This window comes from Adiantum capillus-veneris, chromosome 28 (assembly GCF_014529385.1).
Source record: "Adiantum capillus-veneris isolate H3 chromosome 28, ASM1452938v2, whole genome shotgun sequence".
Taxonomy (NCBI): domain Eukaryota; kingdom Viridiplantae; phylum Streptophyta; class Polypodiopsida; order Polypodiales; family Pteridaceae; genus Adiantum; species Adiantum capillus-veneris.
Window position 1 is genome coordinate 20,438,673 of NC_140958.1, and position 72,089 is coordinate 20,510,761.

Here is a 72,089-nt window from a genome sequence, read left to right on the forward strand (position 1 = left end):
AAGAGGCCATTAAGAGGTGTAAAGCTACCTTGTCCCCCTACTTTTTTGAGGGTATAGAGTGTGTCCACCACCCTCTTCCTATTGGCTGGCCTCTAATTAACCTTAATCCCAAAGGGCCCCTAGAGGGTTCATATTTTTCCTAATGAACCATGCTTTGCACAAAAAAACACTTTTTATCAAGAATAGACATCATACGTGTATGATGTTTCACAGCATGATTTTCACATCATCTTGAACACATGAATGCATAGCCTCTTTCTATATGCTAACAACATCAAATGTACAAAGTATCATGAGATTTGGAGTTGAAAAACCAATTGGAAACTAAAAAGACGCAAAGTAGGGCATAAAACCGACTTATGGTCCTAAATTTTCCAAAATAGCTCCAAACTCAATGAAGCTTTGTAGGATTGTTGTTCAACACATGCACAAGCTATCTGGAACCAAAAGTACCATTTTGGCCAAAAAGACATCATACGCGTATGATGTCACTTTGCACATATAGAGCCAAAATTGATCATTTCTCATCATATATCCATTATATATATCAAATACATGCCACATATGAAGTTTGGTACCATTTGGTCAAGGGGATCACTCCATTAGCCCAATTAGCATAAAATCCTCTATCTAAAGCCTAATCTTACCAAAATTCATCATACTCAACTTCAAGTCAAGATTTGAGTACATACAGTCCTTTACTATCATATGAGGAGCCCATAGAATCAATCTCATGCAAAAATGACACAAAAGACATCATACGCGTATGATGTCTCCAGAGCCAATTTTTGTCCAAACTATACCCAAATTTCATAAAATCATTGTCTTAGCCTATATAAAGCCATATCCAAGCATACAATGCAAAATGGTTCAATTTTACCCAAACCAACATCATACGCATATGATGCCTCCCTACTTGATTTTTGCATTTCACAGTTGCAACTACCACACAGAAGTGATCTACATGCCATTTGAGAACAAACCACCAAGTTTCATCCAATTGGGATCACAAAATCCAATTCCCTCTCAATATCTTGCAAAGAGCCTGACCAGGACTAAAATGGCCATAACTTGACCAAATGGGACCCAAATTCAAATCCAGGCATATAGAATGGATGTATGCACTATCAGCTACAAGCACAACCAATATCAAGCCATTTTGACACAAAAGACATCATACATGTATGATGTCTCCAGCATGATTTTGCACCCAAATTGCACATTTTTCCACATGCATTGCATCCTTAGGCCCTGAATAGCTTATGTTTCAATTTTTAAGTCATTTGGATGGTTAAAGCTTAATTTCGGCTTTCAGTACTGAAAACGACGCTAACTTCTGAAATTGGAGTTACAGGATCCATGGATTTAGGGAAGTCGTCAGCAAAGAGAAAGAGACTGACACTCAAGGAAGCAATAGCAGAAGCCGAGCCATTTTCTATTCCCCCAGAGACTCTCAAGCCCACAAAGACTTGGGTAGAAGAAGCAGTGTTAGAAGAACAGGGAATAAAGATATACCAAGGTACTTTCAGAGACCCACGGGGACAAACAATGGATACCATAATGATTCCCTAAGAATTGGTGGACTAAAACAGAATAGAGGAGATAAGCAGATACCTGGAAAGGGAAGATCTCCACAGTTTTTTCACTTCCAGACCATCAGGAGTAGACACTCACAGAGTGTATGAGTTGGCAACCACCATACAGAAAGACGAAAAGGCTACACTCACAGCCTTGGACGGGGAAAAGGTTGAAGTGGTTATCACTCCTCAACTCATTGCAGATGCTCTCAAGCTGCACAACAAAGGATGCTCAGTCAGAGAAAGACGGGAAGCCATAGAAGTGTATGGGCCAAAGAAGCAAAATGCCACCTATGAAGACATAGCAGATCCAAGAGTGGCAAAGCTTTGCCGGCTCTATAGCCAATTTTTACAGATATGCAGCAAAAGGCCACATAGTATACCACACCACCACATGCTATTGCCACAACAATCACTTGGACAATAAAGAGCAACATCCCGAAGGAAGTCAATTATGCTCAGCGCATCCATGAGCAAGTAATTGCTTTGCAGAACGAGAAGCCAAAGTACATTGGAGGAGCCGAAGTGTTGACTAAGATAGCTTATGAAGCTATCGGAGCAAGGGAGCAGTGGCCAAAGGCTCCCTCGCAAAACCAATGGCTAAAAGAGATAGATGAAGATGAAGACCATCCAGAGGTCACAAAGAGAGTGTCAACAAGGGCAAGGTGGAAACTAGAAATTGTTTTTGAGCCAGAAGAAGAAGAAGACGAGCCCCTCAAGAAGAAGACCAAGAAGAAACCCACTCCAAAGCAAACTAAGAGCCAAAAAGCCGCCAGAATGGAGAGGCTGATTGAATATTTTAGAGCCGACCAAGCTTTAAAAAGAGATTTTGAGGAAAAGTGGGTACCAGACCCAACAAAAGTCGGAGCCAGCTCAACAAGACCAAATATTGATCAGTACGATCAATATATCAAGGCTTATGAAGAATCGGAAGCTATCTTGGAGCAGCAACCAGTAGAGCCATACACTGAAGTAGAAGTTCAGCACCTTAAAGCTGAATTAAAAAGAGGTGACAAGGGCAAGGGCAAGGTAGAGGAGCCAAGTCCTAAAGGAAAGGAAAAGATAGTGGAGGAGACGACTACTGAAGTTGAGGTGGATGCGCTAGAAAAGCCCGAAATACAAGACAACGGATCCAGTTCAAGAGAAGAAAGAGCAATATGATGCTCTATTAGACACAGGATATACTCAAGAAGAGGCCCTCGAGGTTGTGTATGGTATTGCCATAGCACAAGAAGAACAAAGAGGAACGGAGAGGAGGACCAAGAATAGATTAGACAGAGAGCAGAGGTTAGTACCTGAGAAGGCAAAGGATGAGTTGAAGTTAAAGAAGACTGTAGTAGAAAGAGCACTTGAGCTTGAAGATGAGGATGAAAGAGATATCCAAAAAGTGCATCAACTATTGCAGCAGATCAAAGCCCAAGCAAAGACAATGAGGGCCAGTGCACAAGAAGCCAAAGAAAGAATTGAAGATGAATTGGAAGCTACAAAGGACGAGCTCATTGAGCTACAAGAAAGGATGGAGCTGCAGGAGAGAACAATCCTAAGGTTTAGATCCACACCAAGAGCTAGCAGAGCAGGAGTAGAGCCAGAGGGAGCAATAGTCCCCTTTCTAGAAGATCAAGTCCGGAGCTTGCAAAGAGAATTGCGGCTAGAGCAATTGCAGAGATTGCACATTGTGGAGGGCTCATTGGCTGCAAAATAATTGCTTACATCAGAGAACCAAGCACTGAGAGCGGAGAATGAGGCCCTCTAAAAGTAGCTCCAAGATCTGTAAGACAAAATGATAAAAGATATAGAGGTTCAGCAAGAAGAAACAGGTGGGGCAGTCGTGGAGCTACCAGAGACTGGGGAAGCCACAACTATTGAAGATCCATTCCCAGCACAAGAAGAGGCCACAACATCAAGACTTACCGAGGAGGAGGAAAACACATTGCACGAGCAGATAGAGCAGGCAACAGAGGAGAGTGCAAAGGCGGCCATGGAGTGGGAAAGAAGACTCATGTTCTCCATCGGACTTCACGTGTTGGATACTAAGGTGGTGCAAGAACAGTGGATGCAACCTACATTGCCCCTTCCTCTACTAAAGTTTGAAGTGTTGAAAACAAAGAAAAGGCTAGAAGAGGAGCAGTTTGTCGCACTATACGAAGGCGACATCACAAAAGAGGAGGAATCAAAGAAGATAGTAGACTCCTAGCCGAGATGGAGGAAAGGGTGGTTGACAAAGTACCCAGCCTACCTAATCTATTTGGTGGAGGCACCCAAGGAAGTTAGAGAAGATGCAACATTCTGTCCAGTGCCACGAGTCAGGAGTTGGCAAGAGCATGGTAGAATCACAGCAAAGAAGCCAAATTGGCTTAATTACCCCAGAATTCCAGGACCGAAGGTGGGAGAGAGAATAAGTAAGGCCTACATGGTGAAAACCCTAACGGGCACCATTAAGCTCTTTATTGGCTCTCCTGACCTTTCGTGTCAAATGCTCAAAAATATTTGCAGAACATTATTGGCTTGCATTGAAGTGTTCGCGCCGGATAAAGCTACCAACTCACACTACTACATTTGCCCCCCTATAGCGACGGCTACAGCGACGAATTTTCGTAACATTAGCGAGGAAAAAAGGCATCGTTGTAGCCGTCGCTACTGTACGTCGCATAAACGAGGCATTTAACGAGGGCTATAGCGACGAGTTACCATCGCATAAGCAACATAAATAAGAGGTTTACTTTTCGTCGCATAAGCGGCGCGTGGCAAAATGCGTGGAATAAGTGGCGTGTGGCATAAGCAGCGAGATGCTTAAGCGACGAATTGTTTTTTTTTTTTTTAAGACCGTATCAGCGACGCTTTGAACACGCAACGACTATATGACGTGTAGGGTATCATAAGTGATCTCTCTCCGCTCCCTCTCTCTCTCTCTCACACACAATACATACAACAATCTAGCTCTAATGCTCTCTCTCTCTCTAGCTCTAATGCTCTCTCTCTCTCTCTCTCTCTCTCTCTCTCTCTCTCTCTCTCTCTCTCTCTAGCTCTTCTACACACACATACAAACTCTAGCTCTCGAGTAGAACACACACACCCACAAACTCTAACTCTCTCTCTCGCACGTTTTTCTTGCATTTGTGATTACTCTTGTTGCTCATATATTTGTTGGCATTTCGCATAGTAGTGAGGACGTTGATCGGACCAGTGCGTACGTAAGCGATATAAATTTACAATTTTGGCTTCAAGATGAATTATGGTAAACAGCTCTCTCTCTCTCTCTCTCTCTCTCTTTGCTAATTTTTTAAGTTAGAACTTTAAATTAAATAAAAAATAGACGATCATGTTTGTTTATTAAAAATATATATTAAAATAAAATAGCAAGCCCTCAAGCCAATATTAAATCTCAAACCCATGATTTCTGTCATGGAGCAGACGTTTCTATAAGTCCTAAATCGGCTCCCTTTGTTCAGTTAAGAAAAACGTTCTTGATGTATAATAGGAATAATTCTTGCGAACTTCTAAAATGATCCATTGGCCAGCCGCTTTAGATCTCGTGAGCCATATAGCTTGCCAAGATGCCTCGTTGGCACGTGGACAAGCTATGTGGGCTCACGAGATCTCAAACGGCTCGCAAATGGGCCATTTTCAAAGTTCAAACAAGCTATATAACTTGTTCACAAGCCTCATTGGAACATGGACTCCATGCGCTAAAGCTCGTCGATCGACCATTTCTGAAGTCCATGACCAAAAAAACGCTCGCGGACTACTTTGGACGGACTACTTTGGAAACAGCCCATTGGCGAACCATTTAAGATTCTACGAACCCACATAGCTTGTGCCAAAGAGGCATGTGGGCAAGTTATAGGACTCGCCGAGAGCTCAAACAGCTGACCGATGTATTGTTTCTGAACATTTTTTTGCTCGAGGACTTTGAGAACGATCCATATATCAACGAGTTGTTTGAGCTCTTAGCGAGCCGTATAGCTTGCCCATATGCCTCATTGGTACATGGACATTCCATGTGGGCTCACAAGAGCTCCAACGGCTCGCCGATGGACCGTTTCTAGAGTCCACAAAAAACAAAAAAAAACTTGTCCCTATTTCATACAACTCGGGACATGTGGGTTCAACATGAAAATAAAGAAATCTTGGTACATGTCGGTACTTGGTACTTGGTACATGTTGATACTTGGTACTTGGTACATGTCGGTACTTGGTACTTGGTCCTTGCTTTAATTTGGCTATAGGTTCCATAATGAAACTTCGTACTTGCAATTGGTACATGGTCCATAGTATTAATTGGTCAATGTAACTTTGTGGTACTGTAATAAATTAACATGAAAACAATAAAACCTCTTTAGTGCTAGATTTGGTATAAGGTACTTGGTACTTGGTACTTGATTTGGTACTTAGTACTTGCAGCTTGAAACTTGGTACTTGATTTGGTACAAGATATGTAGGATCTGACACTTAGCGTAAAATCTGCTACCTTTACAAAAAAATGAAAATCAAAAGCTTGTTAATACTAGAGCCTGAAATAGAAACCAAGAAAACTTGTAAGTGTTAGATTTGGCAGTTGATTTAGAGTTTGGTATCAGGTTCCATAATGAAACTTGACAGTTGTCATTGGTGCATGGTACATGGTACATGGTACGTAACTTGAAACTTGGAGCGTATGATGCTTGTAGTTGATGCATGGTACATGGTATGTAACTTGAAACTTGGAGCGTATGATGCTTAGTACTTTGAAACGTCATAGTTCAAATCTTCATCTTAACAAAAACATTGGAAGCCTTTTTAACAATGTGTAAACCGACCGGGCGAAAAGCCATAGGTGCTGACCCAAACCAAGACAACAACAACTGAACAGAAAGACTAGCGTCCCTAGCGATATTTCTTTTATATTCTTAAAGACTTGACAAGAGTGCTATAAGATCAAAATGCCTTAATTTTGAGAAGTAGAGCAACTAACAGAAAACTTAGGACTAGGTTTCACATGCCACATCATCATTTGGTAGCACAATGACCATGATTTCAATCCATCTTTTAAAAAAATATATATGAAGACAAATAAATAACATTGAGATGGTTACTTAGGTTAATTATCTTATCGACAAATAATTAATTGTTTGACAATAGACAAATTCAGTGATGCAACAAACACATGTCAATATATATCATCAGTAAGTTTATGTACATGTGTCCAAAATGTGTGGTGATCAATCCTCACATATACAAAACAAATCTCATCATCACATACGATGTAGCAATGCACACTGAAAAATACATATATAATGATCTCAAATATGCAAGAAATCTCTACGCAGGATCACTATGTGATCCATCACTACTGGAAGATTCACTATCATCGATCTCATGATCGCTCGTGCCACCACCACTGGTCCGAACCGTGGGACTACAACTGTCCCCATCTTCGCGATCGTCACCATCATGGCCAGTGTTTGGGCCGCTGCTCCTCTCAGCCTCTCAACGTCGCCCCTCGGCCTCTTGTCAAGCCACCTCTGTCATATCAGCCTCCCCATGCTGCTCCTGTATTAGTTAGTGAAATAAAAAAAGAATATATTACAGTTACCATGAAAAAAACTACAAAGCAAAACAAAGATACGTACAAGTGGATCTGGAGTGTCAGTAAGTGTCTGACACAAAGCACGATAGCCGCAGTATGTGGCATACTCTATCTCCTGTGCCATCGGTGCACGACCATAGTCTTTCGTCTACATTAAGACACAACCAAAGACTTATTAATTTTTGCATTCAATAATACTCCCTTTAAAAGTTAAAATGTGAATGGTCTGTGCTCACAAATGTGGCCACAAATCCATCCCGTCCCATCCGCCCTAGTCTAGATGTGTGACGTAAAGCTACTCTCTTTCTTGCTGCCTCCTAAGCAAATTTGAATAAACAAATAGAGAAAGTTAGAATCAATCTAGGAAAGTTCATATTAATTCTAATATATATTACCAAAGGCACACACCTTTTGTTGGGGAAAATTAATGCGTAGGCACATCTCCTTGCGGAAGAATTGCCATGTCTCCATGCAAATGGTTGCCTTTCTCTTGTTTGACGACACCATACAATAGCGCCTGTTTATTTTTAAAATTACAATAAGCGTCAGAATATACCATATAACTATTAGACTTCAATATTTTGTTACTTTTATTGAATTTTTTATTTTGGTCATTTGATAAATGTCTCATGTTTTCATGGTAATTGAAATCTAGATTCGGATCAATCAGAGGGTACACCACCACCTCCTACTAGTGGTAGCCGGGGTGCACAGAGTTCCGATACTGCACATGAACTCGTTTACGATGATTTCTACTATGATGAGCCTATTATATGTTGGTGTGCTCATTGTTGTGGCATGTATCGCAGGCCACGACGGGAGTGCTTTTCACATCAGATGACTTATGGTACTTTTGAGCAAGCACCACCACCTGAGGAGCGACATCGAACTATGGTATATTTCTGATCTCCCTTTGTTTGATATTGGAGTTTTAAAAATCAAAGAGTAAAATATATAATGTAACTAGATTATATATGTAGGTATCTTCACTTGATGGCGAGGATGACTTTACTACCAGTGGTGCACATGTCTCTCGCACACGGCACGGATAGGTCATTTGTCAGTTTGCAGCTCGAGGTTTCTCGACATCCTCTACCTCCTCCATTGGAGGCTGAGATGGGTGGAGATCATCCACTGCCTACTCATTTATAGGATCTAGTACAGAGCTACGATCGTAGATGATACGGAGGCTGGCAGGGAGGACCACTTCCTTCAGATGGAGTGGTTTTTGGCTTTTGGGGCAATCGCTACATGATTGCTCCGTCCACCATCAGTGGAGCGGGACGAGGCGTCTTTATTGCACAGGATTTGCATGTGCCCCCTTATTCAGAGGTCACCCTTATGTCTTTTTGTGGACCTATATATAGATGGGGTCCATGGCATCAGCTCACTTGCTACATCCAGAGCATGACTACTTATGGATTATGTCTCAATGCAGCCTCTCTTTCTGCTAGAGGGATTACACATGCAGAAGGCCAAAGACTCTATGTTGATGGAAGATCTTACTCTCGAGGAAACATAGCAGGTTTAATCAATAGTAGTCGAGGGAGAAGTGCAAGAACCAATTGCACATTTGTGGAGTGTGAGAATAGTCACGAACCAAGACACATGTATTACGTTTGTGAATATCTTGAGCAAACTGATTTTGAAGCTCCACGCGTATGGACAAATGAGTCTTCTTCTACCATGTCAGACGAGGTATTGTCTGGTAAGGGAGTCCCTTTTCGACTTAAGATCCAAGATAATTTGGATATTTTTACTTTCATTGTCTATAATAGAGAATGCATGCAACAATTTGTTGAGGAGTATGAGGAGAAACTTGCGAACCAACGAGTTGGCAGACGTAAAAACAGGAATCCAGATGTCAAACCAACGTAAATAACATCGAAGATGTACCTACTTTTATGGATTGGTGCAACGGGCGGATAGGGATAACAGAGAGAGTTTATGATCGGATGTGAAAGAAAGGTAACTTTTGCGTTTTGAAAACTTTAAACTAAACAAGCAATATTCCTTTTTTTCTTATATCATTTATATATTGATCTAGGCTCGAATGTATACAAACATGTGGGCTTATGGTCAACATCTTCGAATAAAAGCTATTGACGACTTACGTCTAACTCAAGATTCTTTCGTTGTTGCCTCTTTCAAGCAATTATCACGTGCAAGTTCAAGAGACACAAATCTTGTTGATAGTGAACTAGGTTATGTGGGAACAATAGTCGTCATTTATGAAATATTGTATAGGATCTTCAAACAGGTGAATGAAATCCCTCTTCATACAACAATGACATGTAGATTTCTTGAAGTTATACATAATTCTAAAGTTTTGATTCGTGCATTTTGACAGGTGATTCTGAAGGTGGATTGGTTTCGTGCCGAGTACAAAGGCAATAGTGCCACAATGAGAAGAGAACCGTCCAAATTTTGGTCCATCGACTCCTCAAAGTTAATGCCTGCAAACAAGAGAGCCTTACATTCTGCCAACTCATGTTGAGCAAGCATTCTTTTACAAGAACCCAGATTCTCATCCATGGTGGCAAGTTGTGCAAGTCCAACTTAGAGGTCGTCAGTTGTTTGATAGCGTTGACCCTGAGGAAGCAAATCAAGATGAATTGGTAACATCCTCGAATCTAGACACATCCATGTTAGAGACGTGTAGAATTTCCCTTGCTGATCATGATGACATTGTAGATTATGAGAACGACAACCATCCGTACTCTGACACTACAAACACCGAAGAGGAAGAAATAGTGGATGTCGAGCACACGGAGGAAATGAACGTCAACACAGATTTAACGGCAGAGGAGTTTGAAGAAGTAAAAGATAATGAAGATGAGATTTTATTGACGGTTAATCTCAGAGATGACGATGAGGACTATTAGCCGTGCGTATCAACTCACAAATCAACCTATATTGGGTAAGATTTAATCTCGCAGTAATTCATTTTGTTAAGTAATCATTTTTATTCTTTTGAAATCTTACTAATAAGGGTGGGTGGTGGGGAGTCTCGTGGTGACAGCCTCATATGGCTATTGTCAGGGTTCGATTCCCTTCAGAATCGTTTTTCTTTTTGTAGCTATGTACAAGGTAATCAAAACACGCCGCTGCTCAAGATACGAGGACGCTGCCACCGACAGTGAAGCCCATCTGAAAAGCCTAGCATTTTGCATGACAGATCAGCCTTGACGTTTTTTCACTGCAGATCAGTCATGACAGCAGCAGAAGATAGATCAGCCCTAGCATTAGCAGATTCCACAGCAAGATAGCAAATCAGCCCTAGTGTTTTTGCATCAGCATAACCATCCAGCATTTTGTAGATCTACCGCGACGAAACCCAGATCTAGACCAACGTTTTCAGTTTTCAGCAATCAGACTGCGTCGTAGAATCATCGAATCTCGCAGACCTCACCTTCTCGCAGCAGTTCCTCACCGCATGGTTAGATCCACGAGCGTTTGCAGTTTCAATCCAAAAAACGTAGATTTCAGCATCTGCGTTTTCAACGCATCGTCGTTGCATCGTCGGCATCGACATAGAGTCAAAATTCAGTGGATAAAGATTCGCAGATTTCAGCCATAGCGTTTTTCAGATTCCGGCCCGTCTCGTTGTCGTCCTGATCTTCGTCGACGTTGTCGGCAAGTCCATAGCATATGATTGTTTGCGCTTTACTCAAGATGACTGCTCCAAACTGTGCTCAAGGTTCCTTTTAGTCCTTATGGAAGGGAGAGCCTTCCGTTCTTAATCGAAAGTGCTATGATCACAAACAAAGTGAATGGACATTGTGCGTGCAAGTGTAGAGACTGAGAGATAGAGAGAGAAGAGAGATACAACACCAAAGACGTTGTAAAACCCTCCTCCGAAGGCCCCACTCTCGTCGGCGAGAGTGGTCTACTATTGATCGCACAAAGTGGTACAATGCGGATGCAATGGACTGATGCAACTTGGGACTATGCCGGCGACGACAACGGTGATGACGACGATGACTTTAGGGCTGAAATCTGTGGTCTTCTATCTGCTGAATCTCGGGACTGTTTCGGTGGCTGAAAATGACTGTTTTGGCTGCGTTTTTTAGGGCTGAAAATGGAGATCTTTTGCAACCAACTAGGGCTGATTTGGGGCTGTTAAAAACGCTGATCTGTTGTGTTTTTATACTGCTGAATTTGCATTTTTCTACTGCTTGTATAGCTTCCCTTCTCGAGTGTGGCTTGTATAGCTTCCCTCCGCAAGGGTGATCACCCAACGTAGAGACCTCTCGTCGGCCAAGGGCCCTCGAGGTCGCGTCTCACGAAGTCGACTCAAGAGGACGAGTGATTGTGGAGGGTCTCGGAACCCGCCTATGCATGGAGACCCGTAACACTCTCCCCGCCTACGAGAGAGCACGATGTGCTCATCGAGTATATTCGATTTGAGCAAAATTGTAGCCTTGTCCCTACTGTCTGCTTTAACCGAGCAGGCTGCCCACTCCCCTGTAGACATGGATGTCACATACATAGCATGTAAACTATGCCATAAAGCATGAGTTGTAGTCTCCCTTGAGACCTGCCAATAAACAGACTCAACCAGATGCAAACGAATCGTAGACATTGCTAACTCATGAAGATCCTGCCAATCATCATCACGCATAGACTTGGGCTTCGCCGATAAACCACGGAAGGGTTTATCCTGCCCCAAATCCGCCAATGCAACAAGCATATGCTCCTTCCAAGCAACAAAATCTGCACCATCAAACTGTGTCAGACCATAACGCTGGAAGTCAAATGAAAAATCAGCCATAATGCTCGCAAAAGAGCAACCAACAATGAGTAGCAAATGTCAACCAAATCAGCCCTAAACTAGCTCGAATCGCATCAACAAAATTTTGCAAATATAGCTCAAAACCTGATGCAAAATTGCACCAATAACCGTGCAAAACCTTGCACAAAATCACAAGTCAATATGACTCAATCGCGCATAAATATCTGACAAAATTTTGGCAGAGTCTCCTTTGTAATTGGAGCGAAAGTCTCAACAGTAAACCTCAAAGAGACAATAATATATGCCACAATGGCCAATCCGGGAATAAACTCGACCGGAATCACCTCACAAAGTCATACATATGAGCATACCCGCTCTTGCCGGAGTACCACTCAACGGCACCTCAAATGACATACATGTGAGTGATGATTGCTGCCAAAATACCTTCCAATCGATGACCAAATGTCTGCCAGATAGCTATAGCAACATTTTGCAAAACCTTGCAAGATCTGTCGCTATGCGCAATGCGAAATACGGCACACAAGGGCATACACAAGTGACTACAAACTCCAACCAAATGATGGCTGAAAATCACCTATCAAAGTGGGAGTAAACTCAATCACTAAACTGTCAAAGAGAAACCTGCGGATATGTAGAAGCTATGGCGAGAACCTGAATAAAATCCAATAGAGTTTCTTCTATAAATTGAGCCAAATCTCAAATAATCTCAGCCATAAACAAATACACAAATCCATATATGGCATACATAAACTGCCAAGACCATGGCAACATAGCTCACTCTCGCATGAGTGGCTCTCTGGACAAATGCATATCCAAAAACCTGTGTACACCTATGAATTTGCTGGTTGCTGCAGAAAATAATCCGTGTGTGTGAGATATACCAAAAACAGTGTTTTTGGGACCCAAAAGGGCACAAACAAACCTGTTGCTGTACCTGCTATAATTCAAAGCAGAATTTCAGCAAATAGACATTTCCATCTCTCCCGGAGCGTGCCAAAAACCTGACCTAGACTCCTGGATCATGTAGATCTGATTCTATATGACGGAGCTACGCAAAAAACTGTGTTTTAGAGCCCGAAAATGGCAAAAAACGAGTTGCATATAGTCTTGAACCTGCTCCTGCTCCTGCTCCACTCTGCGTGATGCAATGTCCTCTCAATGCAAGCTCCAATGCAAGAGCTCTGCCACAATAGCATCCAAGCACTCGAATGTCAAGCTCTCCTCTGCCGAGCACTTCTCTATCGAGCTCCACTGAGCTCAAAGCTCCTCTCACCAAGGAAGCCACAACCGCCTCCTCGACCAAGCTTAACCACACCAAGCTCCTAAGCTCCAAAGAAAATCCGCCTCAAGATTCTCCCCATTGGAATTCCTCCCTTGCATCGCCCTTGACTGTAACCTCCATGAAGTGCCAACCATACCAGTAGCATAACCGTCATCAGTGTGCCCCCACTACTTACTTGGGGACCCCACGCCTGTAGGCCTGCTAGTAATCTCATCCAAAATGGCTTGGCATACAGCCCGCTGCCCGGTGTCGAATAACCCCATTCGGGCCAGTACCGGTTAAGGTATAATAGCATGTGCCTAATCACTCGCACAGCATAGCTCCCCGAATGAAAGGTGGGTTGGTGCTAATCAGAGCCCCCCCCTCTTGCAATGCGTAGTCGTGTTGCATTCGCACTCAGTGGCTCGCCCGTCTCTTCGAGGCTCGCCCGTCTCTTTGAGAGGAAACACATCGGCCATACATAACCTGCCTCAGCATTGCTGTTCTTCTCGTACCTGCATATCTCACCCTGCACCTTAGTTGTTTGTTGGCCCTCCGACTCAGCCCGATAACTCCTAGTTGTGGTACATCTCCGATTATGCGATCTAGTCCGTGGCTTCCTGGTATGATGTCAAGTCCACCTCCGCGCGTTCGGATCATTCTATAAACAAATGCATCCCCGCATGGGTAACCTTCTCCCGGGTCCCATATGCATATCTTCACCTCCAGTAGGTCACTATCCACAACCCCAAGCAACCCTGCTTGCCACACATGACTCGGGCAGTCGCATTTTTTAACACCCATCATCGAACCACGCGGCGAACTATAACCACGCGGCGATTAATCCCACTGGGTTTACCTCAGCTAGCTTATGGCTCGCGTACACTAGTCTATAAGGCCCCTTCAGGGACATTCCCAATCGGGTCTCCATGACCTCCTTCGTGACCCAATGACCTTGCACCACTGTCAATTCATAACCCTAGTCACACCTTGCTGACCACCTTTTCCGGGTAATCCCACAATCATCCTTCCCATGTGTGCTCCAAGCCAGTAGGCTTGTTGCTGACCTTCCTGTTTTCCCGACCGCCATCTGGTCCAAGCTATTCGCAGCCATACTGTGAACACCATTTGCTGAGGGGTTCGGCCTCATGCACACACCCCAACTTAGCAGTATACTGTAGGTTATACGTATATCAGCAGACTCTGCCTGGCTCACATCCTTTGTCTTCACTTCACAATCAAGCATCACGACCACAGTGCCACATTCCAGGTTCGCCACATCTCCTCTCAATTCTTCGCATACGAATGGCTTATTGCCATGGATTTCCACAATCCCCTTCTCGGGCAATTCGAAGGTAGCAACCTGTAGGTCGCTGCGTGTCGCATGCTCCAGATCTCCCCTCTCGTGTGGGGGATAGGAGTCCCCAGGGTTCACCTGGTGCTCCTCCTGAATTTCTTCACTGGTACAATACCCACCATTTAAGTATGGCTCGCAAGCCAACAACTCCCCATCCAACAGGGTATGACTAGCACTACTTCCGGTTTCATGCAATAGTTTTTCCTCATAATGGGCATCAACATAGCTAGGAAACATTGCATCCAATTTCTTTGTCAACTCTTCCTCACTCATGCATTCTTATCCTTCATCCACACATGGGACATCCATACATTCTTCTCCTTCGTTCATACACGGGGCATCCGTCTCCTTCTCTTCTTTTGCTTGTTTTTCCTCTTCGCTCAGCTTGGCATGCATCATCGACACCTTTTCAAAAAACCAGGTCATCACTTGCTCTTGCCGACGGAACTCGGCATCCATAAGCATTTTCTTTCTCTCGAGCTCTTTTCTCGTTCTTCTACTTTCCAGCCGTATTGCCTCTACATCCTTGTAGTAACTCTCAGTCGTCCTCGAGAGTGTCTAAGTCGAGGTCTACATAGCCTTTTGCACCGCATCCCAATCATATCATGGTTTTCCTTCTCTCCATCCAGCAAAGCGTTCCCTCACGCGTCGTATCGCTCTTTCAAAGCATAAGAGGGCAACCTCCACGTTGAACCATGCCTTCAGTGAGGCCATATCCAAAAGCTTGAAAAAACAGATTGGCCCTTAAAACAGTAGAATCAGTCACGCCACTTCTCCTACGCAATTGCAGCTATGAAGTCACTTAGTGTAGATGCATATCCATCGATAGTATAAGCTTAGCAACCATCGGCAGAAGAAGCTCAGCAACCTAGAGTTTTTGGAGACCCATCACCTAGCGTTTTTGATAGGTTTTAGCATGGCGTTTTTTAGCAATGAAAGACCAGAAAATTGAGCCCCTAAAGAGTAGCACATTCAGCCCCAACAAACCTCAGTTTTCAGCCCTAAACCTGCAGATTTTCAGCGTCAAAGACCTATAGAACAATCCCAGAATCAGCGTTTTTGGACATAGTCGTAGATTTCAGCCCATAGCGTTTTTGGACAGCAGATACAAGATTGAATATTTCAGCCCTTAGGACGGTGTCATCATCCCCTTCGTCATTGCCGACATAGCCTAGACTTGCATCAATTCCATGCATTCAGCTTGATCCAGTTGGTGCTCTCCTACGCGATTGCAGCTATGAAGTTACACCTGCCTCCAATGGGTTACTAGCATGGGAACTTTTGATGGACCAGAAAAACCAAGTCGATCTTGTTCTGACGGAGGTCGTGATGCCCTGTTTATCAGGCATAGGTCTATTGGGGTGAATTATGAACCATGGGGCCCTCAAGCACATTCTGGTTATCATGATGTCCTCTCATGACTCCATGAATTTCATTTTCAAATGCTTGTCAAAGGGAGCTGTGGACTTTCTTGTGAAACAAGTGAGGAAAAATGAACTGAAGAAGCACTTGCAGCATCTTTGGAGGAGGTGCCATAGTTCAAGGACCTGAGCATTGGGAAGATAAAGATTTTGATCTAAGAGGAGTGGATGTTGCAACGAATGCACCTTTTTTAGACCTTGTGCCATCAACACACGAAAATTCTGGGACAGATGGAAGCATTGAGGATGCTCATTTGGCTGGACACCATGTACATTTGATTTGTCTCATATGGTCCCAAGTGGTGAGCATGATAGAAGAGAGGAAAAATTATGCACCCCAACACTGCATGGTGCACCCTTGCGAGAGTTGCCTACAGACTGCCTCTACTATACGCTACACCTACTCAGAGAGCAGCTCCGACCGATTTCCACCTTGACAGATCGAGAGACGAGAGAGAGAGAGAGAGAGAGAGAGAGAGAGAGAGAGAGAGAGAGAGAGACATAGATGTTAAAAATATTTATTTCTTTCTACTTACCGTGCTGTTTCGCGTCGATGACCCATGAGTTTGCACATTTGCTTGACCATCCACTTGGGACTCCATCCTGTCCCATACTCCGTCTCTAGTGTGTTGAGAACATATTTCTTGTCATCCTCATGCTGATCACTACAATGCAAAATAAAGCTGATTAGTAATTCAACTAACAAACTAAAATTTATACTTTTTATGTTAATTAATACTTACTCCCATGGTATATGAACCTGCTTTAGATAAGACGAGCAAAGGTCTCCCATCCGACGTTTGAGGGCGATGCCGGCTCCGAGCTTGAGGATAGCCCCATCAAGCAAGATGTTGCATGTGACACCCAAGCTGCCAATGCACGTGCGCATTGGTGGAGGTGGAGGCACTGATGGGGGAGCTGGCGGCTGAGGCGGTGTCTCACGAGTCGATCGACCTTGTGGCGTGCTACTTTGCCGGTGATGCCTACATGCAATATAAACATATGGCAGATTATATGAGAGTTCTTAAAAACTACTTGATATTTAATCCATAATCACCATAATAGATATACCTCCAAGACTGACGGCCACTAGCTTGTGAATCAGGTGTCAACTGAGTACTAGGAGGTACATTAGGAGTAAGCCGCTGACTCTCATGATGTGATGTACCTGGAATAGGAGTCCTAAGCAAACAAAGAAATCAAGGGAATACATATATTAAGATTTCTATATTAAAAAAAAGAATGACATTACTACTTTATCAATCGAGAAGATTACCGATGTGCTATGGTCTCATCTGCATGAGAGGAAGTCTCCACTCCTGCGTGTTGCTGGGAGGATGTACCCTCTCCAGGGCGTACGGGCAAACTGAATTGCCCAAGAAACTCGATGGAGCTGTCTAAACTGGCATCATCAATCTCCATATAATCTGACATAGCCTCCGTCAAAGCCTCTCCAGATAGTCCAGTGGTACGTAGCAAAGTCTTGATGAACGTCAACTTCACTCTATGACCCTGGTCACTCATCGTATCTGTATATTTAAAACAAACCATATGTCAAACTAACACAAACATCGTATCTGCATGTAACATCAATGCAAGTAAAAATATTAATAGATCAAGAATCTACAGATGAGGTCGAAGCAGCCATGAATGGAGTGGACTACAACAAAATAGATCAAACAAAAATTCTACAGATGCTTCAAAAGGTTATGAATCAAATGCAAGATTAGGTAGCAAAACTAAAAGATAAACACGCTCAGTAACAAATTCAATGCAAGAGTAAGCTACATGAGAGATTTGATGGTTTATGGTTGAATGCAACACGAGCTTATAACCATATGGCTGACGTGGACAAAATGAAGCAGACCTGGATGTATTCCTGGAAAGGACTCAACCTGAGCTATATGCTATTGTTGGCAGCGCTTTCGCTTTCGCTTTCTCTGCCTACTCTCACATGGTATCGGACGCTGAGGTTCTTCTCCCAAGCCGACGATCCCCTGCTGATTGCTTCCGTCACGAAAAACTCCCTCAAAACTGAGATCGCTCCCCCTTGGCGGCAAACAGCAGCATTTTCACCTCTCAGGTTGCGTTTTCTTTGCTATGGAGTCAGATCAGCCATCGCTACTCCCTTCTCTCTCAGCCCTGAAGGGATCACCCTAGCCATCGCTACTCCCTTCTCTCTCACCCCTAAAGGGATTACCCCAGATCAGCCGTTGATAAAGCAATCTCAACAGCGTTTTCAGCATTATACACAGTACCAAATCAACCCCTTAAAGCATTGCAGAGAACCCCCATTTTCAGCCATAAAAATGCAGCAAAACAGTCATTTTCAGCCACCCAAAACAGCCCAAAGATTTGCAGAATTTCAGCAGTTAGAAGACCACAGATTTCAGCCCTAAAGTCGTCATTGTCATCACCATCGTCGTCATCGGCAAGTCCTAGGTTGCATCAGTCCATTGCATACGCATTATACCACTTTGTGCAATCAAAAAGTAGACCACTCTTGCCGACGAGAGTGGGGCCTTCGGAGGAGGGTTTTACAACGTCTTTGGTGTTGTATCTCTCTTCTCTCTATCTCTCAGTCTCATTCACTTGCACGCACAATGTCCATTCACTTTGTTTGTGATCATAGCATTTTCTCATTAAGAACGGAAGACTCTACCTTCCATAAAAACAAAAGGAATCTTGAGCACAGTTCGGAGCACTCATCTTGAGAAAAGCGCAAACAATCATTCCGCTGCACCTAACAAGAGCTTTATGTCTGAGATGTCTCTTGAAATGCAGTGACTGCAAGATATGCCCAACGTGGGCAGGGCCAAGGAGCTCTGGTCGTTTTTCACTGGACGAAGCGAGGATATCTCTCTAGACGCAGTCACATATGAGCAACAGCAATCAGAGGCCATCGAGCAGATCGACTCGAGCTTTTAGGACAAGTGGCTAGGCCATCTCCCTCAATGTTTCACCTACAACTGCCAACTTATGATAGCCTACGCTCCTGCTCTCTTCCAGATGCAATCACATATGCTCTAGAATGTTTTCACCTGATGCAGAGAGAGGGCATCTCTCGAAATGCAATGTTATCTCAAGGAGTGCATTGATTGCAGTAGTGTCAGGTCAGGAAGGGAGGGATTGTTTTCAAAAGATGCGAGAGAGGGCATCTCTCTTCAATAACAGATCTTGAGTTTAACTCGTCGGATAGATCTTTGAGGTCTCTTGGGATAGTTTCCTACGACATTAAAATCCTCTTCTTCTTTTTCTTATTCTCTAAATGCAATCAAGTACACTTGCACCTTGAAGGCATATGGTATTGCACAAGATGCTGATATGGAGAAAAGAATTCATTTTGATATTGTTAGTCAGTGGTTGTGCTTGGCACTACCTTGGTCAACATGTATGCCTAATGTGGTGCAGTCCATAGATCACAAAAAGTATACTTAAAGTAAGAGGTCAAGACAAGGGTTCAAGAGACTTCGCTTACAGGCTCGTTCTACTCGTTTCGCCCACAAAGATTTGGGAAGGCTTGTTGGGGTGGGTTGATGGACGGCACATGGGCTTGCAGTGGAGGCAGCATGGATTGTGGGCTGAGGTCAAGACAAGGGTTCAAGAGCCTTCGCCTATACAGGCTCGTTCTACTCGTTTCGCCCACCACTAAGAGCAGGGAAGGCTCGCTGGGGTGGGTTGACGGATGGCACGTGGGCTTACAGTGGAGGCAGGGTGGATTGTGGGCTGAGGCCGATGCGGAGGACCGCCCTGGGTGGGGGCACCTGGCTGCAGAATCCTCTTCGACTGCCCTGGCTCTTCATTTTTTGATAGCAGGAGTTGGCTTGCGCTCCTTTCTCCTTCGGAGATCAACATGTAAGCCTCGGTTCCTGGCATTCTGTTGGGTTTGGGAGGGGGTGTGGCTCCAGTGGGGCAGGGGAGCCCCATTCGAGTGGCACTCTCAGATCCATGTTGTGGTTTGAAGATGGGATTGGCTCCTTAGCATCCAAGAGGTTCTTCTAGCGGCTCAGATCGAGAGGGTTTGTGCGTGGCAGCCGTGCATTTCAAATCAGTGCATTTCAAAAAACGACATCCTTGACAGGAAGCTCATCAAGCACTTTTTCCGCTTTATGAAGTGCACCACATTTGGCATACATGTCGACCAAGGCAGTGCCAAGCACAACGTTTTCTTTCAACAACCACTCACTAACAATATCATCATAACTTCTTTTGCCCATATCAGCATCTTGTGTACTACCACATGCCCTCAAGGTGCCACTGTACATGATTGCATTTGGAGAGATACGGTCTCTCTACATCTGCTTAAAAAAGCTCTCTCTCCCTCTCTTCCTGACCTAACCTTATAGCAATCAATGAACTGCTTGAAATAACATTACATCTAGAGAGAGAGCCTCACTTCGCATTAGCTGAAAATAGACTAGAGCGTATGTGATTGCGTCTAGAGAGACACCCTCACTTCATCCACTAAAAAACGACCAGAGCTCCTTGGCCCTGCCCAAGTTGGGCATATCCCCCAATCAGTGCATCTCAAGAGACAACATTTCAGAGAGAAATCTCCTCAAGCACTTTGTGTGCTTCATGAAGTGCACTACATATGGAATACATGTCGACCAGGAAGTGGCAAGCACGACGTCCCATTCCATTGAAAACAACCTAGAGCTCCTGAGCCCTGTCCAAGTTAGGCATATCCCACAATCAGGCGACATCCACGACAGGAAGCTCTTAAAGTACTTTTTGTGATCGAGGAAGTGCACCACATTAGGCATACATATCGATCAAGGTAGTTCCAAGCACAACCATTGACTAACAATATCAAGTGAATTCTTTTGTCCATATCAGCATATTGTGCAATACCATATGCCTTCAAGGTCGACTCTGTAGATGAGCTCGCCGATGAGTTTCGACTCTTTGTCAGCCAAATGAGAGGCTGTAGGCTCTCATTGACTCCCCCAACATGAACCAACGCCTAATTCTCATGGACTGCCACCATGTCCTTCATGATGGTCGGACTCTCACCCAACAACACTCTCTCTCTCTCTCTCTCTCTCTCTCTCTCTCTCTCTCTCTCTCTCTCTCTCTCTCTCTCTCTCTCTCTCTCACACACACACACACACACACACACACATACACACACAGGCACAAGCACTCTGCTATCACATGAGAGGCTGCCAAATGAGAGGCTGCAACGCAGTTGGCCAGGGTAGCCATGGCGCTAGAAAATGAGGAGGTGATGAAAGGCACGAAACACTCGTGCAGCTCATGCAAAGAAAACACATCATCTAGCTCTTCTATCTTCACCCCTTCTCCTTCAAAGCTCACTACCAGACTTGATGGTGGTGAAGATGATGATGGCTCTTGCATGCGCTTGCGTTGTTGACATTGTTGCTCGATGCCTGCAACTCCATCTTCGACTGGTGCTTCTTGTTTCACTCTCTTCTTCTCTTTGTCTACACCTCTTTCTCTAGCATTGGAGCCACGACATTGACGGAAAATTTCAACAATGCACGCACCCCACGCATCTTCAATGCCGCTCAATCATATGCCAAAGTTGCCTCCTCAACCGTGTCAAAGGTCCATAGCCAAACACGGGCCCCTTGCCTTGCAGAGTCTCGGATCTCGGCTGCATATTTGCCCCACGGCCGACGCCGTACTCCTCGGTAATGCTTCTTGTTGTAGCTCTTGGCAAGCTCTGCGGGTGTTAATGATGAGCTTGAAGGGGCAGAGCACAATGTAGATGCAGCACCATTTTTTATGCCTTTCTTTGGAGGAGTTGTACTTTGCGGTGTTGATGATCTGGGTGCAAGGTAGACTCTCTGTCGATGCATCTTCGCATTTTGGGGTGCGTGGAACCCAGCCTGTTTTGTTCACAACTTCTTTAAGAATGCCATACACCATCATGTCATCTGAGTCATATGCCTGGATTGATTATATTTGTTTTGATGGATGAGGTACCTTGAATAATGCAAAGCCAAGGCTAGTCTAATGTAAAAAATGCACAAATTCTTTGCTAACTTAACCTAATTTATCACAAGAAGGTTTTGACATTTTCTTATGTAGGAAAATGGGCTCTTTCTCGTTGTTTGCATGTACTATTTAACATCACGAGCTTCCACTCGGGAGGCACCACATACCTAGCTAGTGCGCTTGGGGACCACCGGCCTGCCCACTAGGCCGGCGATCCCCTGCCCCCAACCGCACCTAACTAGGTATGAGGCGCCCTTGCTAATAGAAGCCCATGATGTTATGGTAGGTCACAATGTGAGAATTCTTAGGAATTTGTCCAAAAGCTCTTGTATATGGAAATAAGTTTTTTTTGTGTTTGTCAGAATGAGAAGAAAGCAATGCTTTCTTCAACGATATCTGAATGCTTGGACTTTGGAGAGGAGCTTTTCACTATAGGAAGCTCAGAACATAAAGATTTGGTGAGTAGGGATGGTAACATGAAGTTCTCTACATTTGTATTTTTTGCCTCTATTGATCAGAGGAGCGAAAGAGCAGCCGGTGAGAGTGCTTGCACGGCCCTTGTTGTAGTGATCGTTGATTGGCTACACAAGAACCTAAACTGTATGCCCATCAAGCCGAATATGACACCCTCATCCGAGAAGGATCTGTAGAGTGGAGGAAGCTATTTGATGTTGAGGCCTACAGAAGCAAGTTTGTGGATGGCCACTTTGACCTTGAGACTGTCATAAACGCAAGAATACGACCACTAGCAGTGGATCATGAGCGTTCCTTCATTGGCTTTTTCCAACCTGAGGGGCTAGATGACGCCTACTACAATTTCTTGCAATGCGCAAAGTCTTTTGAAGAGATTTGGGAAGCAATAGATGAGCAGAGTGTAGGCTTGCAGCCCAATGGGGGATTTCAGCTCTACATTGTGAGCTGGAATGATCATTTTTTCCTATTGAAGGTATGCAAAGAATCTTACTACATTATTGACACACTAGGGGAGAGGCTTTATGAGGGATGTAATCAGGCATACGTTCTTCGCTTTGATAGCAAGATGAGCCTCTACTATGTGCCAAAAACGGAGGCTTCAAAGGAGCCTGTTAAAGATAAGAAGGAGGTCTTCCCTACCAAAACAGAGGAAAACCAGTCATCGCAAGCTCAAGATGTGGGTGTATCCTTCCACCACAGCAACACCTGTAGCTTAGTTGTTGCCAAGTTGCACGCATGTGTATACACATACACTGCTTGAAGCTAGATTTTGTCCCTTTATGTATTGCGCTCTACTTCTTCTGTCTGTATCAATGCGCACTCTTACTTATATGCTGGTGAAGCTGTGTGATGATAGAGGTTTGCTTTTGAGTTGTCATTGCATATGCGCGCGCGCACACACACACACACACTCTTGTACATGCACGCAGTATTAAGGTCTCCTTCACACACAACCTGCATGCCTACACACATGCACACTCACATTGAGGCGGTCCGGGGCGAGCAACAAGAAGAGCGGCCTCTAAACACCCTTCGAGGCTCCCGTGCTTCTCAATTGGGGCTGGGGCAAGCACAATCAGAGACAACAACAACCCACAGCCAGAAACCAAACAAGAAAAGGGGCACCACCTAGTTGTAGATGCAAACTAGGACGCACGTGATATCTCCTTGTACTCAAACGCACAAAGAGAGGGGAATGCAAGATAGCCACACACACCAAACACAAACATTCACCACGCCAGAGAGAGGTAAAGAGCACAAATCAACTTGAGCAACTCAGTCTTAGCTTTAAAGACTAGATGCACACAAAGCTTGATGAGAAATAGAGGGACAACACAAAACTTGACCTTGTTGCCAATACACAAATTGTCTTAGGGTCACGGGAGCCCTCTCACCGAGCACCCTCTTACAATTGACCTTGTATGCAAACAATTCAACAAGCCCTCAAACCACCAAGCATGAAATGGCACAACAAACTTCAAGGACAATATACCTTCAACCACCTGATTAGCCAACTTATCAAGTCAATTTGGAGAGAAGAGTCGTAGTTGCAGCATACAATTGCACCCAAAACTATGAATCTTATTTATGGACAAGAGTAGGCTACAAGTGTGATTGCAGAGTATAGTATCACTCCACTCCTCTAGATGGCATAACTAACTTCAAGCTTCTCCATGCACCTATGTGTAGTGATGGAATAGAGCACTCACAATGCACACACTCTACACAACTAGGCTTGAAGAGTGGTGTGTTATGTGTTGAGAATGGTGTGGTGTAGTGTGATCATGTGATAATTTACAAGGGAGAGAAGGGCTCTATTTATAGGTTTTAGAAGCTCCGATTAGGATTAGGCCTAATCAAGTTTATTTGAAGGAATAAAAGATTATGCATATTTTTATTTTTTTTTATGAGGGTGGGTCTCTCCTGTCCTTTGAGTCACATGGATGTGGGCTCAAGGGAAGAGAATTATTGAGGATGAAAGGAGAGAGGATTGAGTGAATAATTGGGGAGTGCCTACTCTAATAGAGGGTGCATTTTACAATAAGGTTAGTGGTTAGTAGTTAGTAATTATCACTAAAAAATATTTACAAAATCATTCACCAAATGGTGAGATATATGATGAGAAAAGTTAGAGAAGGGATGAGCTTGTAAAGAGAGGTTGAAGATTTGGAGAAGTTGACATTCACCTCTTTACAGCACCGGAAGAAAAAGCAGTCAGCATGGCGAAGCAGTGCGTGTCGATGAAGCTATGTTATTTCAAACCTTGGAAAATTCATGATAAAAGCCTTCATTTGCAGAGGTTATCCTTGGATTTTTGCTGATTTTTTGAAGTTCTTTACAAAGCTGAAGAGTGTATGGTAATATGGACATATATGTAGAGAGAAAGGGGGACACAAAGGGTGTAGAAATGGAGGATGAAGGCTATGGAGGTGTGAGAGATGTGGCAATGGTGAAGAGGGTGAATTAGGACATGGGAGTTGCAGGTTTGGGAGTGGGAAGGAGAGGGAGGAGTGTGTGTGAAAGAGAAAAATGATAAAGTGGAAGAGGGAGTGTGGCTGCATAGCATGGGCAAACTAGGGTCCACCAATAAAATCATAGCTCACAGCTCGTAGCTCAAAAAAATATGAAAAAATTTGAGGTGAAAGTTCAGCTCACGAGCTACAACTTTTGTTTGTATCACCTTTTCGAATTCGGGGAGCATGTGATCTTTAAAAATTCAGCAAAACCGACTGTTTTTTCCACTACACAAGGTCCTTGTGAGGTCCTTCTTTGGATGATTCTTTTGAATACCTCCAAGAGTGAGCTCCCCATGGTGCATGCATGCATGCCACATACCCTTGATCTTATTTGGTAGGTCTATAATTGAAGATATTATTGAGATCATGATATAAGTGAATAGTACAACTAAGAAAATCAAATATTGAGGGGTCTAAAAAAATATGTACATGTCAAATATAAATAATATAGGTGGAAAAAATATAAAGGGGTCAAAATAAATCTCTCTCATTATAAGTCTACCATAAAAAGATGAATATTTTTTGTGGTCTAATTTATGAGAGTAATAGAGAATAGATGTAGGAAGGAAAAATGACAATAGTGAAAAAATATACACATAAATAAACTAGTTTTTTTGGATTTTTGTTGGGATGGAGTTACACCAAAAATAAGAGAATCTTGCATGAAATTATTTTTATATGGAATAAAGAGTATGCAAAATGGTAAGAAAAAATATGGTAATGGTGAGTCAATGTACATAGCATAAATAACACACCATAGGTAGAAATATTTAAATAAATACCAAAATAATTATGAAAAATTCTTTTATTTAGGCCCTATATACAATGAAATATTTACACACAAATGGGCCATAATATACTTATAATTTTTATTTTTTAAATTTTTTTGGCTCAACTAGCCGAGTGACTAGATAATTAAGGGTTTTTAAGAAAATATAGGGAAAGTCCCCTAACTCACACACGCCTATGTACAGTGAAATGGTAGGTATAACCAAAATGTTTGAGTGATTTGATAGGGTGAGGTAGCTTACTATGGCAATTATGGAAAGCCGAAAAACGGCTATCAACACATTGAACTGTTTTTTTGAAACATAGCTCTGAACCTATTTTGCAGGCACTAACAAAGTGCAATATTCAAACCCAAGCTTGGAGACTCCATTTTTTGTGCCTCAGTTTTCACATGTTAAGCCCATGAATTGAAGCGAAGGTTGAGAGGCATGTCCATTCTTCGGGTTCTTTTCCTCTCTTCTTGTATCCACGTCGCAGGAGCTTGTTGTGCCTCTCTCTCTCTCTCTCTCTCTCTCTCAGCATGCCCACATGCATAAGCGCACACACACACACACACACACACACACACGTAGCACGGATGCACGTTGTCAATGTGATAACTTCCTCTCGCTCTCCGGGAGCCTCTCAGGACACACACATACACTCAGCGCTACAAACTCCTCTCCCTCTCACTATCCTTAACAGAAATTCCTATCTCTCCTACCTGTTTGGTCACACCTTTGAATTACATAAACCTACGATATTGCATTTTTCACTAAAGAGGCAAGTGATGAAGAAGAGGGGGGGGGGGGGGGGGAGTACTTGCTCTCATTTTGCGTATTTTGCTGTAGCGCAGCCGTGGAGCTCGCTGTTGTGTATAATTTCCCGCGAGTCACATTTCAAAGGCTTTGCAACAATATTATAGAAGTTCCTCGTCGCATGAGAGAAGGGGCAGTGTACAGGCATCGCTAAGCCACAGGACTATTTGACACCACTTTGTCAGGTGGGATCTACGGTCCAGCATCTTTGAACAATGTGGACCATCCATTTATTCTCAAGAATAAAAGGATTCCGGCCGGTTGAGCCCCTACGACTCGAACCCACCACCTACACAACTGGAGGCCACAACTCTCCCATTAAGCTATCGCGTGCCACTTGAAATGGAGGTGTGAACATAGAATCATATAGCAAAAATGACAGGGTGGAGATCACATGGTGTTCACTTGGAGATCACTTTGGGATGGACGGGGTCACACTGCAATCACTTTGGGATAGTCGGGGTCACACTGTAATCACTTGGTAATGGGTGGGGTCACAAGGTGATCACATGTCGATTGGGATTCACATGGGGATCACTTGGCGGTCACTTGATGTTCACATCAAATTTACTTGGGGTTCACTTTAATTGTGATCACATGGTGATCACTTGGAGATTAAACCGCCATCGGACGGTGCAAAACTGATCCCGCCGCCCCCAATTAATAGGGACCGTAGATCCCACCTGACAGAAGTGGTGTCAATTAGTCACGAGGGTCGCTAAGAGCCTGGTTTTGGTGCGTCGTTTAAGCAGGGCCCAATTTGAAGCGTCGATTATGCCACAACTACAAATTCAAGTCATCGATTATGCAACGACAGTGGTTGTTTATGCGATGGCCGATTTTTTTTAATAAAAAATATCCTTGCTTATACGACTGAAATCATGTCTATGCGACGCGTTCGTCATTGTTTAAACGACGCCCATCAATTATTAGTCCCTCGCAAACCCCCCCTATGGCTAGTAGTGTTAACATTGTTGTCAACGGCCGACACAGTGACAGATATGATGTATGATCTAGCCTTGCAGCCATCTCCAAAAGTATTACACCTCTTTTATCTGAGAATCATGTTTATGCTGAGCTTCCACATGCAGGCCTTTGAGGAGGCATTCTACAGTGGTTTCTTTACTCATGAAAGTAAGATATTCGGCCCTACACTAACCATTGGAAACCTGAGATACGAGTCACATCTTCAGATGCTGAAATCGACGGGACTCCACTTAAGACAAAGCAACGATGTCATGTCAGGGACGACATGAACGCGGAGGGGGGGAGTGTTGAGCGGAGGACCACACATATACATTTTTGCTCACACTCATGTTTTTGTAAACACTTATTGTAATAAATGTCTTTCCGACATTTCATTTTTTTCATGGAGCCGATTCATTGTAACTAGCGGGACTTTATTGAGTTTCCAGCTTGTATTCCCCAAGTAGTTTCACCTGCTTATGTAATTAGATTAGAGATGTTTTTACACCTCCAAGGCTGAGGTATAAGAGCCAATTTTTGTAAACCTAAGGACACAATTTTGAATCATTAATCAAGGTGAGTTTTTGAGCGTTGTGACTGTGTCTGAGAGAGAGTGAGAGAGAGAGAGAGTCTATCGTCTTGCTATGCGAGTTACGGAGCCGCCATTGGAGAAGCGACACCACCATTGTGTTAGCAACGGCGAGAGATACGCACCAATACCAAGCGTGCGTGCATTCGGATTCTACGCGAGGTGAGCTCCCACGAGCTTCTATGTGAGTTTTCTCCCTACCTGTGTGTCAAAATTGAGCGTGAAATATATCTATAGAACCGCAACAAGTAGAGCTACACATTAGTACCATCAGAGTCGAGATTTGTTCACCTGTATTTTTTGGCCTGTCTTCATATGCGTTTACCGCACGGAGTGGTTAGAGGTTGAGATTGTATTGTAGATTCATATGGTATTGTCCTTACCTAGTGTAGAGACCCCCCTTTGAGTTTGAGGCTGATTCGATGACTCTAGATCAAGTTTTGGATAGAATTTGTTCGTAGTATGGATTTCAGTCACTTGTGTATTTGAGAACTTAGATTTGATTTCCTTGGTAGTGATTGTCATTAGAAGGTCGAGTAGATGATTTGACACCCACCTATTTGTTTCCATGCGCTTGCAGGTCAAGCTCCGTCCTCGTCTGACATTATTGTTTGTCGGTTGAGTTCTCACTATCATAGCCACCGCTAGCGGCGTAACCGCCACAACATCAAGCAACAAGGGTAGCATTAGGACAAGTGTCCTTCAAACCCCTTTGAGAGAGAGAGGGCTTGAATAATGCTTTAAAAATGAATTAAACAAACTTAAATCTTATTGGACCCGGGGCATTCACTCTAGATACAAAATGAGAGGCCACCTGCAAGCGGAAAACTTTTATAAAAACCCTATATACAACTCTTATTAGGGAATACGGTCCCCTTTTTACGCTTATATGATAATCAATGAAGAAAACTAGCATACCCCTATCTTACATATAAAATTTAGGTCTCACATGATCTTACTAATAAAACTAGTCAAAGAGTGTGTAGCATAATTATTGGCACCAAAGGAACACTTATGTTGATAACTAGATGCACCATGAATGTATCTTAGTTTGAGTTTCAAACCATGTGCTTGATTAGCCTGCACTCTAGCTACTTGTTCAATTATGACCTATCTAAATTACTCAAAAAGCATGGTTATAAAACTATGTTAGGTTATTTGTGTAAATTTGCATCTAGAGAATAGCTTTCATCCCTCAACAAACAAACTATAATCACAAAACAAGCAATTCATACAAAGAAATTTTAGTTCTTGCATGTATCTTTGTGGCTGTTGACTCACAAGGTAAAGGGTAGACTCTTTTGGGAAGCCATGATTTTGAAACATAAAAACTTTCTCTTATTTTTTCCTTTTCTCACTTCTCCACCCCCCCCCCCCCCCCAAACATATGATACCCCCCTCTCTTATTTTAAGCTTGGGAGATAAATTATTGGGGGTGTACCCCTAACTTATACGCTTATGTAACTTGTTAAAAAATCCCTCCCTTGCACTTATGTGGTGTGGTAATTTTTCCATGGTGAATCCCCCGAGTATTGGACCCCTTTAGAGGCCAACCGATAGGTTTTAGGCACTACATGAGGACAACATGTGTAGATGCTTGACATGTGTCCTTGATGCCTCTTAGGTTTTAGGCTTGCCTTGAGTGAGTGAGTGAGTGTGTGTGTGTGTGTGTGTGTGTGTGTGTGTGTGTGTGTGTGTGTGTGTGTGTGTGTGTGTGTGTGTGTGTGTTCTCTCTCATTCTCCTAGATTTATGGATCGACCCCTTCTTGTAGGGATCACATGACAAGCACCTCAAGCACCTTAGTCAGCAAGCACGACAAGCACCTCAAGCTTGGGCCGGGTTCCCACCTCAAGCTCAGCCCTAGCTTGCCTAAGGTCCTAGGTCTAAGGACTTTTAACACTAATCTTCAGAGGTCTTTAATGAAGTTAACCCTAAGGTTTTTCAAGCTCCATTGGTTAGAATTTCTCTTTGATATACCATCTCTTATTTGGATCTATTGAATTTGGTCTCGTGTTGAGATAGATCCATAAGCACAACTCTATATTCTAACTCTTGTTCTCATTTATTTTAAAGAGTGTGTGTGAATGGATGCATGCTTTCACTATGCAGTGTGCATGTTGGAAGAAAAGAAGGAGAGAGTACACAGTGTGTGGGTGGGGCAAGACTCTACCATGAGTTGTCCCTTATTCTTTGTATATATACAAAGAATAAAATGTCAATGGCAGGTGAAAGAATAAAATGTTAAGTGGTGGGTGGGCACATAGCCTGGGCAACCGGGCAAGGCACATGTGCCACTACCCCAACAATCTCCCACTTAAAGGTAAATGTGCCAAAAAATGGGTCCTACTAGCTAAACCAATAGCATGTATAAGAAAATAGGTGAGAGACTCTCTCAACCTACGCCCACTAGCTCGCTCAATCGATCTACATGCAATCTATTGGCTCTTGTGGTAGGCAAGTGTGCATACCCATGCTAGAGCCTGCATGTAAATCTTGCAAACTACTCTGTATGGTCTACAAAACTCCACTACGCATCATGCTAGTGTTTGTCATTACACAACTCACAATCTCTACTGCAAATGCTCTCACCACAGCTGCTAGGTCAGGCCTCGACACCAACAGGTCGAACATGAGACATTCAAACATTGACAAAATCTGCACAAACCTGACTGTACTTGCCTCCCCTAGGCTATTTTCAATCAATGCATCATCACATGACTACCCATCACGTATGGATGTGTCAAAGCCGACACTGGGAAACCTACATTCTTCTCACCCATAGGCAAAACTGTGCGTCCTGGCACCAACTCATTAGCCTCTAACATGAGCAAATCAAAGAACTCCCATGTCTTTCATCTCTGTTTGTGTCTATAGGGAGCATATCCTCTCTACCTTTGCTCCACAAACCTTGACAATAGCTATTGTGTCTCACTGGAGCATTGTCGCTCTATCTCTGTCTCTAAAGAGTCTAATGGCATGTCTTGCACAACTAAATGCTATGTCTCTTGAGCATGGTGGAGCTCCCCCGCGAAAGAGACATGTCTCATCTCGCGCCCAAAGCATGCGAGCAAAAAAATCAAGATTATGCCATCTCATACCTCAGAAACATGCATAGAATATATTGGGCTATTGCTGGCTCCTCTGACAATCACTAATGGACCACAATGCATCTGGAAAGACTGCTCTCTAAGCAATATTTCACAACAAAAAAATGCTAATTGTTTCACTGAGATCAAGCTCTATCTTAGCTGAGGAATATAGAGCACATGTCGTAGCGTGTATGACGCACCACTGGGCAATGACAAACAAATGTCTCCTGCACCCTCTATGTCATAGCCGAACCATCAGCCAAGTGCACGCACTCAAGTCTTCCACTAGAAAAGATGCTAAACCAGTCACGATGCGGTGTGGCATGGAAAGAAACACTGCTATCTAGTAACCACTATGGAGAAAGTGTGCTATCCATAGACATATCTGAAAGAGATACACTCGAGGCAAGCATGACATCATCATCACTAGCATAGAATGTCATTGGAACTCCCTCTCTAACATGTGTGAAAGTCGTGTCTGCATCACACATACATCTTCCCTACTATCTCACTATGCACTTGTATCGTACATGTTGGATGTTGGGGACTTGCCAAACACTGTGCAAGCCACAAATTTTTGCAAGCACACAACTAAACTATTCTAGTAAGCTCAAAGAGGGGCAATGGTGTGTCACTCACTGCTTGATGCTTGCCGGTGTGAAGGATTTTGTGCCACGAAGAAGAGGGAGCCGTTGTTGCCATGCTAAATCGCCAATGTTGCCACAATGCTCTCTCTCTCTCTCTCTCTCTCTCTAGCATACATACACACACGTGCACACACACATTCGTGAGCACACGATGGAGAAGAAGGTAGAGGTAGAGCAAGAGCACTTCTTTAGCATGCACCTCAAGAATGAGGATTTTAGGTCAAAATAGACCTTTTATATGAATTTGATCCATTCATACATGGGCGTCCACAATGGTCGATTATTGCAAAAATAATGTAAAAATGAGATAAGTGGTGCGCCTCTCATCGACGATCACCTACACACTTATAGGACCGACAAGCCTGATCCATGACTCAAATAAAGTGGTATGGTGTCCATCAAAGGTGATAGGGTGTTTGTGAGTGGTTAGCATGCCCCCCTTCTTGATGTAGATTCCATCCTCGAAAGCTAGTGAACGAAAGCCCATTCGTCGAAGTGGAAGAGCACCTGAGATTGAATGTCTTTAGATTTATTCAAGCACTACAAAATCAGCCAAAAATGGCACAATAATTGCATTCTCATAGAACATATTTAATTAAAAAGCATATGCAATGAATAGAAACACAGATTAATTGGTAGCAGAGTACTAAACAATTTTTTAGCAGTAAACATTAAACTGTAATATAATCAAACGCATAAGCACTTGTAAAGGTAAAAAATAAACAAGCCTAGGGTTGCTAGTTTACGGTCGAGAGGCTCACCCATCTCTAGAGTCACCTCAGCTTTTGTTTTCTTTGTCTTTGGGTTCTCATCAACTTCCCTTTGAGCTTGTGCTCTTGTAACTACTTGAACTGGTACGGCGTTTTCATTTTCCAAGCTACTGGGTAGCTAAACAATTTCTAAGACATTCATTGTGATCTTTCTGACTTGGTTTAGATGTTTTGGACAAGCGGGGATCAAGTGAATGACACCACAGTCAAGACAATAGGAATTTACTTGTGTGATATCCATTTGAGGACATTGTTTGACCAAGTGGTTGTCACGGATTTTGTGATGATCTATCTCTGGTTAAGGAACTTCTTCTTGCATTTCCTCTAGGCTATAAATAGGCTCTAACCTAACTACTCCTCTATTCACAATGAACCGCAATGTCCTTTTGTCCATCTCATACCTTCTTTCTTCAGGTTGAAACACAGGAGGTGGAGGTTGTACTGGCCTCATTATTCCATGTGTTTCTCTCATCGTCTATTGCTTCGAAGGGCAGTACCCACTTTGGTTGTTATAACAAATCACAGCTAGTACTAGTGCTTGTTTATTAGATATTTCCATCATTGGCGTGCATCTCATGTCTACATGCATTTTAGCACCTGGCAGCAAAGGTTGTTGTCCTACGATAGACTGTGGCCTTGAACTCATACTGGACCTGGTGCAATTCCCATAGCCTTTCTAGGTGGAAGAGGTGCTACTAGAACAGGTTGTACATACCTTTCCCTAGCATATTCCATGCTATAGTAACACTCTTCTCTTGTATGGTTTGCTCATTTTCTCTCAATTTTTCACCACTTAAGCTCCCTCAGACCAACATTTACAAGAGGATATAACCTCTTGACCATTTTTTTTTATAAAGTTTTCTTGATTGATAGGCGACGCTTGTTTTGCAATGGATTCAGTCATCTGTGAATCAGTGTACAGAGAGGATGTGTCATCCTCTTGACTCTTACAATCATTTTCTTTATATTTCTCATAGTTATCCACGAGATCAAGAGCTTCTTTGATCAATTTGTTTAGCATCGAGCTCCTTATCATATGGAGATCCTTTTGAAGACCTGCATGTCTCATTCCCTAGATAAAGATCAACATCAATTGTGCCTGCGTAGGAAGTTGCACTCTGAGACACAACTTGACATATGTTTTGAGTTGTAATGCCGCATTGCATACTGATTCATCTTCTTTTTGTTTGAATCTATGAATTTGTGAGACCGTATTGTGAGCCATGCCTTTCTGTGAGAATTCTTTGATAAATTCCTCAAACAGTCGTCTAGAGTCTCAAAATATCGTCTTTCCACTGAGTCAAACCATGTAGCCACATCATCTTCTAGAGTTTTTCCAACCCCCACAAACTGTGTCGTAAAATCTAAAACTTCCTCTGCTCTAATTACTCTTTTGAAAGCCGCTACACGATCTCTTGGATCTTTTTTTCCAGTGTATTTCCTATTTGCCCATTTTTGGATCTAGGATGGTCTAACTCACCGATTGTCTACAAGTCCAACCATAGACTCTCCCAATCCTTCTCTCGCTTCAGGTCTTCTACTATATCTAGGTTCTTCTTCAAAAAGATTAGTCGTTCTGCTGGAAATTGGTCCTTGAGAAGGCATGTCTTCCATCTCTATGATCACTTCATCTCTCGTTATCACTCTAGAAGGGAATCCATGTGCCTCCATTTTTGGAATTCTTGTAGTAATTCTCATGTTTGGTGGAGGTATATATGGTCCTTCATTGACCAAACATCCACTTATTTCTAATGCAGTCCATACTCGTCCATACTTGTCAACAACTATAGACTGCCATTGATAGTCAACACCGTATGTATAGATATAAGAGCTTGTAGTCTATTATCTCTTTTGGGTATGGATTTGAGAACCTATAAAGTTTGACCTCACTGTAGTCAATATATCTATACAATCCTTCAATCTCATGGTCTTTTATCCAAACTCTCTCAGCATGATTGGTCTTTATCAACTGCAACTCTGGAAGATCCATTATGGACAAATTCTCCTCTATCGCTGGGATTTTGAAGCTTGTATTTGGGCAAAGAGAACATGATATTTGGGCTTAACATCTCTAGCTTAACGTAAGAAGGCCTATTCCAAAGTGTTCAAGTGCTTTGGCTAGGAAAAAAATGAAACTATGTCCAAAACCGCGATCATTTTCTCACAATTCTCTCAAATTGTCGATTTTAGACACCCCTAACTTTTGAATGAATTTTGAGGCCTTAAACGATGTGTTTTTTGACATTGTCTTGTAGAGCTACTCTAGAGCTTAGTTTTGATTAAAAAAAAGTTTTTGGATTTAATTCCTGTAGCTCAAGTTATGGCCAAAACAGTAAATCTGTGCTTGGGGACTTCATACGCGTATGATGTCTAGTGGCTCATAATTGCTTCAAACTTTAATTATAGACTCTCCTTGATGTACTCTAACCACTCCAAGTCTTAGTTTGTGATTTGGACACTTTTAGACAGATATATCAGTCCTTTTTCTATTTGGTTGTCTGTAACTTCTTGGGAAGGTTTACTAAGCCAGAAGTATCCAAATTAAATGAAACTCGGTCTCTAGGCTTATTTTATGTTGGCAAACACTTTTATGAGCTCATATGCAAGCTTTGACATCAAATTTGGCACTTGTTTTGTGGAAAAATTAAGTGACTTTTGTTCCAAGCACTCTTTATTACTCAAACAACTCTCAGCAAGTTTCAGAATTCAATTTGAACACTTTTTGTGCAAGTTATGGTCAATATAAGATGAATTTGCCTAGTTTTTGTCTTTTGGCTTTTACAAGCTCAAATGAGCTCCAAATGGAATGAAATTTTTTTCTATGGTCCTGTTTTATACTCTAGGACACTAGAGTATACTCCGATGTCTAATTTTACCCAAATCTGGCCCCTGAGACATCATACGCGTATGATGCCTTTTTGTTGAGATTTCACTTATGCTTCTACCCAATGTACTCCTTGATGAATACAACAAGAATATGTGATCACAAAAAATTTTGGATGCCAAAATTGCTCAAAATCACTACTTTTTTACCTTTGCCTTCTTGTATTTGTAAAAATGTCTTTAAATGCAAAGTAGGTGACCAAATGAGTTGAAAGTCTACAAACAAGCTTAACTCCTCACTCCCAAACCTCCTATGTGGTCAAAAGTGCAATTGGACTGTCAAATCTAGCCTTGAGACATCATACGCGTATGATGTCTATGTGCTCAAAATTGGCCCAAACTTGGTATGTAAGCTTGTGTTGTGGCTCTTAATACGCTAGTAAGCTCATATTTCAATTTTGGTCCCTAAACGTGTCCTTTAGACATCATACACTGTGAGAAAAATGGATAGAGCTAGACATACCTCTCTATAGACCATACCACACAGTTAACACCTACTCGCAAGCATAAACAACCCACCATAGCTCAAATCATAACTCAAAGAAATCACCATCTAGGGTGCCTTTCATAAGTGCATGCTTTTTTATCAAAATAGAACTCCCTACTGTGCATTTATGTGTCCTGTCTCTGCCTTAAGCCCTTGGCTTTGACTTGAGCACTGAGGCTCTCTCTTTTTTCTCCCGCAATCTTCCTTTGATCTTTACACTGCTGCCTTTAATCGCCAGCTTCACCACCTCACTCACATATTGCTTTTTATTTGAGCACTTGGAGCATCAAATTTGGAAACAAAGGCAGCCTAGAGTTGGTTATTTGGGCACAAGGAGCCTTCAAAAATGAAATGTCCAGGATCAATTTTTGAGCATGAGCGCGTGGGCAGGTAGTGTGGATGCTCCGTGAGGAATCTCCAAGAGCCCACGAGCCATGAAGCCAAGAGGCCCAGAGCCTCTCTTTCAAATGATTCAACACAAAGTGAGCCCTCTTCTTCATTTTATAACCTACTCTTTCCTTTCAATCCCCCCTATGTGAGATAACCCACTTCCACATGGCCTCCCCTCCAACTTCCTTCTAACCTCCAAACAAAAGAACTAATTCTTAGCTCAAAGTTCCCAGAGAAGAGTGACTTCCCAGGCATGTTGCTTGCTGCTCCTACTAACAAATGATGCACTGTAAAGTATGGCTTGAAGCATGCAACCTCGTCTATCTCTAGCACTTCTCAGCCTTAATTTCTCCAATTAATGCCCATCATGCCGGTCCAATTTCCACTCTTCACATGCATTTGCAAAAGCAAAAATTGCCAACTTCAAACCCTCATATCTTATGATGCATAAACCCGATTGACAAGTTATAAAGCACGGCTAGAAGAACTCATTAAAAACCATCTTCTAGAGATTCATTTGATTAAAAAAACCACAAAACAAACAAGACAAAACCAAATCTTTGTGCAACTGCTTTTACAAACCACTTCCCAAGTGCAACGGGCTATGCATACATATGTATAGGAGGCACTTTGATAAGCATTCTGGTTCTAATGATTAGCTTCTTGCCCATTACAAAAACACTTGATATAGCTTTCCAACCCCCTTGTTCTACTTGCTAGAGCATTCATGCTAAGAAGTAACAAAAGTAAATGCTCATAACCTTCCACCTAGATCCCACACAAAACAATTTGCCTTCCATGCATCAAATAAGTAACCAAGCCTACACCTGGCTCCCAAGAAAAATCCAAAAACTTGCCATGCATCAACTTCACACCAGAAAACGCATCATAGACCTTGTCACCCTCGTTCACATGAATCCTAAGACTTCCCTCTTCCTAATATCCTGCACAAAAAACCAGTAAACCTGGACCAACATAATCCACACCGCATTCCAAGGCCTGGGAAACACCTGTAACAATATCATGAGAAGAAGCTGTGGCCTTCAAGAGGCATTGAAAAGAATACATCCCTACAAAGAGGCATAAAAATCTCTTAAAACACATTCACATCATCTGCACAAGCATCACCATTCTTTGGAGCATTTATAACTGTCTGAAGAGGCATTTACTCATCAAGAGAATGATCAGAAAGCTCACAAGTAACATCTTCCAGCATACCAGTACCAAAGGAAGAAGAAAGGGATACATCATCACCTGCTTCTAATAAGAGGCTGTCAAAAAAACAATATCATCACTCACATCACACAAACTCTCCACCTACACCACTTCTTCACACATACTCTCATCATTACAAAAACTCATAACCTCTTCAATTGTATCATACTCACTCTTCTCTACTAGTGGTTGCACTATTATTCCCCACATTCCTTCAAAAAAATTTGCAAAACAGGCTTGGGATATTATGGATGGTCTTTATGCAAGTCGGAATGAGGAAAAAACTACATTGTTGCGTAAAGAGATGGAGTCCAAGATTATACATGAGGAAGATGATATGGAAACTTTCCTTGCTAGTGTCAAGGGTATCAATGAGAAACTTATTTCTACAGGTGAAGTTATTTCATACAGTTTCCTTGTGCAAAATGTTCTTGATGTCTTGCCAGATTCTTACCAGACTTTTGCTAGTACTTGGAGACTTATGACCCAAGGAAATCCTAAAGTTGTCAAGTTTGATACATTGTGCACATTGTTGTTGTAAGATTCACTTTCTAAAAAAGACAGGACTAGACAATGTGTAGTTGAACATGCTTTTATTGGTGCTCAAAGAAAATGTGGTAACAACAATGTATCCACTTCTCATGGTTCTTCTGCGAGTGGAAAATAACCTCTTCCTAATGCTTCTGCTGGCAGCAATTCATCTGGGAATTTTGGGTGCTAAGAGAAAAAACAAGATTCATTGCCATTACTATAAAGCTAATGATCACTTGATCAAGCACTGTCCTAAGTTGAAGGCCAAAGAGTCTAAGAAGAAAGAGGGTGCTTCCATTGCAAATGTTGGCTCATCTAAAAATGCAGCTATTGTTGAGTCTTTTGTGAAAGGCGATTGTGATGTTGATGTTGATGTAGAATGGGATTTTAGTGCAGAGTGTACCTCTAATCCTGCTGTCCATGATGCATGCATGCCAATTGCTAGAGATTCACATGTGTGGTATTTTGGCAATGGTGCTACAAAGCACATTACCTCACATCGTGATTTGTTCACATCTCTTGAGTCTATCTGGGAATTCAGTTACTTGTGCCAACAATTCCTCTTATCTGGTTTAGGGAGTAAGAAATATTGTGCTTACTACTGCAAATGGAAGTTATTTCACACTTGTTGATGCACTTTATGTACTTGCGATCAAGAAGACTCTTTTGTTTGTATCTACACTTGCTAGACTTGGTCTTGTCGTCAAATTTGTGGATGACAGATGTACATAACATGATCTCTATTTTGGTGATGAATTTGTTGCATCTCCAATTGTATGTCATGGGTTGTATAAGCTCACTTTGTATGACAAGTGTGGGTAGAATTTTGCAAATGCAGTTCTGGATTCTCAAGCTATTTTAGATGCAAAACTTTGGCATGCACGTTTTGGAAATCTGAATTTTACCAGTTTATTGCGTTTGCAAAAATATGATATTGTTGCTTCTTTGTCGCCTCTTGAAGTACTTGTCAAACATGTTTGTGAAGGCTATATTTTGGGTAAGATGCAGGGTTCTAAGTTTCCAAGGGATGGTTTACTTAGGAGCATGCAGATTGCAGCTTGTACATAGTGAGGTTTGTGGGTCCATGCAAAATCCATCCTTGGGAAATTACCTTTACTTCGTGACTTTCATTGATGATTAGTCTATGCATGCATGGGTATATCCTCTTAAAGCAAAGTTCAAAGTGTTTATGTGCTTTAAACAATTTCTGGCTGTGGCTGAAAAATGTCTCAAAATGTACTATGGGGGCCCTCTGTTCATATCGAGGGGGGAGTATATGTCCCATGAATTTAATGCATTTTTGGCTAGTCGTGGGATAAAACACCAATGCACAATGCCTTATATGCCTCAGAAAAATGGTGTTGGTGGTGAGACAAAAAATAGGTCACTTATGGAAATGGCACGATGTATGGTCAAAAGTCAAGCTTTACCGCATTCGTTTTGGCTTGAGGCCATCATGTGTGCCACTTATGTACTAACTAGGTGTCCTACAAAACCTTTGCAGTCTATGACTTTGTATGAAGCACGGCATGATAGAAAGCCTTCTATTGAGTACAAGCGTGTTTTTGGTTGTTTTGCATATGCTCTGGTGCCACAAAACAACATAGAAAATCTGATGATAAGGTTGTTAAATTTGTTTTTGTTGGTTATAGTCCTGAAAGCAAAGGTTACAGGTTGTATCATCCGCAAACAAAGCATATCTTGGTCTCACGGGATGTCGTGTTTGTGGAATATTTTGTTCACTCCTTGTTTTCATGTACTAGAGACAATAATGTAAGCTCAGAGGACATTTATGACACTTTGTTGCCTCTTTTCAGTGGTGGAAGAAGTTTGAATGTGAATTCCAATGAGGCAAATGTACAACCAACGGGGGTTTCTGAAAATATTATAGATCATTACTAATGCAAATGTGCATGATGTACTTGATGATGAAAGGGCTGAGAATCAGAATACTAGAGGTATGCCTAAATGGATGGTGCATACTTTGCATGACAATAAATTGGATGCACCTTTGTCTACTTGTACTCGTTCGGGATCTCTCCATGCATCTTATGCATCAGATTGTTATTCTTTGGCTGTGTCTAGCTAGCATGATGTTGAGGAACCTCTATCTTTTGATGGAGCAAAAAATTCAAAAAAAAGGATGGCTACCATGCAATCAGAATATGATGCACTTATAGAAAATGAAACATGGACTTTATGTGATTTTGTTCTTGGCAAAAAGTCCATTAGTACAAAGTGGGTCTACAAGTTGAAATGCAAGCTGGATGGTGAGATTGATCGCCATAAGGCTCGACTTGTTGCAAAAGGTTATGCACAACAAAAGGCATAGATTATGACTACTGTGCATTTTCTATGTGCATTGGCACTCATTTTGGTTGGAATGTACATGAATCAAACATTGTTACTACTTTCTTGAATGGAGACATATTTGAGAAAGTTTATGTAACGCAGCCTCATGGATTTGTCAAGAAAGGACAAGAGGATAAAGTGTGCAGATGTAGAAAAGCTTTGTATGGGTTGAAGAAATCTCCTCGTGCTTGGTATGACAAAGTTGACACTCATTTGGTGAAACGAGGCTTTTGTAACATTCCAATAGAAAGCACATTGTATGTAAAGCATGAGGGTGATGTACATCTCATTGTGGTTCTTTATGTGGATGATTTGCTGATCACTGGACCAAATGAGAGACATATTGCTGAATTTAAGTCTAATTTGAATGCTACTTTCAAGATGAAATATTTGGGATTGTTGCATCATTACTTAGGTACACAATTTAAGAAGTGTGATGGTGGTATTGCCTTGTGTCACAAAAGTTACATAGAGACATTGTTATGTAAGTTTGTACCTGAGGATTGCAAGCCTATTTCCGCTCCCATAGAAATAGGTTTGGAATTGAGTCCTCATGATTCTGGTGATCCTATAGATGTCACTCTTTACCAAAGTGATGTTGGATGCCTCATTTATGTATGCAACACGAGGCTGGATATTCATTTTGCAATCTCACAAGCCAACAAATTTATGCATAACCCAAGGTCTAAGAATTGGCAAATTGTCAAGAGAATTTTTTGCTACTTGAGTGGCACTTTATATCTTGGCTTGTTTTATCCCAAGGGGGGATCGTTGCCGCCAGACATACATGCTTTTTGGGACTCGGATTGGGATGGTTGTTTTGACGCCACATGAGTGTATACAAGTGGTTTTTTTTCATACTTGGCAGATCATGTATATCATGGTTGAGCAAGAAGCAACCTACTGTGGCCACTTCCAGTTGTGAGTTTAGGTACAGGGAAATCATCATGGCTATGGTTGAGTGTGTATGGCTTAGACGCCTTATGGATGATTAGGGTGTTGGACAAGACACTGCCGGCATTATCTACATTGACAGCGAGATCCCATTGGCAATTGCGAGGAACTCAATTTTTCATGCTCGCAGAAAGCACATTGAGGTGCATTACCACTATGTCAAGGAGAGGCTCTCATTGTTAGTGGGTCGCCACGACAAACGTTTGCAACATAGCTTTTTGGTACTAATATAATGTCAATACTTAGGGAAGTGACTCGAATGGGGCACGGAGACTCTTTGAGATCATCAATCTCAAGAAGTGAACCTTAACAAGCAAAGACAATAACTCTACAAGCAAACCAATACTCAATGATTAGGGAAATTTTCCTATGTCCTTTCTCACCGCTCTAGGTCATTACGCCATTTCGGCACTCGAACAGACTCAAAATGCAACGAAACTTTAGGAGGAGGTCTAGGACACCTAGGGGCACTATCCTAACAAGTATGGTCGCAATCCAACAAGGTACCAAAATCATGATCCATCATGAAAAAGGTCCTGGAAACTGCAATAGAACTATCCAAAAATATTGCCCTATGATCTAAGAACACTCTTCTATAATCAAAATGACTATAAACAATGATTTAACACTAGAATGGTAACCTAACAGGACATAAAAGTGTCCTTTCAGGGTTTTGGGAGAAATTTCCAAAACCATAGTAGATCCACTCATTTTGAAAAATCCTTTCATGAGCTTATAGTTCAATAACTACTACATATGGAAAAAGTAATAAACTTGTAATTTTTCTCATCCCTTGGTCACTACAAGCCTCCAAAGTTGATGGACCAGTGCATTTTGCCCAAAACAGCAATTTCTTACGGTTGATTGCATATAAATAAGACTGGGGATTTTTGTAGGACATGAGATAAAATGCCCCGTTAACTTCAATGGGTTGGTGACCAAAACATATGGTTGCTTTTACCTCACTAATTTTTTTTTGGTCAAAAAAATAGGTACAAAAAAGTTGCATTTTTGCCATTCTGCGGACCTATCATCAAAGTTTCTATAGTCACACTCAATACATATACTATATACATGTTTTTTTAGTTTCCTTTGGGCCTTTGGATTCAAAAGGAGCCATGGAGCATGTCAAAAGGATAATGGATCTCTTACAATTGGAACCTTGGGGGCAATGATAAAGTGCTAAATATAGCAAACATGAAAAAACTGGGTTTAGCATTATGACCTCTAGAAACCCATAAAAACTACTGAATATCTAGCCAAGTTTGTAGTCTATGATTAGATATGGTTACTATCTACAAATTACACACAATTGGCCTAAGAAACTAGCAATATTGAGAAAGTTATACTTGCTACTCTAAAATGTATCGTATTCTTCAGCAATCAAAAAACTCAACCATCATCATATACTATGCTATATATCATATTAGGTCCCCCAAAACTCAAGGAAGATTAGCTTTATGTTATACATTACACTTACACAATCAAAATTGAATTTGGATATCAAGAAAGCCACCAAAAAAATCATAAAAGTGCTAATTTTGGCCAAAAAACAGGATTATGCAATTCTTATAAATTGGTCATAACTTTCAATTTTAACCCTTAGCTCTCCCTACAAGCATCAAAACATGTTCAGAACTATGAAGGCCTAACCTCTAGCCATCTAAACCTCACAAACATGAAGTTTAGAGTGGTATAGTTGCCAAAAATTGAAAAAAGGCCAAAAATAGGACCCGTTTTTTCACACAGTTTACGTTCAAAAATGTTATGCAAGAGTAAGGTTAATGGTGAGATCGATACCAAAAAAAAAATGCTAAGTTTTTTTCAGCTCATAAGGCAACTTTGTGGATATATAGCACCTAGAAATTCATTTTCATACTCTTCAAATAATTCAAGAAAAATGGTCACTTAACATGACACAAAAGTGTCCAAGGACATAAAAGTGTCTTGTTACCATTCTAGTGTTAAGCACTCATATCTGCAATTTTAGCTCACAGACACGTAGTTGCGAACCAAAACAAAACTGACAATGCTTACACTTGAATAAAAGGGCAAAGAGAGAGGAACACAATGCAAGTTTTGGATTTGAACACTGATTACCCATTCATTAACTACAATGATTACAAGTTCGAGCAGCTCATAGCTTGAGCGTACATTTTCAAAACTCCCTTCTTCTTCTAAAGATAAGCCTCCTTTCACATTAAGATTATTGACCTGTATACCTAGGGATTTCTAAATAGCCAGTGGCCGGCTCACAGAGACCTTTACAAATATCATTACAACATTACAACTCAGGGGATTGATTCACTACTCTGTAATTAGGATTTGCACAGAGTATTGCTATACTAGCTCCAAAAACTAATAGAGTACAAATTGTGTGTCTGGCTACATGTCCAACCAACTGGGCACCCGTTTGGTTTGTCCTCAAACATTCCCCCCTTCCTAAATCGTGTCGTCCCTTGACACGACCTTGTGCAGTCTTGTCATAGGGTTGTCTTTAGCTTTGTCTTCAAGGTTGGACTTCAGCTTTGTCTTGAAGGTTGGTCTTTAGCTTGGGAAGTGCGTTGTCGTTGATGACACTCCCCCCTTCCTTGAGCGATTCATATTTGCCATGTTGTTGATACATGATTTGATCTTTGATTTTCGAGGCAACTTTTCTTCTTGTTGTGCAGTCCTCTCTTTGTTGCCAGTCGTGGCCACCATGAAGAAGGATTTTAATGTTTGTGAGTTTATAGAACAAAATTTCCTCTTTGTGGGATGGACTTTATGTTGGGTTTGCTTTCTATGTCCAGTGCAATTTGAGTTGTCTACAACAAGTCACCAATATTGAAGCACTGTGTGAGCTACTTTTGATTGGTGTTGATGACTCTCTTGTGGAATTTGTCGTTGCTTGTCGTTGTAGGCCATTATTTGTCTTTCCATTGTTTGATGGAGCATTGTTGTTGACCTTGGAGGAGATAAAAGATTCTCTTAATAAGCATATGGAGACCTGTAGTTCCGCATTTAGAATGCCTCCCCCCCTCCTATTTGGAGTCCTCCTATGGAAGCTTTGCACTCTATTACTCCAAATGAAGCATGGCATGATATAAAGCCTTCTATTGAGCACATGCGTGTTTTTGGTTGTTTGGCATATGCTTTGGTGCCATAAACAAAATGCCAAAAATTGGATGATAAGGCTGTCAAATGTATTTTTGTTGGTTATAGTGCTAAAATCAAAGGTTATAGGTTGTATCATCCACAAACAAAGTGTATTCTAGTTTCACGAGATCGATGTTGTGTTTGTGGAAGATTTTGTTCAACCCTTGCTATCATGTACTAGAGACATTAATGTAAGCTCACGGGACATTTATGACACTTTGTTTCCTCTTTTCAATGGTGGAAGTACAAAAATGCAAATTCCAATGAGGCAAATGTAAGCTCACGGGACATTTATGAAACTTTGTTCCCTCTTTTCAGTAGTGGAAGTACAAATGTAAATTCCACTAGGCAAATGTACAGCCTATGGGGTCCAAGTCATTGTCGATTGATTTGGGTAGACATTTCCTTATTGTTGATGTAGAAAAAAGTATATACAAGAAGGTGATGATGATGGTTTCTAGGTTTGGGTCTTAAAACTTGGACGATCGAAGGGAAAAAACTGCCTTTGGTATACGCTCTTATTGGAGTTGAACATTTGGTCTTGAAGTACCTGCCATGCAAGGTGAGTGCTTGGGAGAAACAAAGGAAGAGTGCGTAATGCAAGTGCCAAATCTGGGACACTGTATATGCTTATGAGAAGTTTTCAAACAAATTTTCCACTCATACCTCACTGTGTTGAGTGCGTGAGTCTCTTTTGAACTTCCTCCTTCCCTTACCACTATACTACAATCACTTCAACTCTTATGCTCACATATACCAGCATGACGGCGACACAACGTAATTATGCTCAACTCTTCTAGATTGAGCAGTACCTAGAATAACTAAGACGCTTAGACCACAAAGAATATTACATGAAGGTTTGGGACTAATGCCTCGCTCCTTTGTGGCTTAGCTGCCCGACTCTGACTTTTATGCCATTTATTTTTAATGGCAACTTGGACTTACCTGTTCAAGGCCAAAAACCCAATTCCATAGGTTTCGGAAATTTAGGCCTCTTCCATTGTGTTGGTCTTTGGATGACACCATTTTGTGGAGTAGGTTGGCATATTTTGGCTCCTCTTGACTTAATTATCGTATGTTCAAACTGCTTTAATGTGGAACAAGTCCTTCAGCTGTTGTAGGGTCTGATGTAGCCTTTGCTTTATCTTGCATGAGAAGCAATTGAATCTGTGTGTGGGTTCTTTGTGATTGAGTTTCCACAAGCAATGTTGGAACCCATCTTGTTTGTGGTCCTTATGTGACCGTCTTTGGAATTTTCTCTTCTGCTTTGGCTTGATTGACACTAGGCTTTGGTATCCATATTTGATGATTTCCTTTGTAAAAGCCTTGCTTTTGTAGCTGAAGATGAGGTATCCATCTAGAGTTCTTAGCACTATCACTGGTGACTAGTTGTTGGCTCTTCCTGTTGATTGTGTGCCTTTGGGTGGAGCCTTGTGCTTCTTGATTGATCTTTGTTGTTCCAAGTTGAGCTACAATTTTTGGTAACCATATTTGTGTGTTACCTTTATAAAATCATTGTGCATTGAGAGCTTGACTAGAATCATCCACTGCTTCACCTGTATTTCTTGGGTAATTTGACTAGCAATTGACGTTGGTACGCAAACTTGTCGCATTGTTTGCTTCTTTGATCTTTTATTTTGATGCCTTTTGTCGTTGTTCTTTCTCCTGCTTGAGTTGTTTGCCTTGTGTTGATAGTGAGTCTTGCTCTTTGTAGAACTTGCTGGTTGAGGTGGGTAGGTCCAGGCTATTATTTTAGGCTTTTTGGCCCAAACATAAGCGTTTCCTTGGACATAGCCTTGAGTAGTGATTGACTCATTTGATGCTACCCACCTTGTCACCTTTTGTTGCTGAAGTTCAACTTGTGTCTCATGTATCCAAGCTCGATCTTTGACCTGGATGTGCTCTTTGGATACTAGCACTTGATTGATTCTCTTTGGCTTCTTTTGGATGCTTTTTTGTGATGGAAACTTTGGTTGGTAGACTTTTTGCTTTGGTTTCCATTTCATTGTCGATGGTTTGCCTCTTGATGTAGAGGCTTTGCGGGAAGTTTGATGGAGGCTCATCGAAGGTAAAATTGTCTTCCAAGGTTGATCTTCTTAAGAGTTTACCTTAGCTTTACATTTTTCCATGATGGTGGGCAATTTCTTCTTCGCATGGATTTGAGAAGATTCATGGAGTCTTCCTGTTGTCGTTTTTGAAGCTTTTGATTGTTGTTGAAAGAAGATGTTCCTCCAGCTTTTTGTTAGGACTAGACTCTCTTTGATGTGATGGGAGTTGATTATGTGGAAAGTATCCTTATATTGCCCGGTACTCAACTTGAGTACAACTTCTGCCACTCCAAAGCTAGGAATCGGCATTTTTGAACTTGTGTACACAATCTTCTCTAGCTCGTTGATCGGTGGCTTTCCCATAATGATCCACGTTCCATAAGTCATTAGATTCTTTGTAGCTTCACTACAAGAGGTTTTGTACACTTGTGACATTTTTAGCGACGGAAATACATTGGGTTTTTATACTCCCCGGTGTCGCTAAGACCGTCGCTATGAGCGTCACTATAACCGTTTCTATATGCATTGCTATATAGCGACGCATATAGTGATGGTTATAGCCTACCTATAGCGACGCTCATAGTGACGTTGCAGAGACTTATATAGTGACGCTTATAGCGACGCCCGAGAGTACAAAAATTTGGTTGGTAGGGCATTGAATGCCCTGCCACCCATCAACCATATTGAATGTTTCAATAATGAAGTAAACCTAAATGAATCCAAGATAAGCCCAAATTCACCTTTGAAAGAAAGTGCAAGGTATAGACCCAAAGTAGTCACCCACAAGACAATATAACCATTAACTCCACCATCCATAGTATTGTTTGCAGAATAAAGATACAAAACTGACAAAGTAAATTGCTGAAAGTAAATCAATGACCATTGTACACATCATAGGCAAAATCACTTGATTGTTAAGCCTTGCAAATGTAATAGTTACAACACCATTGTCATTATTGAGAAAATATACATGGTTTTCCAATAGTTACAAAAAGACGTATACGCGTCATCTCATTATACATGCTATGATAAAAGGAAACTAATGCTATCTAGCTACGGCTAGATTGATGTTGTCTAATCAGACGTCTCATCACGTCCAAGCGATGTATGTGTCGGATTCTGTAGAAAAAAACAATAAGACTTTCTGTAAGTATAAACATATAATTTATAAAACAATACAACAAATGAAAAGAGTAAATCCTAATACTAACCATGCCACCGTGAGAACTTAGAATGTCCATTAGGGCGTTTAAGCCCTTTTTGCCTGCGTACTCACGCTCGTACGGTGTGGGGTCACGTCCTATCATCAACCACTGTTCAAAACATACAAAGAATTCATTATGTTAGAATTTAAAAGTACAAATAGACGTAACTACCAAACCTAAAGTGCAATGCAAAAACATTTACAAAATTGGCCTCAAATGATGCCCACCTGTCGCTCCCCAAGTGGTGCGATCTCCCTGCCTCTACTCGCGCTTTTGCTACCTCCTTTTGTTGCTTCCACTTGTCAGGATTCTTGCACGCTGCTTTTTTCACATTCTTTCAATCTTCTTTGGCCAGTCAATCTGGTCTATTTTACTCATGATTTATTACTTTTTGCACTTCAAAACGCTTGTGCTTGCAGTATTCGCGTATTTGAACCTTGATAAGGTCTTCATTGAAGCGCTCATCCCGACTTGACATGGGAAACTCGTCATGCAGCATGCTGATGACTCTGTCTTTTAATTCACTTGGCACTTCACTCCAGGTGTTTAGTATGTAGTGTTTAAACACCTGAGAGCAAAGACTACGTATGCGTGAGATCACCTTCTTGCTTTCATCATCCAAGATGATACCGTTGCTAATGTCAACGGAGTACAGCAAGCCCTCTCGCCTGTGACGCGTAAACCTGGGTGTCTTGGTAGGGGTCAATAGTGGGGTGTCAATGGGGGTATGGATGTCAGATGTCTCCATTGGAGTCTGGGCCCCGAAGCGAGGAGTGTCGACTGGGGTGACTCCCGGAGTATTAGGTAGTGGTGTGTAGCCAGGAATGGCCGATAGCCACGTAAAACCTGGAATAGATGGAGATTTCGTGGCTGGTGTGGGGGTGGGCAAACAAGGGGAAGGTAAAGAGCCTCGTCAAACACGAGGCGGTGTCGAGGCATTAGCGGTGGCATCCCCACAATAACCACCATCTCCACCACTAGAGCATCGGGAGTGTGAAGATCGTCTCATCGACATCGAAGCTTCAGAGCATGCTGAATGCTCTGAAATAGAGGGAGACACTGAAGGAGTAGAATGACGTGATGGTGCTCCAGATCAATGACGATCCTCACACCACCTCCTTTGTTGGGGTGACAAAGAAGAAAGAAACTCATCATCATCCATACCTGCATTAAACAGACAAACATTTAATCTTAGTATTGAACGGAGAAGAAAACATGGACAAGTAGAGAGAGAGAGAGAGAGAGAGAGAGAGAGAGAGAGAGAGAGAGAGAGAGCGAGAGAGAGAGAGGACTCATAAAGGGGGAGGGATTCTTGTGTAAAGAGATTCCTGTGAAGTTCTTGTGAATTTGTCTCCCGTGTGCATTCTATGTATCTTGTAAAAGCACTACGCTCCAAGTGCAATGGAGACTGAGACTGCAATCACGAAGGAGATGATCCGTCTTTGCTCATAGATGATGCTCGCCCCTCCACTAGATCTAGTTGATCTGGTGAAAGAGACGCTAAGAAGCAGTAGTGCTTCTTAGCGTCTCTTTTGTCTGATCAACTAGATCTAGTGGAGGGACAAGCAATATCTATGAGCAGAGACAAATTACCTCCTTTGTGATTGCAGCCTCAGTCTCCATCACACTCGAAGCGCAGTGCTTGTCGGCATATCAAACTTTCACGACACACCAAGGAGTGTCCCTTTACCTGGAGCATACGTACTTGGAGTGGACGCAATGACAATTAAACACAATTTAATTTTCTCAAGTATAGAATATAGACAAAAATGGACAAAAAGCCATGTGAATACAATATATATTATAAAACGGAGCAAAATTGTTCAAATACAATGTTTATGGCTTTAAGAGGTCTCTGTCTCATCCTCACATAGCTCAGCATAATTCCCTACATCTACATAGAGCTCTCCGTTTAGGCAAATGTCCTCCGTTTCATTTTGTAGATCCTTTGTATGCACCCCATAGAGAATAGCAGCTTGATACTACTCTGGCACCACCTCAGCGGCTTCTTACTAAGCATCTTCTCCAATCTCCTCCATTGATGCCGCTATGATTGACATATGGTAGCCCTCTTACATCCGTGCACTACGAGGGGCTACCTCTATGACGTACCACCAGTTTGATGCAGACTTTGTAAGATGAAATATCACCTGCCAGAGCCACATAACTTACATGAGAGCTTCCAACCACATAGCTTCAAAAATTGGATGTTAACTATTTACATACTTACTTGTTCACAATTCTCGGGTAGTACGAAAGTGTCTCTTAGGTCGGTCCATTTTTTAGTTGAATCCACCTCAAGGAAACCAGACTCTCCTCTACAGACAGTAGTATCGTGACCCTCCATGTTTATCTTGAACCATTGCACATTGAACAAGTTGACAAAACATCCTCTATAATCGATCCTCAAAATCTCTTGTAGCGTGCCAAAGTAAGTGAGTTCCGCCACCACAGGATTTGCATCAGAGGACCGTCGTCGACTAGACTGTTCAAATTTTTCCATGATTCCACAATTTGCCATGATTCCACAATCTTGAGTAAAACATTTTTTGTCGATCCGTTCCACCCCAAAATGTCAACCTTTACACCATCCTGCTATGTATGACTTATACTACAACCAACAAAGATTATGAGTGGCCGTTCAAACATCTAGAAAGTCACCAATTGTACATTACAAACTTACATTGGTCGCGCAACCCCAAGAGTATTGCCACTCTTCCTCAGTCACTTCTTCACCGCGCTGTTGTGTACTTTTCAATTGGTTATGCAACCATCCCGGGGGATTCACTATGGATTTCCGTATGGTATCATGTGAGTGTACAAGAGGGGGGTTTTTAGAGGCCAGACATAAGCGTATACAATAGGGGTAGCCCCCCATTATTTCATGCTCGTACCGTATGCATAAGGGAGGGGGGGGGACCTACCCCGCGGGAGGGGGGATGGGATATTAAGTGTTTATGCCATAAGACACATTCTCTAACAAGCCAATCAAAGAATCTTTCACATGAGGGTGTTGTTATTGGTATTTCAAAGAGTTAATCTACTCCACTAGCAAACTAAGATAGCTATACCAATGAGAAGATATGGTAGCTTCTAGATTTTTTGGGGTCGATGCTACCATAAACTTGACTAATATTCTTCTATGTAGCCACTAGGCATCAATATCTTGGACATCCAGACCCTCATTAGCCTCTTCAACATCATCATAATCAATACCACCATCCGCATAGCCTTTGTCTCCACATCTGCACCCTCATTTTATTTCTTGTTGTCTTCTTGCACATCATCCAAGTCACTATTCTCTTCTTCTTCTTCGTATGCAAACTCAATAGCAACACCAATGACATGATCAAGAAATTCTCCTGCACCACGATACCAACTTTATAACCATCATTGTAATCTATAATAAGTGTCCCAATCTTTGCCTGTGCATGCATTGTTTAGTAGCTTTTCAAACTCTTTCTTCTCATCTAGATCCTTGATATTGTCAGTCTTAAGGACAACTAGAACTTTATCAGCTACCCTATGTAAATTATCTTGGGGTTGATCGCCATATTGTTGTTGTATGAGGTTCAGAAGGGCTTCCCTCTCGTGTATTCCTTGAGTGGGGGGGCCTTAGTCATGGGATATGCTTATGTATCACCAAGTTGACTTATGTATTAAATACTTTAAAGATTCCCTCTTACGTATCCTCTAACTAAGGTCCTCACACTCATCCCTTGTGCGCTATATGTTGAGACTAGGAATGGCAGCAACATTGCATACACATTGCCAAACGGAGCTGCAGGCCTTGTTGGCAACCAGCTTGATGCCATTTCGAGTATGCTTTTGGATGGGGGGTTTGCTTGCTTAAATATGGCGGAGGCATGCCCATCCCATTTCAACCAATGAGAGCTTTGTGTTTGACTTGTTACTTGGTGAGTCAAAGGTCCTTTTTCTGATATCTGAACGCAGCAGCCACCACGTGGCATTAGATTTGAATTAAAAAGAAAAACATCACTGCCAAACTTTGCCTCGTCGTGAAAAGCTACCAGGTGAATAAAATAAAAAGCGCACTCTACGTTGCGTTGCAATCGCAGATCAAGTTGAAGGGTACGTCGCATGCTTGCCAACGTGATGAGCACTGCCAACGAGACAAGCCTACAGATTAGTAGCTCTTAGGGGGAGAAAGCATGGCCAACATGATGGAGAAGATCGGCGACAAACTGCATATGGGCGGCCACAAGAAGGAGGAGCCCCACACTGTAGGAGCCGCCCATGTGCCTCATTATGCAGCCCCCCTGGCTATGGCACCGCATGGCAAAGGTATCCTTCTAGTGGTACTGAAACAGAAGATATCAGATTTCAATCAATGATCAGTTGGCCTAATCTACAGTCGAATCACCAACACTCATTGCCTTCCCAAGTCGTTCAGCACATGCATATGTCCTAGTGTATTCTATAGATGTTATATAGCAAGGCCCACCAATCAAAACTAGTTATGAAATGGTGATGCATGTTTTGGATAGGTGCCCACTTAGAAAGGGATGTGTGTAAACACCCTAAATTGAGAGTCCCCTGTCTAGTTCTAAAATCTGAGATTTCCAAATTCCACTCAGTTTAGGATCTGGTTTTGAGCTCAGAGCGGGAAGAGAGTAGGCCTACTGTGGGGGTGAGCGTGGCTGTCACTCTCGCGAGCTTCAGTGTGCAATCTACCATGGAAGAAGTTCGGAGAGCTGCAGGTAGGGCCATACTGCAGGCGTCTCCATCTGCAGGGCAAGAGAAACCGATACAGCAACACGTATAGGCCGAGGTCCCATTCAAGAGAGGGCGCCACCCACAGAACAAGCGAGGGCCGAGGGGAGACGCTCTCTGGCCAAAGCTGAGAGGCAGTTGTGTCCCAAAGCTTGAGGGCTAGCCAGAAGCAGAGCAAGAAGGCCGAAGCTGAGAAAAGAACAGAGTGAGCGTCAAATGCTCAGACCAGAAGAGGGGAGAGTACTGCAAGGCGGCAAGCTTCAAGGGGGTTTGTGAAGACTCGTAATCAGTGAACTCCATAAGCAGAAGGGGGTGCGCTACAATGCACTCTATAGACCACATGGCTCAAGTAATCTCTCTCTCTCTCTCTCTCTCTCTCTCTCTCTCTCTAAGCACCATGGACATGGGTTTCTTGATTCTTTTGATTGTAGGGTTTATTGCATGATTGCTGAGAGCTTTTTTTTGTCTTACATAGGGTATTGTTGCTCAAACTACTTGCAATGTTTGCGTTTTTTGTGGTTAGAAGCTTGCAATTGGTATTTCACAAGTCAAACTCTGTCACAAGTAATCTTACCTTTCATTGTAGGGGTTTTTGATGTTCCATGCTTGTTTCATATTATGTACATCTTGTGGCATAAGTTTTTTGCTCTATCTAGATTTTCAGGAAACCCTTTGTGAGAGCAACAGTGCAGATTGTGTCCCTTCACCAAGGTCCCCGCCAGGACCCAACGGTAGTCCCCCTTCCCCCCCATAAAAGAAAAGCAGCACTGGAGAAATTGTAGGAGGGGCTGTAGTTGGAATTTTGGTGGTGGCCATTGCTATTTGTATTGCTGTCTACTGATGTTGTTTCAAGAAGAAACCCCCTGTACAGAAGGATCCCAAAGTCGATGTTCCTCCAGAAGGAGGAGTGGAAATACATCAAATATATGAAAACTCAGGTACATAATTCAGCTCTCAACTGAGACTCTCTCCACTGCATGTTTCTTTGTGTTGTTTCTCAAAAGGGCAGATGCAATGCACAACTCACTAAAGGCACTCTCTGAATAACAAAGGGATGCTGCGAGTAAATCTTAAAGCATGTTTCTTTTGTTTCTCAAAAAGGCAGATGCAATGCACAACTCACTACAGGTACTGTCTGAATAAGAAAGGGATGCTGCCAATCCTTAAGAGTCATTTGGGTCATGTTTGTCTTTCTTGGCTTAGCAAGAAACAACCAAGAATAGAAGGAAAGCCTTACCAAAATAGATATTCACAGCGTCTGTCTTCCGGAGCTTTGACCACCGTCTATCTTAGTTTTCTATTATGACATCTCAAAGGGTATCATGTCTTTGAAAGTCCCTGCTTTGTATCAAGCAATCAAAACTACATTTTTAGCATTAAGGTTAAGGTTGCTAGAGTTTCTACATGTAGATTCCACAACCATTTCTAGTGTACCTCACGAGGGCGTAAAGGACAATTGCCACTTCAGAAAAGAAACACTGGTCTCGTTGATTTTAGCAGAGATGATTGCAATCAGACGGAAATGCCAACCAAACTCTCTTTACTTATTACTGAGTTTATATTAGTTAAGGATATGTGTGATGAACAATGTGGATGATTTTGAGTGATGGTGGTAGAGTTAAAAGTACTCGTGGGTGAAATATCGTTTTTGTTCTGCCATTGGCTTTCTATTGAGATTCTTGTTTTTCTTTTCGAACCAGGAGCTTGCTGAGGGTGAACCGCTACTCTTCTAACTTCTCTAGCTTCCTAGTATCCCCTCTCACTTGGTAGACATTGGCTTTAGATCTACGCTCACCACACCCAGCTAGTGCTGGATTCAAAATTTGTTTCAAGTTAGCAAGGCTTTGCCACAAACTCTTTCTTCAATTAATGTTGATCTGTAAACTGTATACCATTTCTATGCTTGAGATGTTTGTCTATACACTATGATGCAAGCTTCTTTAGTGGCAGAAGCTTCAATGTCTTAGCATTGTGTCATTAATCCTACCGAACTGGTTGATGGTGTTTTGTATATATGGAACGACGGTTTTTTCTTTCTACTATAGCTACATCTCATAAAAAAGCTTGATTTTCTCTACTAATTAGTTAAATCTATGACTCCTTGCTTTGAGGCATTTGGTTTGTAGTTGTTTTGTAGTTTGAGCTCTGCCTCCCGCAGCAAGTTCGTGTTCTCAACGGCTTCCTTTGGCCTCATCTCATTAAACTTCCTCTTTTCAGACTTCTTTGGCAAGGATGATGACGATGCGAGGAGGAGTTTGTGCTGATGCTCACGATGGGAGGCCAGCACCTTGCAAGTAAAGCGATTGCCAGACGCAGGGTGAGTTCTCAGTTCACTTTAGTCGTGACTCATTTTTGTATTCTCAATGCCCTTAGGCTTTAGCTACGGCATCCGAGTCCTGACCTGCTCATCAGTGACGCTTAGTCCTGATATCCCGACCTACTGGAGCTGGCGTTCGAGTCCCGACTTCTTCCACGGCAGCCGCCAACATTGTTGACTCCTTGGGCCTCTTGTTGCCTCTCTAATGCACTAAATCGGCTTTTAGATCATAGCTTGAAGCATCTATCGGTAGTTACACTAAATCTTGTCACATTTTGTCAAAATTTTTCAAGGCAAGCTCGAAATCTAGCCTAGATTTTGCAAGTTAGTGATACTCATAATTTTGGGTGGTAGTGTTGTATTAACTCAATAAAGAACGTACATAATCTCAAACTGGATGTGTGACATCACAGCGTTAAATATTTTAAGATTGTTAGTTTTCTTTATATGTAGTTACAAATTCTATAGTGTCAATTTCCCACATGGTCATATGGCTTGATTGGGTGTGGTATCTTGAGCTATAGTTTCTTGCCAAGACAGGTCTAGCATACTTTGGGTCTATGTGTCACACATACACAATGTTTTTATTTTGTATATAATTACAAATATAGTCTCAATTTTTCACATGGTCATATGGCTTGACCAGGTCTGCCATCTTGAGCTATTGATTTTTACCTTCAGTTCTTCTAGCTATCCATATGGCTTGACACGTCTAGCATATCTTGGGTCTATGTGTCACGCATACACAATGTCTTTATTTTGTATATAATTACAAATATAGTCTCAATTTTCACATGGTCATATGGCTTGACTGGGTGTGTCATCTTGAGCCATCGATTTTTACCTTTAGTTCTTCTAGCTATCCATGTGGCTTGAACGGGTCTCTTGAGCTATCCATTCTTACCAAATGTGTACTTGTGCCTCTTTTTACGATAAAAAGCGATAAAGATTTTAAGATCGTTAGTTTCTTTTACATGTAGTTACAAATTCTATAGTCTCAATTTCCCACATTGTCATATGGCTTGATTGGGTGTGTTATTTTGAGCTATAGTTTCTTGCCAAGACACGTCTAACATACCTTGGGTCTATGTGTCATACCACCACTTTGAAGTTAGATTACTTTGACTATTGAAAATGTGTTTGATTTTAACGTGTAAGATAATCCTTAAATCCCAAGTGGGAGTCCAAGATGAGGTGGATAATTTTTTTGGAAAAAGAAATTATGTGATGAAAATCCCATGTGGGAGCCCAAGAAAAGGGTATATTGAATTTGTTTTGAGAAAGAGGTCTCCATACAAAGGAGACTTTGGCGAAATTTTTAAGATTTATCTTTTATGTACAAACTCAAAATTAAATACATATGGTGCTTTTTTAAAAGTTGTATTTTGCTTAAGCAAAGACGTGCATTTATATCACAGATAATTGTTTTTGTTCAAAAAGATTAATCTTTTAATGGGTTGTTTTTTATTTGATGAGTGAAGTTTTTCATGGTTGTTTAAGAGTATGCATTATTTGTTATTTAGAGAACAATCCATTTTATATGTGTGCCTTAAATACCATGTGGAAAGCCTACTAAGTAGGTGGCTAGTATCATATGTTTTGAGATTGAGATTTGTACCAGTTTACAAGGGAAATGTTATTTGTTTTTTGACAAATTACATTGAGATGATTGGTTTATTTTAATTTAGTATTCATTATATTTGTTTCTTTTCATGGTTTGTTCTCTGAACATCTATTGCAAATGAAAACATACTACAATGTACACTTCTGTTCATTTGCAGTACACCATGTATTTTTGCAAAAGCACGTGCTTCTAAAATTGTTATGTTTCTAGTATACATAAAATAGTGGGTCATTACATTCTGTACGAAATCCGTATGAGGGGGAATGGCTCATTGCAAGAACGTTCGTATCTTGTCCGTATGTAGGGGGGTAGGTTAGCAAGTAAGATACCGTACATAAGGGGGTTTCTCTAATTTTGATGCACGCAGGTGACATCCCTCCATTACTAATAGTGAATCCCCCGGGGCAACCATATTAAGCTCATGAATGTTGGTAGGCTCTCCACACCCGTCGGATAATACATCGATGGTCGTCTTCCCCGTCTCCACTCGATCTGTGTCCTTTGTCGCTCTTGCTTTGCATCCTCGTATTGTGAAATCCACTTTTGCATCACTGTATTGTGAAGCATGCAAAATTGATTGATTTTAGCCTCTAGATCTTCCGTTATCTTCTTCTCAACACCAAGATTGCACATGACAAACCCAGATATGCGCTCATCATCTATGGTTCGCCATAGCGTGTTTCGGGCTTTATCGAATCCATCTAGCCACTCTCCAATGTAAACTAGGGACTCTGATACTAGCCAACCTTCTGCCATGCTATCCTCCAGACCTAAATTTTGACGCACATATCCCTTCAGTGTTTTCATAAAACGTTCTAAAAAGAACATCCATTTGGAATGTACTGTGCCAGTTATTTCCACCTCATCAACCATGTGAACAAGAAGATGCACCTGAATGGTTAGCATGGTCGTAGGAAAGTGTTTCTCAAACATGTACACAACCTCCACAGTGTTTAGTTTGGCAAGTATGGAGTCTACATTGATCTCCTTTTGTGAGATCCATTGCACCAAGTTCGCAAGTTTGTAGATTGTGTTACGGACGTCATGAGACAAACATCCCTCAATGGCCACCGGTAAAATAAACTGCAAAATACGTCTAGCAATGATATCAAAGTCCACACACGAATTTGTTACACAATTCCACTATGATATATTTCACTTCCAACATACTTGACACATTTTATGTTAGTCGTGTGACTTCAAACCGGTAAGCTTTTCTTCTTTAGTGAAACACGTTTGGAGTGAGTGCATTACGCTAGTGGGGGTATGCACAAATTGAATGGTCTCTTTTACTTTGCGTTCTTGGGCTCCTGTTCAAATCCATGGCGCTTTAGGGAGTTTTATTGATCCATCGGATGTTGTCTGCAGCCAATATTGCTATACGATCCACATTTCTAAGGTCAATCCTAGCTCCCAAAGTGTCTTTCTTGCCGGTCAGATAGTCCACAGCAGATTACCCACATTCTTGAATATGTGCATTGTATGTAGCAAGTGATTAATCATGAGTCTGGGCCAATATGGTAACTCGTACCATAGAAAGAGTCTCTTTATTCCTAGGTGCAAACGGTCATCACACATCTCATTCTTCTCTAACCATGCTTGTGTAGACATCCTCGGTGGCTCTCTTCCCAAAAAGCCATCGCGTAACACATGATTCTCTGGAAGATACGCTTGATGACCTTTGTAGTTTTGCTTCTTCAATGAGGGTGCCTAACGTGCATTAAGTCTAGGTCCACATGTGACACATGCTCTATATCCGTTTGTTTGAAGTCCTACATGTATACACATGACAATAGATATGCTTGAGAAAAACCAAGATTTACATTGTTTGAGTTTGAGTGTAGATCACCTGAGCATTCTGTTAGTCCGGGACAGTCATGCATGGTCCATGTTAGAATGCCTCTGATCAAAGCATTCCGTCGACCTATGTGTTGGCTCATATCCACCACTTCTATGCCAATCCAAAATTGTTGTATCTCTTCCAATAGTGGATGAAGATACACATCCATATTCTTCACTTTATACCACCCTGGCACAATCAAGCTTGGCCACAGGTGCCCCTTCTTGGTATTCAACCATGGGGGAATGTTGTAGTTGACAATGACAACAGGCCATACACTATAAGATGTTGATCTCTGACCAAATGGATTTACGCTATCCATAGCAAGGCCTAGGTGAAAATTTCGAGCTTCCCTGGAAAAATCCAGCCATGTTTCGTTTATATGTTTCCAGGCTGCGCAATTTGCAGGAATCCGTAGCACACCATCCGAAGATTTATTCTCCTCATGCCATAATGCTAGGGTGGCCATGGACTTACATTCAAAGAAATGCTTGCTGAGAGTAAGCAGAGGAAAATGTTGCAAAACCTTTTGTGGAATTTTTGTTCCGTGGAGATCTACTTGATATCTCTCGGAATCACATTTTGGACACTTCTCCATGTCTATGTATTCCCCTCTGAAAAGAATGCAATCGTTAGGACAAGCGTGAACCGAATTGTAATCCATCCCCAAGTTTTGCAAGATCTTTCTTACTTCCTCTCTAGAATCTAGCATCACACTATCAGCTGGAAGTTTGTGCTCCTTGAGCAATCTACACAGTGAAAAAAATGCGGTACACTTGTGTAAGTAATCTATCAGATCATTAAACATCTAGAGTTTTTTATTAAAGTAAACACATTGTAATATATCACCTGAAAAGCGTTGTGACGCTAGTGTCACTCCATCCGAACTTTTCCTGCATGTTGAGAAGAACCAGAAGCGCCTTCAATCTAGACACACGTGCATCATATAATGGCGTACCGGCTTCACTTTTCATAACATCATAGATAAGCCTTTTTGAATCCATGATGATCTCAATCATTTCATCAATCTCGGGCTCAAACATTGCTTCGTTGGGAATGTGGTCTGCATGATCATCCTCCGAGATATCAGAGGCTACATCTTGTTGCCTCACATATGCTGCTTAACCAAAGCGCCTGCGAACACGTCTATTGGGTTGCAAGCTTGTTGCCTGTTGGCCAGCGTTAGAGTCCGACGAGTTATAATTGACAACAACTCGATCTATAATAGATGGATAAAACTCGCCAAATTCGCAAACGTGCTGCAAAAAAATGTGTTGTCCGTCGCACAGCATGCTTGCATTGATTACAAGAACATAAGATCCTTGTTGAGAGATATGTGTTTCGGTTGGATGGCCCTACATCCTCGTCACTACTCATAATGAAGGTAAAAACCTTATAACCTGGACATAAATTTAATCTTCTATTGGCATCCTCCGTTTTTTATCTCTCTCTCTCTCTCTCTCTCTCTCTCTCTCTATTCACAATGTAAACTACCTCAGATTCTCTAGTCATGTCCAATCCCCACCCACCTCGGTCTAGAGGTGCACGAAGATCAGAACCACCGGGTTATCATCTTATCTTTATTGGTCAATGCCTATATTTGTGGGTAGGAGAAATCTACACATCCACGTCTACATGATAGTGCATGTAGTGGAAAAAACCCCTTTGCCTCTTCTATAGCTGTAGCAATTCACAACATCTTAACATCTCTTCACAGCAGATCTTTGTTCGAGGGATTACTTAGCACATTACATGTCGACCTCCAATCTGAGTATCATGCCATTGAAAGATTTCCAACTTAAGGTCGCATCCGTAGAGAGGAAGAGAGGGATCGTCGTTTGCCTAACTCTAATTTTTTTACCGTAATCCCGAAGGTAGACTTTAATATAAAAACTAAATCCAAAATCTAATTTTAAATCTAACCTGATTGAACATATGGTGATTCGTGTCTAATTGAATATGGTTAGTGTGTGAGTTAATAGGTGTCAGATTCTGATGGCAATATATATATTGTTGTGTAGCTAGTGTTTGCTCTTTGGGAAAAACCTTCATTGACATGCACTAAAATCTAACAGAAATCTAATCTAATCTTAAATTGAACATAAATCTAGATCTAATATAATTTCAAACTCAAAATAAATCTAAATCTATTCTAATCTTAAATCTAAATGAAATCTAACTTAAATCTAAATCTTATCTAACCTTAAACTCAACATAAATCTAAATCTAATGCAATCTTAAATCCTAAACCTAAATGTAATCTAAGTTAAATCTAACCTAGCTAGCTAATCTTAAATCTTGTCCTAATTTTAAATCTAACCTAATCTTAATCTAAAGTAAATCTAAATCTAACCTAATCTTAAACTCAACATAAACATAAATCTAAATGTAAATTAACCTAATCTTAAATCTAATTTAAATCTTAACCTAATCTTAAGTCTAACCTAATTTTAAATTTAGTATAAATTTTAAACATAAGCTAAATGTAATTTAACTTAATCTTATATCTTAATCTAACCTAATTTTAATTAAATGTAATTTTAAATCTAACCTAACCCTGAATCTTAATATAATATTTAATTTCATATTTTCTCTACTCTCTCTCTCTCTCTCTCTCTCTCTCTCTCTCTCTCGCTTTGTTTTCTCTCCTTACCTCTCTCTTTGCGTCTTCTCTCCCTCTCTCTCTCTCTTTGGATTTTTATTTTCTCTCTCTCTCTCTCTCTCTCTCTCTCTCTCTCTCTCTCCCTCTTTCTCTTTCTCTTTTTTTCCTCCTCTCTCTCTCTCTCTCTCTCTCTCTCTCTCTCTCTCAAAGACACAATGTGTGTGTGTGTGTGTGTGTGTGAGAGAGAGAGAGAGAGAGAGAGAGAGAGAGAGAGGAAGAGAGAAAGAAAGAGGGGAAGGGAACATGAGAGAGAGGAGAGGGAAGTAGCATACCTAACTCTCCTTCCTCTCCTCGTGTGTGTGTGTGTGTGTGTGTGTGTGTGTGTGTGTGTGTGGGGGGGGGGGGGGGGGGGGGGGGGGGGGGAGGGAGAAAGAGAGAGAGAGGGAGAGCATGGGTTACCTCTTTCGTTTGAGCGCCAAAAACTCAGATATGAGATTTGAGTTTCTGGCACTGTCGGTTTATTTTTGACCCTTGACGTTGCTATGAGGATCACTATGGGCGTTGCTATAGGCGCCGCTATGCAACAAAGAAAATAGCAATGCTTATAGCAACGCTCATAGCAACGCCGTGGATTTTCACTTTTGAGCATCGCACTGCGAGCGTCGCTAATGTGAAGTACCTCTTGTAGTGCTTCTGGATCTATCACAATTGAACATGTGATTTTGAGTCCCGTTTCTCCACATATGCTGAATTTGATCATCATATGAGACAATCGATTTTCTTCTTTATCCTTGTTCTTTTGTTGATCTTGCGTTTGTTGAAAATTTGACATTGAAACTGGAAACTTTGCTCCTTCATCTGCTTTCATTCGCACTTTTTTTGGAGTGGACTTCTTTGAAATAGATTTTGTTGATTCTTCAGGTATGTCAATGATGACATATTCTCGTGGTTGCTTTGCTTCCTTTGTTTGCACCTTGGAACCATGCTCCAGGACGTAGCTATCTATCTCACCTTTTCTGCTTTCACACTCATAAACTTCATTAGCTTCCTTCAACACCTTTATCGTAAATAAGGGAGTTATATCATACCCATCTTCATCACAAAATTTAGTGAGGGTCACCTCATTTACACACACATCAAGAGCGGCCAGTATTTGATCCTATCCAAAGGGTTCAAATAACTCCTCTGGAAATGGTTCTAGAATATAGTGTGTGGCCTCCACAGGTCAATCAAGAATACAATCCTCCTTTCTCAGACTTACTCTCAAGAGCTCCATACATCCAAATATGCGCTTTACTTTCCAAATCAATTGTGGAGTTTAATTCTTCCCTCGGAGTTTGTTCTACATCTCTATAACTATGATCCCTAACACTAACCTTCGTAGTGAAATCCTTGTGTCTCAAGTAGATATAGTCATATCCCGAATCTTGTACCATTTTGAGTTGACACATGAATGGTATGCCCAATATGATATCAAAGTTGTTGCTCTCATCAAAATTCATTATGGCAAAGATACCACACGACAATACAGTGATTTGTTCTAATATTCCTATTGGTTTCTCCACATATCCATCCGCTAATTGCAGGTTCATTCAAGTTTTTGTAAGAGCCAACTCTCCCCATTTTTTCTAATTTTTTTTTTTGGTTGTAATGGCAATTCCTTCCCCACTATCTAATATAGTAATCGTCTTTACGCCTTTGTATTCAAGTGGCAAGGTGGTGTTTCCTTCTTCTCCTTCACAATAGTCACCCACCTTATTTACTGGTATTGGCTTTGTCTGTGGTTCTTAGTCATGGTTTCATCCCTGTTTTCATATGCAAGCTGGTCATGTGAAGGAATTTTCAACCCCATGTTTCCTAGGTTTTTGGCCATTTGGCCCCATAGATGCAGTCTAATTTTTAGTGCTTCTGAGAGATAAAGTGTGCATTGTATAGGAGAAGACATCAATTCATGCAAGCTCTTGGTATCCATCATTTTGGGTGTGGCTTTCCCTTGAGAAGGCACCATTTTAAACTTAGATTTTGTTTCGAGTTCTCCTATGAAAGATGGCAAAGTCTTTAGAGAGCGTGGTTTACTCTCTTCAGATGCAACAAACACAACATCCCCATATAGAGATCGTATATTCCCTGTGAAAAAATCATGATCCATGTTTATCTCAGGAATATGTGCTGACTTTAAAGTAGCACTACCATCTTTTTGGTTTTTGATTGACTCCCATAAGGATTGTGACAACGGTTCTTCTACCTCCGGAATAGGCATCACTGCTTGTGAGCCCATCCCATTTGTGGTATTGGATACTTCCCTTGTATCTAAAGGTGCCTCAACTCCTGGCTCTTCCTCTTGTTTACAATACCACAACTTTCCAATTCCTTGATCTTTTTGCGGATTATCAACTCCGTTTTTGGCGCATTTGGAACTGGTTCCATCAGAGCTTGGGCCTTCTGAATGAGCTCCTTGCACATTTGCAACCCCTCTTTTTCATACCCTGGATGAGGATATATGAGCCATATATCCTCTTGGGTTTGGTTGGTCTTTAACTTAGCATCATAAGCTTTCAACATTGCATCCAAAGGTTCAAACACTTTGTCGACCAAGACTAAACCTCCCGATTTAGTTTTTAACTCTTTAGGTCCCTTTGCATTTTTCTTGCTTTGTTGATCTCATCTAAGCTGTTCTTTTGTTTGATTTAGTTCAGTTTTCAAAGCAGCTTTCTCCTGAAGCTTGTTTGCTTTCATTTTGTCTTGTTTGGCTTTCCATGATTCTCTTCCTGTTCTCACCGATAAGTTTTCAATTTTTGTTTGAATAGGCAATGTGGCTTCCTCCTCATTGATTGCATTTTTAGCAGCTTCTTGAGCTTGAGCTCGAGTCATCACGTTTAAAGGAATGGTGGGTTCTACCTCGTATCTTCTTGAAGAAGGCATCACACCTACAATGTTCATTGTTGCTTTTCCCTTGTTGTTAGATGGTCTCTCCCACAACGTCCACATAATACAAATATTTCTATTTGTGGGCCCTTGTTTGGACAACTTCATGCCCAATGATCACCTCCACACTCATAGCATGGACCTTATTATTTCACAGCTGGTGATCCAGTCAATGGTTGTTCTGGCCTGGTAAGAATGTTCTTTGAACCATATTCTTGATTGGCTATGAATATGAGCGTATTCATATCCATGGAAGACTGTTTTTCATGGGTTGTGGCACATGCATTAGTTATGCTTAGTTGACTATCACTCTCCCATCGTTCAGAAGATGCGGTTGTTGCCCTAGCATTTGTTGTGTCTTTGGTTGAGTGCTACACCATGGAGTGGGATGGTCCCCTCCACAAGTATTACATCTCCTCAATTGAGGTTGTTGTACAATCAGGTTCTGGATGTAGCCTTGGTTTATTATTCTAATTACCTCCTCAAGCACTTGATCAATGATTGGTTCCCAACAAGGAGTTTGAACATCTCTCTTTGTTATTGATTTTCTCTTCGGAGATGAGGCACTACTAGTGGCATTGTCTGTATCTTTAGTCACCTCTCCGTAGGCCTTACAATTGTCAACTAGATAAAGAGCTTCTCTAGTGACCTGCTCAAACATCATGCATCCTTTCAAATGTAGGTTCTTTTTTAGAGTTTCATTCCTCAAGACCTTTATTAAGAGAACTGATAGCCTCTCAGCTTGTGGTAGCTCTCTCATAGAACATCTCTCTATGTACTGTTTGAAGCGAAGCAAAGCTTCCTTCACCTTTTTGTCCTTTTTCTGTTTGAAAGTGTAGATTTGGGAAATTGTGTTATGTTTGATTCCCCTTTTCGAGAACTCCTCCGTAAATTCTTGCAATAGTTGTGTTATGTTGGGAAAATCATCTCTATTCAATGGTTGGAACCAAGTCAAGGCTGTTCCTTTCAATGTCAATCCAAATCCCTCATACTGAGTATGGAAATCTGCAATCTTTTCATCTCTCAAAACTTGTTTGAAGAGAGAGACATGAGCATATGGATCCCCTGACCCACCGTACTTTGTTTTGACAGATTGAGCCACTTGATATGGTCTTAAACGTTGTGGTTCAGTCACCAATATAACCAAAGACGTCTCTCGTGCTCTCGTCTCGTCTTCAAGAGAATCCTGGTGAAATCCTCTCATATATGTGCTATGGCATCTTTTTTGATCGAAAATAAGTAGAGATCGAAGTACCCTTGTGTGTGTATTGTTCTAAGTCAATTGAATTGACAAGTTTGTACTCACGTCCATACTTATCTACCATCAAAACTTGCACTCCGTGAGCATCTGTATATGTGAATGCATAGATGGGTGGTCAACTCTTTAGCGTAGGGCTCTACACACTTGTAGAAGATATATGGATCTCCATTTGTGAACCTGTACAAGCCCTCATGTGTGTAATCTGTAAGAACTCTCATGGATTCATTGGTTTTGATGAATCTCACATTTGGTTTGTTGATCAGAGGATACCTCTCCTCTAGGTCTTCTCCCAATCCCATTGTTGTCGGCATTGCATCATTTTTCATGTCTTTAAGTGGAGTAGAGAAACCTGGTGGTGGATGATTTATCATGGTTAAAGATCTCTCAAAAGTCTCAAGATTGTCCTTGACAATCCCACTTTGGCTTAATGCAACTCATCCCTTTTTGCCCCTAGTAAGGTCTCTCAAAAGTCAAGAATTTGTGACTTTTTGGTCTTTGGAAATTATTTTTGGGTACCCTAAAAGTTTGGATTTAGGAAACCTGGGAAAATTTAGCTCTAATGGCACCAATGTTAGCGGGTCATCGCGACGGACGTCTGCAGCAAAGCTTTTTGGTACTAACATAATGTCAATACTCAGGGAAGTGACTTGGATGGGGCACGAAGACTCTTTGAAATCGTCAATATCAAGAAGTGAACCTTAAAAAGCAAAGACAATAACTCTACAAACAAACCAACACTCAATGATCAGGGAAATCTGCCTATGTCCTTTCTCACAGCTCTAGGTCATCATGCCATTTTGGCACTCGAACGGACTCGAAATGCAACCAAAATTTAGGAGGAGTTCTAGGACACCTAGGGGCACTATCCAAGCAAGTCTGGTTGCAATCCAACAAGGTACCAAAGTCATAGCCATCATGAAAGAGGTCCTGACAACTACAATAAAACTATCCAAAAATATCGCCCTATGGTCTAAGAGCACTCTCCTATTATCCAAATGACTACAACAATGATTTAAGCACTCAAATCTACAATTGCAGCTCACAGACACGTAGTCGTGAACCATAGTAAAATTGACAATGCTTACACTTGAATGAAAGAGCAAAGAGAGAGGAACACAATGTGAGTTTTGGATTTGAAAACTGATTACCCATTCATTAACTGCGATGATTACAAGTTGGAGCAGTTGTGTTGAGCATACGTTTTCAGAGCTCCCTTCTTCTTCGAAAGATAGGCGTCCTTTCACATTAAGGTTATTGATCTTTATACCTAAGGATTTCTAAATGGCCAGTGGCTGGCTCACACGGACCTTTACAAATATCATTACAGCATTACAACTCAGGGGATTGATCCACTAGTCTATAATCAGGATTTACACAGAGTATTACTATACTAGTACAAATGTGGTGTCCGGCTACGTGCCCCATCAATTGGGCGCCCGTTCGGTTTGTCCTCAAACACTCATTAGGAGAAATTATCTTGGCTTATGTGCCAACACATGAAAACCTTGCAAATCTTTGCACAAAGGCATTGTCTCGTGAGAAGTTCGAAGCTTTTCGAAAATCTTTGGGCTTACTCCCCTCCTTTGTGGACTGATTATGTCCTCAGAGCATAGAGCTTCCCTTTACTCTATGTGCCAACTCTAGTTCACCGCATCACTCCTAGGGGGGATTTGTTATCATATACATGTGGTAGTGATGTGTGTGAACACACTTACAACCACCAGGGCATTTTTTCCCTCGCTAGGAGGTTTTTTTCCTTGTGCATTGTATATATGCCCATCATTCTAGGGCTATCTATCTTTCCATTTCACATTAAGTAATACACTCTTTGTTATGTGTCTTGACCTTCCTTCATCTTCTCCAAGCTATGTTTTTTTCCTTGCAACCATAATTCCATCAAAATTTTGGTCAATATGGCTCATAATATACATGATACGTAGTAAAAACCAAATAAAATTTAGAAATTAAGTAAAAACACGCTTTATAGAATATACACATGAGTTCTCATGGGTTGTTACTCTCCCCTTTCCATTTTGAGTCGTCATGAATGAAAGGTTGTGCAATGTGCATGGGCGGTGTGTTTATGCAAGGCCATGTAAGGTGGCCTGATTATGCTAATGAAAGAAATGCATGGGGAAATACTAAGTTGTGCAAGATGTGGGTAATGGACTATTCGTTCAGTGGCATTTTTTGTCGAGGCTTCATCTATTCCACGCTTTTTGAATAAAAGTTCTTAAAGATGTGGCGTCATATACAGGTGTATTATACATCACATCGTATTATATGGTTCCACATCAGCAAAAATGGGCAATCGTATATTTTCCTGATTTTGGATAAAAAGAAACTTCAATCAAAAATATTTTTGATCGAAAAATACCTTGTACAAAGTTTTTTTAATCAAAGAATACACTTAAAAAAAAAAAAGTTACATATAGTGGTAGCGGGCTATTGGGGCATATGTGTTTGAAATGTGAGCCGGGAAGGCACCGGGCCTCTGGCTGTGAGAGGTGTGAGAGAGAAAAAGAACAGTAGGTGTAAAAGGCTATGGCAATCACCATAAACTTCAATTAATCAAGTCAATCTTTAAGTACAACTTAATCCTTAGCAAGGCCGGCTGTTAACATCACCGTCACTTGGGTCATCTGCTAACTAGGAGTGTAAGCTCCCATTTTATAGGATTAACAGGGCCGTTAATGACACCAAAACTTAACAGGATGTTTAATCAATCTCTAGATGATGACAGTGATGGAAATTCCTTCCTGTCGCTTTATCTGCTTCAACTGCCCTTAGATTTTGCAAACTTCGATTTTGCTCACTGCCTCAATCATCATGCTTCACTTATTGTCAAATATTTTGCAGCTTCTTGCTCTGTGTGCTTTGCACTGCCTTAATTGCCGCTTACAAATTTTGACTTCTCCTCTAATCCACTTGCTATGATTGCCCGATTCCTCCCCTCTATACTTAAGAGTGAGAGATATTGAGAGCTTCAGACTCCGAGCTTGGGTTGACAAAAAGAGAGAGAGAGAGAGAGAGAGAGAGAGAGAGAGAGCATGTCTTCCCCTAGCTTCTCCCGCTTTACCTCCTTGTGTTGCCCCTTTTTTATTATTTTCCTCCTACTTGAATACCCTTCCTCCCTTCGTCTCTTTTCTTGTGTCCGAGAGGGAGAGGAAGAGCGTGGGTTCTTTTCCTTGCTTAAGCACGAGACTCCCTTCTTCATGCAATAGCCGTGCTCTCCCTTCCTTGCTTCTTACTACCATTGTCCTCCTTCTCCTCCTCCTCCACAAGAGAGAAAGTTCCCTTTCTCCCTTGCTTAGCTTCCAAGAACGAGCGAGAGAGAGAGAGAGCCTCCTTTGCTTTTCTTCGAGAATGAGAAAGAGAGAGGGAGAGAGAGAGAGAGTGGCTATCCTTGATTGTTCACCCTCCTTGCCTCCTTCTCCTTTTCTTTGCCTTGTGTCGGAGCTCTCCCCCATGCAATATCCCCCCTTCTTTAGAAATAACCCTCCACTTTCTTAAAATAGGCCACTTCCCCCTAAGGAACGATGGCGTCCTCGTTGCTAGGTGGGAAGCATCTTGATGACGTGGTAGATTACCGATGGAGCAATGCAAAATTTGCCAAGTCCGGGGCCAAAAAGGTGCACCTTCAGATGCTCTACAACTTCCCTTGCATTGTCAAAGCCAACCGAGCTCCGCAGAGCCCTGTTCGAGCTCTTCTCCCTCATCTTGCACTGCATGCTCGCTGTCTGTCGGCATCTCCCCTCCCTTTTTCCTTTGTTCACACATTAAAACTCTCTTCTTCTTTAAGGTGGGCGGCCATTGGCCCTACCCCCTTGGGTGGCCAACTCTTGAAATTATTGGGTGGACTAGCCACTTTTTAAGGGCACCACATTTAGTATACATCTTGGGCAAGCATTGCCAAACACAACATCTTTCTCGAGCAGCCCGTGTCAAGTTAGGAATATCCCACAATCGATACGCTCCATGAGACCACATTTCGAACAAAGAGCTCATCAAGAACTTTTTGTGCTTTTGTAACGGCACCACATTTGGTATATGCATCAGCCAAACTACTACCGAGCTTCCAGAATTGTTGACCGAAGTAGTGTCGAGCTCCATTTTTGCCTACCGAGCACATCCAACTACCAATGCACTGCAAGTGATGACATTCTGGACAAGATTCTCCTCAAGCACTCATTCTGTTGCATTCCAAAACCCAGTCAAGAGCCAAAAACTCCCAGTTGGAACACTCAATGAGGCGACCAAACTAGTACGGAACTGACCCTCGGGAAAACTTAAACTCGCGATATCTTGGTAACCATAACTTCGATTGCTGATCTAAAAAGATCAATGTGCTCCACAAAGTGAGCACTATAGGCCCATGCATTCACTTCATCTCTGATCCTTTAGCTGCACTTGCCCAATCCAGTACGGATCTATATCAACTTAAACTTTAACGGTTGGACACACCCTATGGAAAATGACTTCTCGGCGGAATATTTTTTTTGTAATTATTCATTTATTGAGAAAAACCGACATTTCACCTTTGTAAATATTAGGGCTTACATAAGTTTTCAGATTGTATCCCATTTTTGACATTTAGATTGAGTAGATTGTAAAATTGGAACATTAGGGTTTGAGATTGTAAGGTATTTATACCACTTTTGACCTTAATGAAAAAAACCTTTTGTCATTTTAAAAAAGTTCTGTCTATGAGTGAGCGTACTGTGTACGAGAGAGAGATTGAGAGTTTCATCTTGACGCTACGTGTGCACCGATGGTCGGAATCGAGTGCGGAGAAGTGAAGCGTGTTGCCCCCGACGAGAGCTACGCGCCAATACCTACATTGCGAGCGTACGGTCTGGTTTTGCGAGCTCGACCCACGAGCTTCATTTGGTGATTTGGTGAGCATATGTTGTTTGTTTTTGCATTGCAGCTTATCTACGCGTTCGCATCGAGTGGAGCTACACATGTTGGTGGATACGCCGCGACGGACATCAGCTCAGCGAGAACTCACCTAACAAGATTTGTCAGCTAAGGAAGAACCTCGATGTGCAGGCACATGGAAGCAAGCATAGGGTGTCAATCTACACTCGACCGACTCTCGACTAATTCCTACAGAGGTCTCTACCCAGTGTCTAAGCTACAACCTCCAGGAGTGCATAAGAGGAGGTTTCCTACAACGCTTTCTAAATACCCATCAAACGGTCTCGAAGCTACAGAACTTGAAGGAGACCCTACTAACACCAATAGGTCGCTCTCCCTAAGGTCTATAAACCAAAATCCCAACCCTACACACCTAGTGCAAAATCACGTAGGATGTTTGACCGAAATTTGCAGGTCGTCGTTTTCGAAAACTAAAGTACCTAATGTATAGCTCTAGTCAATGCAAACGCATGGATGTGCTGAAATGCGAAAACGGATAACGTATGCTCATCGAGTCACCAGATGAAGCTCGTAGGTCCAGCTCGCAAAACCGAACCGTACGCTCGCAATGTAGGTATCAACGCGTAGCTCTCGTCGGGGGCAGCACGCTGCACTTCTCCGTACTTGATTCCGACCACCATTGCATGCGTAGCGTCAAGATGAAACTCTCACTCTCTCTCTCTCGTACACAGTACGCTCACTCACAGACAATACTTTTTTTAAAATGACAAAGGTTTTTCATTAAGGTCAAAAAGTGGTATAAATACCTTAGAATCTCAAACCCTAATGTTCCAATTTAACCATCTACTCAATCTAAATGTCAAAAATGGGATACAATCTGGAAACTTCTGTAAGCCCTAATAATTACAAAGGTGAAAAGTCGGGTTTTCTCAATAAATGAATAGCTACAAAAATAATATTCCGTCGAGCTCAGTAGGGTGTGTCCAACTTCTAATCCCCCCCCCCCCCCTCCTTGTTCATGTCGTCCTCGATATGGCTGTTGAGCTGCTTCTTCAATGTAGGTTGTCTCTCATCTTCAGAAGAGACTCATATCTTGCATGTTGAGCCAGTAGCGTCGGGCCGAATATGTTAGTGCTAATTGTGAAGAAGCTGGTGTAGAAGGCTTCTTCAAAGGTCTGGAGGTGATAAGATGGTAAAAACATGATCCTTTGATACAATGCATGTATCACCTCGTGGGATGGCTGACCAGACAGATCGTATGCACATCTGTATGTATCTTGAAAGAAGAAGATACTGTCTGTCGCCTTGCCTGGTTTGAATGTCTCGAAGACTGCCAAAAGTGTTTTTTAAATCTTTCTCATCATGATGCAAGATAGGTCAGGTGAGCCAATGAACAATTTGATGGCGTCCGTTAGGGTTTTCACCATGTATTGCTCACTTATTCTCTCGCCTACCTTCAAGCCTGGCAGCTTCGGGTAATTCAGCCAAGTGGGTTGGCTTCTTTGCAAGAGCTCATGGGCCTTCCACGTCCTCATCCTTGGTAGAGGGTAGAAACTTAGGCGCCTCTACCAGATGGATTAGATAGTGAGGATACTTTGTCAGCCATGCCTTTCTCCACGTGGGTTGAGAGTCGACTATCAAATTGACCCCTTCAGGATTGGAGATGTCTGCTTTGTACAGTGGCATTGTTGTCTCCTCTCTGATTCGCTTGTTGATTGTGGCAGCTTCATGTTTTAGCAGAGGAGAGAGGGCTGTAGCCATTCACGCCGAAGGTTGCTGGCATCTATCTTCTGAATAGTCATTGATTTAAAGACCCTCTGCTCCCATTCCAAAGCTTCTCTAGCTGTGTCGTTGACTGTTGCTTCCTTTGCCTTTTGCAGCTTCTCTTCTTCTTCTTGTGTCAGATCTTGTGGCTCTTGTGAGGGTCCTACAAGGATTTCCTCTTGCATGGTGGTGTCCACTGGATCTATCACATTATCTATGTTTATTCCCTCCATGGCTGCTAGCCCAATGCTAAACTGCTCTTCTGTTTGCAGCTGGCCTCTCAGCTCTTCTATTTGCTTCTGAAATGTCTTCTTTTCTGATTCAGCTTGTTCTTCCATATTCACAAGGAGGTCGTTCAGATTGGAATTTATATTTTCAGCCTCCTCGAGCTTTCTTTT

The 72,089-nt window shown here is 41.8% G+C and overlaps 3 protein-coding genes and 2 pseudogenes across 5 annotated transcripts; 3 read left to right on the forward strand and 2 right to left on the reverse strand.

Moving 5' to 3' along the window:
* Positions 1–6,779: 6,779 nt before the first annotated feature.
* Positions 6,780–17,462, reverse strand: LOC147420154 (uncharacterized). The gene is made up of 8 exons (XM_086504250.1): positions 17,215–17,462; positions 17,010–17,120; positions 16,682–16,921; positions 16,475–16,603; positions 7,552–7,660; positions 7,380–7,460; positions 7,187–7,291; positions 6,780–7,106 (listed from the first exon to the last, which is right to left on the reverse strand). The coding sequence occupies exons 1-8, from the start codon at positions 17,460–17,462 to the stop codon at positions 7,068–7,070; spliced, it is 1,062 nt and encodes a 353-aa protein (XP_086360376.1). The 3' UTR covers positions 6,780–7,067.
* LOC147420155 (uncharacterized) lies at positions 9,789–10,028 on the forward strand. The gene has a single exon (XM_086504962.1). The coding sequence runs from the start codon at positions 9,789–9,791 to the stop codon at positions 10,026–10,028; it is 240 nt and encodes a 79-aa protein (XP_086361088.1).
* Positions 17,463–21,246: 3,784 nt separating the features above from the next.
* On the reverse strand, positions 21,247–22,024 carry LOC147420156 (ethylene-responsive transcription factor 1A-like; annotated as a pseudogene).
* A 243-nt stretch (positions 22,025–22,267) lies between these two features.
* Positions 22,268–23,136, forward strand: LOC147420157 (uncharacterized; annotated as a pseudogene).
* A 29,169-nt stretch (positions 23,137–52,305) lies between these two features.
* LOC147420158 (uncharacterized) lies at positions 52,306–55,268 on the forward strand. 3 transcript variants are annotated; one of them, XM_086504903.1, is made up of 4 exons: positions 52,319–52,826; positions 53,134–53,208; positions 53,331–53,415; positions 54,695–55,268. In XM_086504903.1, the coding sequence occupies exons 1-4, from the start codon at positions 52,800–52,802 to the stop codon at positions 54,739–54,741; spliced, it is 234 nt and encodes a 77-aa protein (XP_086361029.1). In that variant the 5' UTR covers positions 52,319–52,799; the 3' UTR covers positions 54,742–55,268. The 3 variants fall into 3 exon arrangements, 1 of the variants encoding a protein (XP_086361029.1); XR_015187012.1 differs by having other exon boundaries at positions 52,317–52,826; positions 52,953–53,415; XR_015187013.1 differs by lacking the exons at positions 53,134–53,208; positions 53,331–53,415 and having other exon boundaries at positions 52,306–52,826.
* The last annotated feature ends 16,821 nt before the right edge of the window (positions 55,269–72,089 follow it).

Coding starts and splice junctions, on each gene's coding strand:
- LOC147420158 (XM_086504903.1), top strand. CDS start 52,800: ATGCACTCTATAGACCACATGGCTCAA. Junction 52,827..53,133: donor CTATAGACCACATGGCTCAA/GTAATCTCTCTC, acceptor TGCTCTATCTAG/ATTTTCAGGAAACCCTTTGT. Junction 53,209..53,330: donor GTCCCCGCCAGGACCCAACG/GTAGTCCCCCTT, acceptor TGTTGTTTCAAG/AAGAAACCCCCTGTACAGAA.
- LOC147420154 (XM_086504250.1), bottom strand. CDS start 17,462: ATGAGTGACCAGGGTCATAGAGTGAAGTTGACGTTCATCAAGACTTTG. Junction 16,922..17,009: donor AGTGGCCGTCAGTCTTGGAG/GTATATCTATTA, acceptor TATTGCATGTAG/GCATCACCGGCAAAGTAGCA. Junction 7,461..7,551: donor TTAATTTTCCCCAACAAAAG/GTGTGTGCCTTT, acceptor AAATTTGCTTAG/GAGGCAGCAAGAAAGAGAGT.
- LOC147420155 (XM_086504962.1), top strand. CDS start 9,789: ATGTTAGAGACGTGTAGAATTTCCCTTGCTGATCATGATGACATTGTA.